General features: G+C 35.5%; 3 protein-coding genes and 1 non-coding gene across 4 annotated transcripts in view; 1 reads left to right on the top strand and 3 right to left on the bottom strand.

Annotated features, from left to right (window-relative positions):
• LOC137396933 (FMRFamide receptor-like) overlaps nt 1–15,735 on the top strand; it is an 18,205-nt gene extending 2,470 nt beyond the window's left edge. The window contains exon 2 of the mRNA XM_068083224.1: nt 14,263–15,735. Within this exon, the coding sequence (XP_067939325.1) occupies nt 14,351–15,565 (1,215 nt within the window). The 5' untranslated portion in view covers nt 14,263–14,350 and the 3' untranslated portion in view covers nt 15,566–15,735. The remainder of the gene's footprint in view (nt 1–14,262) is intronic.
• Nucleotides 15,736–17,056: 1,321 nt separating this feature from the next.
• On the bottom strand, nt 17,057–27,359 carry LOC137396935 (calmodulin). The gene is made up of 4 exons (XM_068083226.1): nt 27,263–27,359; nt 23,971–24,145; nt 19,919–20,161; nt 17,057–17,602 (listed from the first exon to the last, which is right to left on the bottom strand). The coding sequence occupies exons 1-4, from the start codon at nt 27,263–27,265 to the stop codon at nt 17,574–17,576; spliced, it is 450 nt and encodes a 149-aa protein (XP_067939327.1). The 5' UTR covers nt 27,266–27,359; the 3' UTR covers nt 17,057–17,573.
• Nucleotides 27,360–34,655: 7,296 nt separating this feature from the next.
• LOC137397835 (U5 spliceosomal RNA) lies at nt 34,656–34,775 on the bottom strand. Its single transcript, XR_010978882.1, has one exon. It is a non-coding gene; the product is annotated as a U5 spliceosomal RNA (small nuclear RNA).
• A 719-nt stretch (nt 34,776–35,494) lies between these two features.
• On the bottom strand, nt 35,495–68,146 carry LOC137396934 (IDLSRF-like peptide). Its single transcript, XM_068083225.1, has 5 exons — nt 68,013–68,146; nt 58,809–58,981; nt 39,380–39,514; nt 37,793–38,011; nt 35,495–35,832 (listed from the first exon to the last, which is right to left on the bottom strand). The coding sequence occupies exons 2-5, from the start codon at nt 58,975–58,977 to the stop codon at nt 35,723–35,725; spliced, it is 633 nt and encodes a 210-aa protein (XP_067939326.1). The 5' UTR covers nt 58,978–58,981; nt 68,013–68,146; the 3' UTR covers nt 35,495–35,722.
• Nucleotides 68,147–72,089: the final 3,943 nt, after the last annotated feature.

Here is a 72,089-nt window from a genome sequence, read left to right as displayed (position 1 = left end):
TCTTATCAATACAGAGTACAGGTAGAATAGACTGTGTTCTTATCAATACATAGTACAGGTAGAATAGACTGTGTTCTTCGCGTGTCTCTCTATCATTACCTCTACCTTATTAATCCTTAGTAATAAGTTATTATTCTAATAGGCTTCTCACAACCAATAGTTGAAGGGTTCTGTGATGCATCTGCATCGCTTATTATCAGAAAGGTAAATCAATGACTTGTACATTGTGGAGCTTGGGCTGCAGGCTAATTGTTGAGAGGTTTCTTTTTTTGACCTTTTGTCATATTTTTATGATGGCCATGTACTTTAATATTGATCGGATGTCATCGGCAGTCTCCCGCTCTCTCTCTGTTGGTGACAGCCATCATAGCTATTGGTCACCTCAACAGCGAGTTATAATGCTTTAGCTGAAACCCACTCATCCCATGCGGCTTGCCATTATTTTCAAATCTATTCGTGCCAAATCTATCCATCTTTCCATCTTTCATATTCATTGTAAATATCACTTTTTGGTCCCCAATTTTGGCAAACTTTTGGCTGATTCAGTGAACTATTCAACATACAGTTAACCGGTGAACCTATAATATTTGTGCTTTTATATGTTGTTTGTGCCTCCGTCTGCTCTCCCCACCCCAAGCATACTCATATACCGTCTCTCCCCACCCACCCCATGCATGCTCATATACCGTCTCTCCCCACCCACCCCATGCATACGTATATAATATCTCTCACCACCCACCCCATGCATACTCATATACTGTCTCTCCCCACCCACCCCATGCATACTCATATAATGTCTCTCCCCACCCACCCCATGCATACTCATATACTGTCTCTCCCCACCCACCCCATGCATACTCATATACCGTCTCTCCCCACCCACCTCATGCATACTCATATACTGTCTCTCCCCACCCACCCCATGCATACTCATATAATGTCTCTCCCCACCCACCCCATGCATACTCATATACCGTCTCTCCCCACCCACCCCATGCATACTCATATACCGTCTCTCCCCACCCACCCCATGCATACTCATATGATATCTCTCCCCACCCACCCCATGCATACTCATATAATGTCTCTCCCACCAACCCCATGCATACTCATATACTGTCTCTCCCCACCCACCCCATGCATACTCATATACTGTCTCTCCTCACCCACCCCATGCATACTCATATGATATCTCTCCCCACCCATCCCATGCATACTCATATAATGTCTCTCCCCACCCACCCCATGCCTACTCATATAATGTCTCTCCCCACCCACCCCATGCATACTCATATACCGTCTCTCCCCACCCACCCCATGCATACTCATATACTGTCTCTCCCCACCCACCCCATGCATACTCATATACTGTCTCTCCCCACCCACCCCATGCATACTCATATACTGTCTCTCCCCACCCACCCCATGCATACTCATATACCGTCTCTCTCCACCCACCCCATGCATACTCATATACCGTCTCTCCACCCACCCCATGCATACTCATATACTGTCTCTCCCCACCCACCCCATGCATACTCATATACCGTCTCTCTCCACCCACCCCATGCATACTCATATACTGTCTCTCCCCACCCACCCCATGCATACTCATATAATATATCTGATTTACAATCTCTGTAAGGCTCATGGTGGTTTAGTTTTTTTAGTGAAAACGTTTTAAAATATTCTGTGAAATTGTTACTGGATATTCATGGCAAGCAATCATAGCACAGTCATCACCTCTTGTATGTATTGATGCGCCAATGACAAGTCAAGTGAAACAAATTTAAACGCAGTTTAGGCTTTTTGAAGGAAACTTGTGAAATGGGCATTCTGGAAACATACTTTGTAGTTATGAAATGTCAAGTTAAAATTCCTCTTTCAAACTAGCTTCGCTCAAGCGATATCGCTTTCTAAAATTCAAATATATTTGTTGGCTCGGTTGGACTCAGTATGAGCTATGAGTATGAGCTGGGTCCGGGTTGGCGGGCAGATGAACTAATTTACTTGAATTGGCTTCTGTTGAAGTCATCAAGTCGAGAGGAGTTTGTCAAGCTCAAAGTATCTAAATAGCTCCAGCATCTAATTTTATCAAATGAGCCTCTTTACAAGTGCTTACACTCCCTGGTTTTTTCTCTCATGATTTGTGAGCAATTCCAACAATGTCAAAGCGCATATTAAAAACTAAAGCAAAGTTATTGAATCGCCGGCACAAGTTGGAGTTGTCCATTCCTTATTATGAATCGGATAAAATCCTTAGCATCTGTCTTCATTTATTATCAAGCTTTAGTGAGCGTGTGGAAGTTCCACTGAGTTGCAGCGCAGGTCTGACTTTGAATCTAGATAAATTTCCATCACACGACTCTCGAATTTTCGCAGTCGCGCGAGTGAAAGCAAAAATGTTAATAAAAATCGAAGGAAAAGCATCAAAAAGTGTAAAGACGATTGAAGATATAGTAGTTAGTTCAATTTTTACTTCGTCAAATTTAAAATACACCATGTGGTGTACGTATATCACCGTGTGGTGTACGTATATCACCGTGTGGTGTCCGTATATCACCGTGTGGTGTACGTATATCACCGTGTGGTGTACGTATATCACCGTGTGGTGTACGTATATCACCATGTAGTCTATGTACCATGTGGTGTACGTATATCACCGTGTGGTCTACGTATATCACCATCTCTAACTATGCATTGTTTCCTCTGCACTTGTGTTCGTGAGTTTCTAAGATAAAGGAAAATGTTTGATGCATTATTACTTCGTTGTTTAGCTGTCCAAACAGTTGTATATCATGCATTTGCTTACCCTAGGACACTTATGTATTCGCCTCATCTAACTTTTGCGTTTTCGCGGAGTCATCCTTTCGCGAAAATTTCTTGTGCGAAACTAAACTATCATAACGAACGAGCGAGAACGCGAAATTAAATAGCTTTGTTCGTTGATAGACTCAGGCCTGTATTCACTGGTTGCAAGTTGGGCGGCTATTGTTAGGCTACTAGTTATGAACACCTAGGGTGTGGAGGGGGCCTGTGTAAGCCCCCAGTAGGTTTATCTCATGTAGGGCCTCAGCCGGGCCTCTCGTGTGAAGTTTTAAAAAATTTTTATCGGAAAGTATCAACATTTTTCTATTTTTTGAGATTTGTTTTGCTTTAGGTGATGTGAATGACTAGACGTTTTAAAATAGGCAAAACTTGACCGCAGTTAAAACGCTTAGAAAAAAAGACATCTTTTTCTTTCGAACGTTTTAACAAAGATCAATTTTGCGGATTTTATTTTAAGTTCATTCGGAGGTGTTACGCTTTTGATGGGACATGGCCAAGTGGGTGTTTGATAAAACTTGATCTTTTGTAAACTTTTATAAAAGTCGTTAACAAGAATATTTTGCCGCTGATGATGATAATAATGACGCCTAAGAACTACTAAAAGTTGATGTTTGTCTCTATGGCTTGGAATGAAGTGATATTCTACAGCGATAAAAACCGTGTCGATGGTCGTTGGGCAAATAACTTTTCAAATAAATGAGTTTGAGATCGAGTTATCTGAGGCAATATATCATTGCGTTGGAACTGACCAAACATATCCGTTTGAGTTAACCATTTGTTTGAGATGAAATGTTACATTTTATCCGAGGGCGAGCTATCCGAGTTTTACTGTACTTAGCCGTGAAAAATTCCCAAAAAGTTTGGATGGCTCAGCCGGCCAGCCGTCCCAGAGAATACGGGCCTGTTGATTGTCCAAGAAACAAATGGCAGCAAGCGATCAAATTGCATTATCGACATTGCCAACACCATTCTACCTGCGGTTCACAATTACAAACTAGTCGCGAATTGAAATTTTTTTTATCGGTGAACTGAACCTGAGGAATCTAATTATGTTTGTTCCACTGCATTTATTTTCACATCACTATGTTTTCGCACTCATCAGAGCTGCGAAATTAAGTTGCTGCGAAATTTTACTTTGTATGCTACTCAGGAAACTAAATACTAGCGAAATATAAGTGTCCTAGGGTAAATGCTAGGTCTGATTGCCTTGAGTATTTATCAAGAAGTTGTGCTATAAAACAAATCACAGTCTATCGTGAGAACCTTTCTACCAACTTGCATGAGAGTTTTAGAATAAGAAGCAGATATTGCAACAGATTAACTTTGTTAACGGAGCGTTGACACTAATTACGAGTATACTCCTCCTACTAGCTGTTACGATGATTACCTTGAGCCAGCTACTTAGCGGGTATCCTAATTTAGTTCCTGATTAGGACACTCTTAGGTGGCACGAGTTACTCGCGGGTTTTTCACAGATTTTAAGCTAGCCATTTAAATGGAAAGGCACAAGCTCGAGTTAGTCTCACAATTATAGCAGACCTCACAATAGCAGACGGTATTATTGGTAGGTGCACCGTGTCTTGTTCTATGTGACAATCATTCACTAGGTGTAGAAAATTAAAAGCTTGTTCACCAAACATTGATTACAATATTGGTTTAAGCGATTGTTTATGTAAGTTTGTGGTATATAGAGAAGAGTTATTTGCTCTTCTTTTCCTATCCCAACTCGCGAGGTACTGTAGTTAGAATAAAAGAGAAGACGACTCTTACTTATTTTGGGCAAGAATCAAAAAGGCTTTTATAAAATGTTTTAGCCTGTTCTCCAAACCGCTACACGCTAATTTGCTGAGAAAGGTTCTCATTGAGTGATTCATGAAAAATCCATTTACAAAGGTCAAATCCATTGACAGGGGTCAATATCGCCGCCTCGGTTGATGTGTGCCATCCAGAACCTGCTTGCTTATTGGTACGTCTTATTTAATGCTTCGAGAAAGTTTTATGCTTATGTCTATAGAATGCACTTTGGAGCTCAGTCTGTTCCTAGATGAATGTCTATTACTTGGCTAAAGCAGTTCGCATTGAAGACTTTGACCTAGCATGTTTGCAGGAGTAGGCGCGTCTCAATCTGTGTTTGACAACGGGTAGTGGCTGAGTAGAACATAGAAGAGTATAGACAATCGTGTAAACATCGTTTTATATAAAGCCTCACTTCCGGTGGCGGCGTACGTTTAGAAAATTTACATACACTTGCATTGAGCTGAATTTTTTTTACAATTTTTGAAGCTTTGAACTAGTGCTAAAAAACTAAATATTGATTGAAGGACTTTTATATTAGTCTAAACTAACAAAGAAGTTTAAATTTTGATAATAATTAAAACATTAATAATTATTCAAAAACCGGCTTTTACCAATTATTTGGTATACAATTTAGAAGTTTTTTGGAAACATATAGGAAAGGAAAACTTCTAATATATGGGAATCACCAACAAAGTGAAAATTGGAGAAGTAAAATTGTGATGGTTAAAGGTTGACTTGCAACAAAATTCACATTACAGTTATTTGATATCAAAAGATTCACCATGTCTTACTCTGTTGTGTTGTAGGTGCAAAATATGTGGGAATGTGATTACAAGCTCTTAAAATCTAAAAAACGAACAGTTAATCGCAGCCACAAGAGACTACCGTAGTTTAGATTCTCTTTCCAAAACGGTTCAAATGTGACGTAGTTGTGGGAGATGGTTTCTGTTTACACTTTCATGCAACCTTATTCGTCGAAATATTGTCACAAATATACTTCACGCATTCAATAAAACCATGTCTATTGTTCTTACGCATCTGTTTTATCATCATTGTAATGCTGTCACTTTTAGCAGTGATATCTTATAACTTACCGTAGAAATTCATTTAATTCTTTAACCTGACCTCGAAGGAGTACTTACCATTGTCTGATAATCAAGACGAGTCTGTTGGTCACCTGTGATAATCGAAATGTGCTGCAAAAATTATTTGCGATGTATTGGGTCACATGATCAGATTACGACTTGACAATTAGATCAAGCCGAAACAAAACTGTAAAGTAGCGAGCATCTATATTTGATACGGGGTCTTGGGTAAAACCCGAAGTGTTTGCCATAAACTAGTGCTACGATAAGTTTTATATTGAGTTTTTTATTAGCCTTTCAATTCACGTGAGAACATCACGTGACAAGACAATAGCCAAACTGTAATGACTACGTCAGAGAAATAAACTGATTCCAAGCTGCGGTGGCTTTTCGTTTTTGAGCTTTTAAGAGCTTGTAATAACATTTCCACATATTTTGTACCTACAACACAACAGAGTGACACATGGTGAATCTTTTGATACCAAATAACTGTAATGTGAATTTTGTTGCAAGTCAACCTTTAAGTAACCCTAGCTACTTTTTGAAGTAGGTTTTTGGAAGGTGAAAGTTAGTGTCTCAGTAATATGTTATCAATTGGAGGCGTGGTATTTCCGCCGCCAGGTCTAACCAGCTATGACGTCATTGTCGAAACTCTTATAATCTTAAACTCAGGGTAGCGGGTCTTACTTGGCAAGAGTTTTTTATCGACAGCTGCCAATTATGCTAGTTATGCTCTCAATCCTGAAATGGTTAAAACTTTTCATATAGTATTTTAACCTTTGTATGACTGAGTATTCATTTCATCCATTTAGATTTGGAATATACACTCACGACCTGTCGATGATGTGAAATAAGGCCTGTCTTGTAAATGTAGTCAAAGCTCCACATATAAATTTAATTCGGAATTTTAATTTAATATAATTTCCGGGATGCCTTTCAAATATTTTCATAGGAACTTTTTGTAGTTTGTTTAAAGCATTCCATTCCTACATCTCTGATAGCTGATAGCCATAAGTTATAATGCTGAAGATTAAGCGCATGTATTATGAAACAAGAAAACACTACATAAGAAGAAATTATTAATAGTAGATATTTTTTATTGTCATTTTACCTTGAAGACACGCAGGGTGCAGGAAATAGGCACTGCATAAAGGTGGTAGTCACATGGATTGTATATCATAGCGTACTCTTACCTAGTTCGGGTGACTTTCAAACCGACAGCGTATGTATATAATATGTATATATATATGTATATATTATATGTATATAGTATGTATATATGTATATGTATGTATGTATATATATGTATGTATATATATGTACATATATATATATGTATATATATATATGTATATGTATGTATGTATATAATTTGTATTATTTATATTTTTACCTTAGGTCTTTTCTTATTTTTACTTTTAATCTCCTTAGTTTTATTGATGGAAAACTGCCATGTTTTGAGAAACCTTTGGAGATTACTTGACTGTAGCATCAGGTGTTCGCGTGTCAAGGCAATGGTAGCTTTGACCGTATTTGGTCTGCACTAGCCTGTCTTGACAAACTGATGTTTTTGCGGAGTTGTCCCCCGTCGAGCGAGCGAACAACACAACAGCTTGTCACAAAACGTACTGCACCTGATGCATCAGCTGCACTTATAGGGAGTTGTTCTCTTCCGTCTATGCGTCTTAGTTGCGATGCTATATCGGTCACTCCATTAGTAATCATAACTGATTTCGCGCAAAAATTTATGTAGATTAAAATAAGATTACAACGTTTAACCAAAAACTGTTGGTTGTTTATAACTCTGTTGTAAACTTTAGTAAAACTTAAGAATAAAATTAATTGAAATTAAAATCCATATGAAGAAATAAAGCTGACTGATACAAAAATAGAAATTAAACTGACTGAGCGCACAAATAATGACATGTTTAGTCGCTGTTGTTGCCTAAGTTCTCAAGTTCTACTAAAGTTTACCGCAGAGACTGGTCGCTGGTTAAATGTTGTAATCTTATTTTTTTCCGTTATGATTACCAATGGAGCGACTGACATAGCATCGCAACTAAGCCGCATAGACGGAAGAGAACAACTCCCTATAAGTGCAGCTGATGCATCAGGTGCAGTACGTCTTGTGACAAGCTGTTGTGTTGCTCGTCCGCGCGACGGGAAACAACTCCGCAAAAACAACAGTTTGTCAAGACAGGCTAGGTCTGCACATATTCATATGGTGTTCTGTAATCAACCAATGCAGTTCTTAACAAATTATAGAAATATATAATTGTTTACTTTCATGCAGGCAAGTTTATCTGTAGATGCAGGTGCAGGGAGTTTAGAAACCTTGATCATGGTCTCACTCACCTTGATCGTAGAGTATAAACACCAGTTTAGCTGTTAATTTCACCTGTAATACCCGATCTTTAGACTTAAATACACATAAAGATCATCTACTGCCTTGATTAAAACTCCCACTTAACGTATTATACTAGTCTGATTGCATTTATAAGCATTATTTCTTTCGAGTATCAGCTGCTGTAGAGAAAGTGTTTGCTGAAGCAATCAATCTTCAGTCAGTCGTTGATAGTGGTAGATCAGTTCTTGGCCAGCCGCTAGAAATATGTAATCTCGCCATGCGTTTGTTCACAAACAGACATACTTCTGCTAGCAAGCCATTTGCCGTCGTTAGTTGTTTCTCACAATTGTCTCCTTGTCGCAATCCACACAACTGCTCGTTTTATTGTCGAGGATATTAGCCCAGTCATAGTGGGGATCTTCATGCAACTGTTTACTAAGGTTCACTCTTGCACATTTTCATTATAAAAGAGATCATATCCAGAAATAGGTTTTGACTACATGGAGTTATCGATGCTTGTCATGAACTCTCACAGCCGAATCAGCATCGATTCAACTACTCAGGTTATCGCTTCATTCAAATTGCAATAATAATAGTAATAACTATAGCAATGATAATAGTAATAACTATAGCAATGATAATAGTAATAACTATAGCAATGATAATAGTAATAACTAAAGAAATGATAATAGTAATAACTATAGCAATGATAATAGTAATAACTACAGCAATGATAATAGTTATAACTATAGCAATGATAATAGTAATAACTATAGCAATGATAATAGTAATAACTACAGCAATGATAATAGTTATAACTATAGCAATGATAATAGTAATAACTATAGCAATGATAATAGTAATAACTATAGCAATGATAAAACTAGTCATTTTTCATCACACGTATTTTTCTTCCGAACATTAACCAATCATGCAACCAAATGGATTCCGCCATGCTCAAATTGATTTCATCAGGCACAACTGAAGCTGAACATTAGATTGGACCTTGTACCATTAATAACAGCAATATGATTGGACGTATCATTAATAACAGCAATATGCTTGGACGTATCATTAGTAACAGCAATATGATTGGACGTATCATTTGTAACAGCAATATGATTAGACGTATCATTGGTAACAGCAATATGATTGAACGTATCATTAGTAACAGCAATATGCTTGGACGTATCATTAGTAACAGCAATATGATTGGACGTATCATTGGTAACAGCAATATGATTGAACGTATCATTAGTAACAGCAATATGCTTGGACGTATCATTAGTAACAGCAATATGATTGGACGGCGTATCATTAGTAACACCAACATGATGGAGCGACGCATCATTAGTAGCCGTAATATGATTGGAGGTATCATTGGTAACAGCAGCATGATTGGACATATCATTAGTAGCCGTAATATGATTGGACGTATCATTGGTAACAGCAATATGATTGGACGTATCATTTGTAACAGCAATATGATTAGACGTATCATTGGTAACAGCAATATGATTGGATGTATCATTGGTAACAGCAATATGATTGGACGTATCATTGGTAACAGCAATATGATTGGACGTATCATTTGTAACAGCAATATGATTAGACGTATCATTGGTAACAGCAATATGATTGAACGTATCATTAATAACAGCTATATGATTGGACGTATCATCAGTCATAGCAATACTCAGGTTATCGTTTCATTCATGATTTGGAATTCAACTGAAATCATGTCACCACAAAACAGGAAATTGCTATAAGTCTTAATTTCCTGTGTTTAGTTGAGGCCGAATGGCTGTTTTCACAGACTGGTTACATCAGCTGGTTACATCAGCTGGTTACATCAGCTGGTTACATCAGCTGGTTACATCAGCTGGTTACATCAGCTGGTTACATCAGCTGGTTACATCAGCTGGTTACATCAGCTGGTTACATCAGCTGGTTACATCAGCTGGTTACATCAGCTGGTTACATCAGCTGGTTACATCAGCTGGTTACATCAGCTGGTTACATCAGCTGGTTACATCAGCTGGTTACATCAGCTGGTTACATCAGCTGGTTACATCAGCTGGTTACATCAGCTGGTTACATCAGCTGGTTACATCAGCTGGTTACATCAGCTGGTTACATCAGCTGGTTACATCAGCTGGTTACATCAGCTGGTTACATCAGCTGGTTACATCAGCTGGTTACATCAGCTGGTTACATCAGCTGGTTACATCAGCTGGTTACATCAGCTGGTTACATCAGCTGGTTACATCAGCTGGTTACATCAGCTGGTTACATCAGCTGGTTACATCAGCTGGTTACATCAGCTGGTTACATCAGCTGGTTACATCAGCTGGTTACATCAGCTGGTTACATCAGCTGGTTACATCAGCTGGTTACATCAGCTGGTTACATCAGCTGGTTACATCAGCTGGTTACATCAGCTGGTTACATCAGCTGGTTACATCAGCTGGTTACATCAGCTGGTTACATCAGCTGGTTACATCAGCTGGTTACATCAGCTGGTTACATCAGCTGGTTACATCAGCTGGTTACATCAGCTGGTTACATCAGCTGGTTACATCAGCTGGTTACATCAGCTGGTTACATCAGCTGGTTACATCAGCTGGTTACATCAGCTGGTTACATCAGCTGGTTACATCAGCTGGTTACATCAGCTGGTTACATCAGCTGGTTACATCAGCTGGTTACATCAGCTGGTTACATCAGCTGGTTACATCAGCTGGTTACATCAGCTGGTTACATCAGCTGGTTACATCAGCTGGTTACATCAGCTGGTTACATCAGCTGGTTACATCAGCTGGTTACATCAGCTGGTTACATCAGCTGGTTACATCAGCTGGTTACATCAGCTGGTTACATCAGCTGGTTACATCAGCTGGTTACATCAGCTGGTTACATCAGCTGGTTACATCAGCTGGTTACATCAGCTGGTTACATCAGCTGGTTACATCAGCTGGTTACATCAGCTGGTTACATCAGCTGGTTACATCAGCTGGTTACATCAGCTGGTTACATCAGCTGGTTACATCAGCTGTATGCTGGGTGCTTCGGAGGCCTCTGTGGTCACTTGTGTCACAAAGATGAACTTGCACAACATTTTGTAGATTTTATCAAAAAGTATCGAAATTTTTTATCATTTGTGATTGTTTATGATGTTTGAGGTCATCTGACTGCCAGGATGTTTCAAGATTAAAATTGATGAAACTGATCACTCTGAAAAAGTTATGTCATAAATGATGTCACTAGTTTTTATGTTGCAATAGTTGATATCAAGGTTTGAAGCGAAGTTTGGAACTTTGTTAATTCCATGAGAGTTGTATGTCTATTAGAATACATATATATTAAACCATTCAAAAGCTCAGAGATTAAACATGAATTAAAAAACATCCAATCACAGTTGTGCATCTACATGTATATAGTATGTATACTATATAGATAGATGCCTGCATATTATGGAGATTATCTTCAAGTAAATGCTTGAAAATTCTATTAAAACTAAGTTTGCAGATTGCATCCTGCTACACATTGCTTTGTTGTAGTACTCAAGAATTAACCAACGAAAAGCACTGACTTCGTTTTACGCGGTATTATTAAACATATTGAACATGTTACTTTCCGCTCTTAAAAGTGTTGATAAAAATTGGCATTCTCATAATAATGCCAATGTTGAAAACAATGGCATTATTCCCAAAGGTTGAAAACAGGGTAAATTGTAAGGAAACGCAACGGCCCGACCTGTAATTGTCTTTGATTATTTCGAAGTATCATATTTGAGAATTTGTATTTTTGCAAAAAGAATCCCTATGCTCACATAGAATCTATACGCTCACGTAGAATCCATATGATCACGTCGAAGCCGTACACTCACCTAGAATTTGTGTGCACACGTATAATCCATATGTGCTCATGTACAAGCCATGTGCTCACTGAGAATACACGCCAACCTTGTTCAAACATGTGTTAATAATCTGTTGTGATGAGTGTGGTCATTGGCATGCTGTGATGTAAGGTGTGTTTATACAGCTGTGGCACCAAGGTCACAAGGTCACGATGGACACTTTCAAATCATTATAATATTATTCTCATTTATGCCATAGCTTCCTTTCACCTGCCTTCTGTGATATACAGTCAAACATGGATAACTCGCCCTCGGATAGCTCGAACACATTGTTAACTCGAAGGTTTCTTCGGTCCGTTCCCACGTAATGATAAATTGCTTTAGATAACTCGACCTCAACTCTGTTAACTCGAACAGTTTTTTGTCCAACGGCTACCGAGATGGTTGTTATCGCTTTAAAAAATCGCTTTACCCCAAGTCATAGAGGAAAACCTCAACTTTTCGTAATTCATAGGCGTTGTTATTACTACCATCGACAAAATATTTTTGTCAACGACTTTTCAAAAAGGTTTGGTGAAATTTGATTTGACCAAACATCCGCTTAGCGATGGCGCTTCGGAAGCATGGAAAAGTGAGGTAACTTCGCATAAACTTCAAGAAAAATCGACAAAATTGATCTTGGTTAAAACGCTCAAAAAAAAGATGTATTTACTTCTGAGCATTTCAACAACGATCGAGTTTTGCCAGTTTTAATCTAAAAAAACGTCCTGGCAATAACATCACCTCAAACAACAAACCAATCTCAAGTGATAGAAAAGTCTCTATACCTTTTGTTAATTTGAAACGAGCTATTTATGCTCTTGATTTATATTATAGTTTGTATAAGTACATGTATCTACTAATAAATAAATAAATAAATAAATGGACTTGTGACAGTGCTCTGATAACTTGAACGCTCTGATAACTCGAACACTTTCGCTCGGTCCCGTGAAGTTCGAATTATCCATGTTTGACTGTAGTTCATTCAATCTCAATATTTATATAATGATTGCATTGTCATACCTCAATTGATAGTGAAATACATACAAAATTAATTTGTTTTATGGTAGTTTCATGTATTAAAATCCTTGTATGTTCGAAACAGAGAAACACTCGTTAGCAGAGCTTCCTTTTCCTATTTTGTCTAACATTTCATTAACTAACTGTTCGAGACTTACTAATGTTGAAGGCACCAAACTAATAAATAGAATTAGTTCAGGGCTTCCCATCAACAAAGTTAGTTGGCTTCATCCCTATCAATTAACTTGTTGCCTTGAAAACTTGATGATAACCTAATAGGTAATCTGTAATAGGGGGACTGAAGTTGGACAGTGTCTGACTCAGACCCCTGAAATGACATTCAACACATAATGCTCCAGTCATTCAAACCATCGCTGTTTAGCGAGTTAAATAAGAACACCAGTGCTGATTAAAAATATGAAATTAATATATTTATATATTGCGTAAGCTAGTGTAAACTTTACCTGGAGGATGGTTACAAGGAACAGCTCTGAACAGCCCTAAATCTATGTGTTTTAAGTCTACTTGTTTGCTTGCCGGTCTCTCAGGTACATAAAAATTCTCTTCATTGACCTCTACGTTAATTCAATCTGGCTTTTACATATATTTTATATTATATTACCGTTTCCTGTAATGCGGCTTCAGTGTTATGCAGTATTCGTTAATGAGTTATTGTATTGGTCGTTATGAGTTATTGTATTGGCTGTGAAACGCATTACAGTGCATGCTAACGGGAATCTGTATTCTAGTGTACCTATGGCTAAATACATACACAGCTGATCTCAAAACTTGAGTACTTCGCGTGTAGATGGGTCAAATGTACATTTGGATGACTTATATGTTGATAGTATTCGATTAATACAAAAATAAAAGGGTATCGGTCCAGTTTAACCAACCCAGGATGAAATTCTTTACTCACCTGTGTTTCTTGGTGCAGTGTCATGTTTTTCTCCTAACTCTTTAGTTTGCTTAGGAGTTGTCATTTCTATGTTGTGGTTACATAAACCCAGATGTATCAGCTAAGATAATCGAAGCAAATGTACTGCTTGTTTAGGTTAATAATTTATTTAGTTGGCATCAGAATCTGGATTGAGTATTTGTGTTTATATGAAACCCAGGCATACTCCATTCTCCAATAATGGTGCATCAAAATGCAGTAATTTGGAATGATGCAAAAAATATTAAGCCCTACATACATATCATGTTGCAAAGTAATGCCTTGCATCGATGACTCAAATTGAAAATGTCTATTTCGATGATGCAGATTTACTATATTGTTGTTGTAGGCAGTGATTGACCGAGCTGAGTTATGTCATCGTGACAAGCTTACCGTTCATACAAGTATTTTATAAACTGTACCAATAAAGAATCTTCATGTCGGATCTTATTAATAGCACTGGAAATGCGACATTACTTACAGACGTCTATACTTTCAGATACTGGCTGAGTGGCATTGCAGGAATAATCATATGCATTATCGGTTTGCTAGGCAACACACTGAATGCAGTGATCCAGTTTAAAATGTTGCGTTCTACTTTGCGAAAGAGTCATGCCGCAGCCTCTACAACATCATTTCTGCTCGTAATGGCTATTTGTGACATTCTCGTTCTCCTTTTCTATCTTATCTATGACTTGATCTGCCTAGCTAGACCGACGAGACGTCCTCTTCTAGTTGTTCAGGATACCAAAGGTTTAGAAGGAACCTTCACTTATTTCATTTATTTTGTCTGGTATTTTCCAGCTAATGTTTTTATAACATGCTCTAATTGGTGCATCGTCGCTGTCATGGCATTTAGATTTGTTGCTGTATACTTCCCTTTGCGCGCAAAGACTTGGTGTTCACTCAACAGAGCCAAAAATCTCCTAATACTCATTTTCATAGCAGCCATTTTCATTACTATTCCAGATATGTTTATGATAAAACTAGTCACCTCAGATGAGTCAGTATTTGAGTTTACCGACACAAATCTCTCAAATAATGATACATTCGCTCGAATATACTTTTCACTTCTCGAAGCGTTCAATAGTTTTTTGCCTTTCATCATTTGTACGCTTTTAAGCATTATGTTAATACGAACGTTGAAACGAGCCAACTCAAAGCTGGTAAAAAAGAAGTCAATTAGATGCAGACAGTCGGAGGTGAATAAACAAAGAAAAATAAGCATTATGTTGCTGTGTGTTACTTCATGGTTCATCTTTTGTACTTGCCCTAGTTTTGTGTGTAGAATTCTAACACTGCTTAGAAATACGCATGACATAGGATTTTATGAAAGATTCAGAGGCATTGCCGATTTAATCTTATTACTGAATCACACAGCGAATTTTGTGTTGTACGCGATCACTAATGAAGCTTATCGTCGCTGCCTTTTTGATTTGGTGCTTTGCCGCAATCGGAGAGATTTAGAAAGACAATTAACAGTAACTTTATTGAATTCCTCCATTCGATCTACTCGCGCCTCATATGGCCACCATCACAGCCCAGGAAATGACATTGGTACTACTACCAAACAGCATCTTTTAGTTGCAGGAGGTAGCAATCAATACGATGATGGATCCGAGCGTGATTTGAATGCTGACTTGTCATTCTGATCACATTATTTTGCTTTTGTGCTAGCAGTTTTATCCATGCAGCTGCATATGTAAAACTTATCCACTTATTAAAATGCTCAGTTGTGATCAACTTTTGAAAATGTGTGATGCGAGTATGATTGATACTTCGCACTTTTTAAATTAACTAATAAATTGTGTTATTTATTGCTGTACAATCTCATATATTTGTTGCAACTGATTGGAATGGTCAGCAAACACACACAAAGAATAGCGTATATCAGTCAGCGCGAAATGGAATGCATGTAAAGCCGAACCAAAGGCCAATAAAGCAAAAAAAGTGTTAGGCTATATACATTTGGCAATATGCAGAAATGAGATCTCCAATGGAGTGTATTTCGAGAGATCGTTTTGTCGTATTGTGCATGCATCACGTGGGTCTCTACTGATTTAGCTAGTAGTCATCATTTTCACAAATTCTACAACAAGTTTACAACATCAAATCTAGGTTGAAGCCAATCCATGCAAGGGTATCATCGTCAACTAGTTTTCATTGCAAAATTTTAAAATAGCATAACGAGCAGCAAATAAAATGCCAACTTCAAGGACAAACAATAAAATTTGCAGACTAATCAATCGTTCAGGCTATTTTTCAACACTTATTTTATTCAATGATCAAAATGTACAATGTCCAATTATAAAAATCTTGATTTGCATTAATGAGAAGATAAGCCAAGGCTGAACATGTATAAGCAACATCTATCCGTTACAGGAATTAAAAAGTGTTGGCTGCACTAGAATGTTAGCCACTGAGTTGAAAGCAAGGAAATATTTGAAAGTGAACTGACAAATCGAATTTGAAAATTATGTAAGTTACGAATGTCAAATTTTTAAAAATATGCAAAATACTGTAAAAAATTTTACTAGAGAATTATTGAATACGCACAAGTAAGCGATAGTCAGATTAACAGCAACATGCAAATGCCATTGATAGTAGCAATTGTCCCCTCTCTGTCCTCCCATACCAGCATTACCATTTACAACAGAGAGAAGACAACTTAATAACAGTTAGATTTAGCAAATAAGCAGCTACACAAACATAAAAAGCAATGCCTCCAGTGATAGCCTTGCTGATGGTGGCTTCATGGCTCCTATGAGCATCTAGTATGTATAAAGCCATAGCATCAGCTACTTAGACATCATCATTTTAACAAACTCTGCAAAAAATGGTTTTAGGTGTTATGGTTAGGTGCGACAACCACAACATTGCCAAACATGATGCTGTGTTAGTTGTTTGGGCTGTTAATCTTTAACCCACAGGGATTAGTAGACATGCATACACCAAAACAAATGGAGGGGCTCCTAGTTAAGCGGAAAGGGGGTGTAGATACAGATAGATACCAACAACCAGCTTCAAACAGGATGACAGTGACAGAGGTTAACAGGAAAAGGACGAACATTGAAACAACAAAATAGCCATAACTTTTTCTTCAACCAGACTGTCGTAAATCTTGCCAGAAATGAAGACCACTATCATATAAGCGCTAATTTATTTTGTTGATATTTAGTGAATATTAATAAACCATTTGACCATCTTTTCAACAGGGTGAGGAATTCAAAAATATACAATATCTAGTGAATCTTACTAAAATAATTGTGGCAGCTATTCAAAAATCACCATCCGATAAACACTAACCGAGAAAATAGAATGAAACGACAAATTACAAGTATGAAATTTAAATATTAATAAACACAGATAATGTCAAGTTTGAAATATAAAATAATGATGGTTGCTAGCTTTATTTGAAAATAAACATGACATATCCAACAATAAATGCTCTATGGCCACAGAGATGACAAATCGATGAAGCTACCAGGTGGTGGTAAGTAGCTGCTATAGCATAGGAATGCGTTATGTAAGTTCGCACAACTGCAAGTACGAGCAGAGCCTATACAAGGTTGGAGAGAGAACCGGTCGGCAGACCTAACTATTGCAGTGAGTGAATTGTAGTTCGAGCACACAGCCAACAGGGGGTTATTACCGGTATAACTATTTGGACATCATCATAGACACAAACTCTGCAAATCAAACAAACATTACAACTCCATGAGGTGACGAGGTGACATGTAAATGAGACAATTGTAAGACCTAGATAGAAAAGGAACAACAAATAAGATGTGCTCAACAAGGAAAAAGAACGATGAACAGTAATGTGAATTTAGATTGGAACCTTTTTCAACTAGATGAACAGGCGTGATGATGAAGACACAACTTTTACAAAATTCCACACATTTTGCAATGAGAAGGGAAATTTGTCCTTTTGGTCAAATAGAAACTCCAAAAGGAATAGTCGTTGAATGGCAGAAGGGCAAGTACAGTAATACTTCAACTTACGAGTGCTCCAACGTACGAGAAACTTAAGATACGAGCCAGCTTTCTAGCAAGTTTTAGCACTAACATACGAGCCATGTTTGAGATACGAGCACTTGAGTGAGTTGCCAAGTATGCCGGAGGTGTTTTATTAGAACAGCATCACTCTGTATTTTTCAACTGCTCAGGTTATACTGTTGTACCGTGTTTTTTTGTGCACGATTTTCTGTGCAGAATTATGTGAATTAAAAGTACTGTGCGTAGACCGAAAGTTTGCCAGTAAAATGAAAGATAATACAAAGAAAAAGCAAATGATAACAGTCGATATTAAACGGAAAAGTATTGGAAAATATGCGAAATGTGTATGCGTGATTCAGATAGCTCGGCAATATGACAGAAATACATTCATAATTATCAAACAGAAGGATTATATTCAGGGCATTTAGTTCGCAAAAGGACTAGCCATAGTTTCTAAACGGTGCAGCGATCTTCACGACCGCTGATGGCATTGGACAAACAATTGGCCGGTGACAGCGTAACTGAAACGATGCAATGTGAAAAGGCCGGCGCTATCTATCCAAACTGTTTAATAGACATTCGGACAAGTTGGCTAGTGATCGTGTGTTAACCATTTGTGACGACACCTGTGTTCGTCCTAATCGCAACATGTTGCAAGGGCGACAAAGGCAAACGTCCTTAGATAGGTTTATCTTAAAACGGCCGGCTAGTCGTGAAAGCGAAAAAAAGGAAAGATTTCTCGCTAACCAGTGAGAAATTTCAAACAATGAACGCCGAAGAAATTTTAATTACGTTTAGTTGAAAATGAAAGTTTGCTTTTAGGTTTGCTTCTAAGTTTGTCTTTTAACACTTTGATAAAATCTAAATTTATCAAAGTCAACTGTTGTAACGAAGGATAACTTATATCTCCCTCCCTGGCAAATGCGAGTGTTAACTGCTATTGTATGTATTTAATTTTACATTTTAATTAATCACAATTCCTTGCATTATTTTTTATTTGTTGCTTTTTGAAAGCATGTAGTACGTAAGGACAATAGCCAACATGTTCTTTCTGTTACAACATCTTGTTTTGAGTGTTTTATTTGCCTTTTTTTAGAGTATGGAAACCAATCAATATATATTTAATTGTTCTATATATAAATTAATTGCACCAACATGCGAGTAAATTGACATACGAGCTCAGTCTCGGAACGCATTAAGCTCGTAAGTTGAAGTATGACTGTAGATTAACAAGTTTTTCACGCGAGAGTTAGTGCACAACTATTACTAGAGCGAAAGTCACACGCAAACAGTGATATTAAAAGATACACACTTCTAATAATGCAATTACATTTAATTAACAAATGTTTTATTTCAGTGGTCAATGGTAAACTAACCACTTTTTTCTAACAGTTGAAAATTATATTCAAGATAAACCTCGAGTTCTACTGAGAATGCAATGTTAAAATTCAAATGGTCAGTGCAGATTGCAAGCTGATTGAGTAATATAGACAAAGCTGATCAGTAATGAAACCATTTATGGTCGCACTTCTAATTATTTGAGCTTTAGAGAATGTAATCGCTCCGTAAAATCATGATCTACATCGCTTGAAAGGAAATGTTTGCTTTGATTTGCAAGGTCACTGCGCTGCGTAATTTTGAATAAGCTATAGCAGTACAAATAAAACCTTTTGTACTTGACTTATAGAAAGAACGTGACTGGTTGAAAACCCAGCATATCAACCAATTAGCACAAAAATCAGTAGATTCTAGTTAGAAGGCGACGTGATTGTTCAACAACTAACAATAAATAAAATTGTCATTACGCGGTGGGTAGGAAATCTCATTTAGCTCTACCAACTGATCTGCAAGGATTCTGTGTCATCAAAAGGCAATAATGACGTTAAGATAACTTGATTGAAAATGCATCAACGAAGACAGTGCGGTGAGAGTGCGAACAGCTTTGCTATAATACTAAATCATGTTATTTGCCATAACTAATTATTAAATGCTTACAACCGACTCACCCTCATAGTTGACCTGACCATCTCCATCGATGTCTGCCTCTCGAATCATTTCATCCACCTCCTCATCAGTCAGTTTCTCACCCAAGTTGGTCATGACGTGCCTCAACTCTGCAGCTGATATAAAGCCATTGCCATCCTTGTCAAACACTCTAAATGCCTCTTTAATCTCCTCCTCGCTGTCTGTATCCTTCATTTTGCGTGCCATCATGGTTAAAAACTCCGGAAAGTCTATGGTTCCATTTCCTAAAATCCAAAATACAAATCATGTATCGACACACATCGGAGAGATCTGATGACAGCTGCCTCAACATATTGTTATACTACATGTACAATATATAGAAGCAATGCCGACCCCAGACAGAAGTTAACTCATCTATAATATGATAATCCAGGCTACATAATCCATATTAAGCATAAATACAATGTATTTACAAATTGAACTGAGTTATATATGCAAGATGTTCAACAGACAGGAAGCCCACAAAAACAGTTTTCAATATAACCTAAGAAAATAACCTAAGATGTAGGTCACTGTAAGTATTTAACATTTGAACTAGATTGCAAATATATTTCAAATGTTAAACACTAAATTTCTCCTTGCAGTCTAAAAGGTTACAATACGAAACACAAAACAACATAATTCTAATCCTACTACGCATTTTATACAAGATGTGTCAATGTATCGGCAATGCATTGTTAAAACTATTACATTGCTAAAACTAACATGTCGCTGTATTTCCGTTGACACATCTGTGATCCGTTGAAATAGTTCATTACAACCGCGATACAATTTTATTCATGGAAGTTGTGTTCAAGATCAGCTTTTGAATGCCGATGACAACTGGGCTTTACACCAACTTTATGTGGACAATAATATTCTCACTTGTAACAATAGGAAAACAATTAGTATAAATAGGAACAGCTTACGAGAATGGCAAATAGTTGATTTGTAATTAACTATGTTCAAACCCCTTTTTGTTACTTTAATTAGTCAAGAGTTAGAAGTTTTTAAATATGGTTGGTTTCATCGCACTAGTTTTATGAGCAAAATATAGCGTTACAAATAGCTGCGCAAACGCTATTACAAATCGTCGATTATATATGTTAAATTACAAATATCCTGACGCTACCTCAAACCAGCAAAGACTTCATGGTCTTAACATGACTGAAGCCAACTGTCATTTGTAAATTTATTTCTCAACACAACACATCGTTTGGTGGCAGCAGTGTGTAGCCATATTAAATATCTGCACTAGGTGTGTGCGTTTGTAGCCATGCCTTTAGACCACTGCCTTCACGTAGCTTTAGTAGTGTCTACAGGCTGGTAAGATGAGGTATAGAAATCTATGAAGCCCTTCATGTCAGATACCATTGACAATTTCTCATTAGCCACAAAGCACTTCATTAGCTACAATTTTCACAACGATACTACCAATCAATACCCTCTCATCCGAGGTGCAACAATCAACTTCGGCAGCCATAATTGTCACGACATTGAACTGTTGCCCATGAAGAATGGTTGAAACAACCCTAATCAAGTAAAAGCGATATCTCTGACACTAAATCTTATTCCAAAGGCAGTGTCATTAATCGCTGCTTGTTAGGGGACAGTTCTCGTGAACAACTGCAAAAACTACCAACTTGATACCTATCGCTGGTGAAACAGTAAAACATTCCAATCAGATTGAAGAGATTATCTTGGTCATTTAAAATACAACAAATTCATCGAAGGCTCATTGGACGCACCAAGATGCAATGCAAAATCCTGCGTTTCATATTGATTGGTTGACTATTTTCAGCAGCGGCTAAGACGAGCAAAAATATCACAAGCAGGTCGATCATTTCAAGCCCAAAATGCATTCACACTAGCTTAGCGGTACCGAAAATTTATGCAAGCATGAACATGGATATAACCTCAACAGATGTTTACATAGTCACAATCAATAAAAACAAACTAAAACATTTATGGAACAGTTTATAATCCTTTATAAAATAGTAGGTTGGTTAACTGACATTAGAATATCAGTTGGCCATCAAGTTTCACTCAGTCACAGACCAAGTTTCAGCATGAGCTACAGGATATCGAGAAGATTTGGTAACGGACGAAAATATAACATGTTAATTTCTATCGTAAGATAGCATCCGATGACTATCGGAGACATGGACGATTGGGGACTCTGCAAACCAAACTTGAGCTTTACAGACAGAAGCCGACAAACAGGATCAATAAGGCTAATGGAGCAATTTTAATGCTTCAGAACGTAACCTCAATGCTAATCAGCCAGGACGCATAGCAAATCTAACTTAATTTAACTCACTAATAACCTTGCTACTGACACAATATACAGTCAAACCTCTAAACGAAGTTAATCTGTTTGGAGAATGTAAAGTTGTATGTAAAGTTCAATGTAACACGAGTAAAAAAGAATAGCTCAAATTAGCTACTGCGTCGAACAAAATGAATATTGACCAGATGCAACATCATACCTTCATCCCCTGAGAATTATAGTCTGAACAGCGATGGTGACTCGAGTCAATAGACAAGCAAACATTACTATCAGTATCAATGCTATACTTAGCATGCTCCATAGATATACAGTCAAACATGGATAACTCGAACTTCACGGGACCGAGCGAAAGTATTCGAATTATCAGAGCGTTCAAGTTATCAGAGCACTGTCACAAGTCCATGTATTTACTTATTTATTAGTAGATACATGTACATATACAAACTATAATATAAATCAAAAGCACAAATGGCTCGTTTCAAATTAAATGCTTCTAATGTAAAGTTTAAAACGTTTTTATCAACAAGTATAGAGATTTTTCTATCACTTGAGATTGGTTTGTTGTTTGAGGTGATGTTATTGCCAGGACGTTTTTAAAATTGGCATTGGCAAAACTTGATCATTGCTGAAATGCTCAAAAGAAAAGACATCTTTTTCTTTTGAGCGTTTTACCCACGATCAATTTTGCCGATTTTTTTTTAAGTTTATGCAAAAATTACCTTACTTTACCTGGAATTCATTAAGAGCAACACTCCGAGGCTGTTCAATTAAAAGTTTTACGAGGTTTTACGGTACACTGTATATCACTCACGCTTTTTGAATGGATACTTATTGAATGTACACACGTATTCTGTGTTTAGGTCAAACGATGAATAGTTTTTTTTAGCTAAGACAACGTATACGTTAAATTACAACAATTTTTAAGACGTTTTAAACATTCAACATTCCGACGTTGATTCAACACGGAATCAATGTCGGAAAACTATTCATCACGGGTTAGCCGGGTCACGCACTCAAGGATTTTCGCCACGCGCATACAAAACAAAAACAACATGCTGTTTTTGTTTTGTATGTGCGTGGCGAAAATCCTTGCGCGCGTGACCCGGCTAGCCCGTGCTATTCATCGTATAGCAGTATAAATCAAATTTTACCAAACCTTTAGAAAAGTCGTTGACAAAAATATTTTGCCGATGGTGGTAATAACGACGTTTATGAATTACGAAAAGATGAGGTTTACCTCTATGGCTTTGAATAAAGTGATTTTCTAAAGCGATAACAACCGTTTCGGTAGCCGTTGGGCAAAAAAACAGTTCGAATTAACAGTGTTGAGTTCGAGTTATCTATAGCAATTTATCATTACGTGGGAACGGACCAAAGAAACCGTTCGAATTAACCATGTGTTCGAGCTATCCGTGGGCGAGTTATCCATGTTTGACTGTATATAGGTTTATATATCTATGGCATGCTCAAACGACAACAACCTCGAAGTAGAACTCATGAAATTAACAAAGCGCTATCTAGCAGGAATGAATAGCGCACAACTCCCATCTAGTTGGAGCCCATCTTGAATTTAATGAACGACAGAATGTCTATTGGACAGCATTTACTATGATCCAAACTACTAAAATAATGGACACAAATCAAACAGGCATTTAGTTCGGTATACAACAACAAATAAAATAAGTAAGTTTTCTGGCAGCAGAATACCGCTGCAAACAACCGTCAGAGAAAGAGGCATGGTTGTAATACTTAAAGCGGTCTTACCATCAGCGTCAACTTCATTTATCATATCTTGAAGCTCTGCCTCTGTTGGATTTTGTCCAAGAGATCTCATGACTGTTCCCAGTTCTTTGGTTGTGATGGTGCCATCTCCGTCTTTGTCAAAAAGGGAGAAAGCCTCTTTAAACTCAGCAATTTGTTCCTCGGTCAATTGATCTGCCTAAAAAGTCAAAAAGCCATCTTTTGCAACACCATTAAATCAGGTCTTCAACAGGAAGTGACCATTATAGTACAACATCAAATTGTGTTATTATATGTTGAGTAACAATACTTTGAGACACATATTTTGCAAAATAGCCTTCATATATTTGAAGATTACATCTATATTAAAATATTAGACTTTATTTGATAAGACTGATGGCTACACTCTGCAACAAAATATGTCGTTTGTGCATTTCTTTATGCATCATCAACATGACTAGTCAAATCACAGCTATTTGTAAAATGGCGGGGGAAATGTACATGAACTTTGTGGCCAGTTACAAGAGAATTGATATTTCAAATGACCAAAAATTCGGTGAATCTACATAAGACTACTTAACAACATTGTCTTTGTTTTACCTCAACATAGCCTATCAAAACCCTTAGACGAAGAATGGAAAAACCTTGAACATAGCCAAAATAGATGACTCTAATAAGAGACATTATGTCAGTAATGATGGTGATAAGCATTAAGACTGTACCAGCTCTAAATGCATCTGAAACCACAGTCTGTAATAAGGAGTGTTGATTCTTAACCAGACCTTGATATAAGGAAGTGCAGCCAAACATGCTATTTGAAACCTTTAATAGATGTAACCGGGCAGCACAAAAAAGCAGAGACTAGACAAGGCAGTATTACAAAATCTTATGAAGGAGATTTGAACAAATGTTTACAAAAATGACAGAAAATTTGACAAAAATTGTTACAGAAAACTAATTTTAAGAAAAGTAGTTTTCTTTTAGAAAAAAGTCATATTCGTCAAGTATGCTTGGTTCTGAGCAGAAGTGCAGATGAACATATCAGATCAAACATATGTAATGTCCTCATGTTTTGGTAGTCAATTATCCACTGAACATGTGACAATAAAAGAAACTTGAAAGTCGGCTAATATACAAGAATTTTGACATTAATAACATAGCCATACTTGCAGTCACTCCAAAATTCAGCTTTAGAGTTGTTTTTCTGTTTGATCTTTTCATCCCACATTGCTAAAATGCTGTCCAATACAAACTTTCCTTACTAACAAATACATTTAACATATGTATGTCTATGCACCATTATGTGTGCATAAAAAAAATTTGTTTAACTATCGTTTCTCAATTACTTTCAGTGCGGCTAAAACTGAGATGCGGTATGCGCCATTTTTGAAATAATTAGATGTGTTTGATACAAAAATGAAACTAAAAATATGATAAAACTTTGACGGTTTCAGAACTATATAATAGTGCTAATAATGTTACACAACAGTCCTGAATAGAGTTCAAAGAAGAAATGCGTCAGCAAAAATAGGTACAAATACAACGCACCAATCATTATGTAAACTATATGAATTGCTTTTGTGATGAATATCAGACTACTTAAAAAAGGTTGTCCAAATTCCATGAAAGTGAATGATGGGTGCATTAAAAATGTGATGAACAGTGCTCGATACCTAGTTAGCCGAGTATATAGTCAGCTTCCTAACTATATGTTATAGCGTGTGAATTAGTTATACGAATGCCTGCCGACTAATTAGATTATTTCTCGTAAAAAAACTCATTAAAATGCTTTCTATGCAATAGCCATTTTTACTGAATGCTGAGAGTTTGCTAACATCACACCAGTTGCAATGCTATGATAATGTATTAGTCACATTATTTTCTTTTGTTTAAAGAGTTTTCCAAACTTGGACAAAATAGTCTACCTTGTCACAAAAGCAGATGAATATAAGTATGTATGATTGCATTATATCATACCTTATTGATTGATGCACGCCGCCACATTGGTAAAAGTTAGATGAAAAACCCTTCATTAACTATGATACTGTAGACAATTGTTTTTGGCAAGTTTTCGAATAGTAAACACTAATGGTAACATAAAAAATACTAGCTATCTAAAAACACATGTTATACTAGCATGGGAATAAAATTAACTGATCAAACACTATCATTCCGTTCTCTAACAAACATCAATTTGAGATATAGAAATACATGTAATAATTAAGTCAATAATGCAATTATTTATTAGATATATTTGGCTCAATAATGAAAAAAGTCTGTAGATATCTTTGCAAAATACGCTTGGCATAACTTAGTTATTCGTAACATTTCTTTGGCACAAAAATATTGTAAGTAATTTGGCGTGATAAAATCATTAGTAGCTGTGCGTAAGCCTGATGATTAATTGCGACATGGGTCTTATTATAATAAGATACTGGGTAAAAGGAAATAAGTATGTTAAATGGTTACGCGAATAAAATACCAAGGGCGGTAGATCGCTTTGATAATAATTTATCTGTTGGTTTTTCATATTTTGTATTCAAATCTTAACGATGTTATTAACTGCTTGACCCTTTTACACCATGAAGACTGTATCACATTTGGAGAGGTGCCAACTATTCTGTTTTTGATGTAGCCTTTCAAAATGAAACTAACTACCGTTTGCTAAACTGTTGTTGCGAACAGGTTAGGCTACTTCCTCTTCCAACGAAATGTCATAAGCATTAAGTCATAAGCACGCGATCCTTATTCAGTGGACAAAGTGAATCCAAATCAAGCAATCTAAAATAACTGTCGATAATTTTTCAGAAACAAATGGCCAACATGCAACGACCAACAAGGCTGACTATCTACGTATTTTCTGCAAACCGATGTTAAGAACCGAACCAATATAGTAGACGGTTGTTTCTTCATGTAAAAGAAAGAAAATGAATAGCTGATTTAGTTTGCTTGATAACTCTGAACATGTATTGCGTCATAATTGAAATGTGCGTTTGCCTTGTGATTGATTTTCAAAAAAATAACGCCTAATTTATATGTAAATTACGTAATAGAAATTGAGTAATGCAGATATTATATCAACAAACAAAAGCTTATCTAAATTCATCATATTATCCATGTTTAGTTGTAAACTAAATTAAGTTTTGCGGCCGATAAGTAACGCATTGACGGTAGTAAATTGACATCCAATAAATCCATTCAACGCTATAAACTGCAAATACGCACAAAAAACCATGCAACATTCAGAAAACCAACTAGACATATTCCAGACCACTATGCCCAAACATTACAAAACCGATGTCAAGAACCTGCTTACCATTTTTAAGGATTTGCTGTTTTACGGAGCTAGCGATCAAGAGGTGAGCGGTACGAGCTTCAAAATGGGTTGGACGGTTATTTCCTGTTAGCGTAAAACTTATGGAATGTAGTTCCTTCGCGTACAGCTTTTAATTGAAATTAATTTTATTGAATAATTGCATTATTATGTAATGATGCAGCATTCATTGTTTAGTTTAAATAGTTGACTTATTTTTTTTGCTATTGTAATAGTGTTAAGTAAACGTTTTATTAAAATAGTTTAAGACTTTGTTTTAACGCGCAAGATGACAAAAAACCACGTTTGCTTTGTCGTTGCTAAGTAACAGTAATAACCGCATGATTTGTCACTGAATTGTACTTCATTGGTCGATCGCACTCCGCATTGCGACGGTGTTCATTGTCAAGAATAATGGATGTTGTTGCTTCAAGCTTGTTGTACGTGTGGGCAACTATTATGCAAGAAATATGAGGCGAACAGTTTGATCCGCACCAATTACCGCTTAGTAATGCTTTGAGTAAATACTCGTCAAATTGTATTACCTATGAAAAATATTAGAAGGATGGCTTTATCAAACTTGAAACCCGTATGTTCTATCCACCCTCCTAAAATGTAGCCCGCTGTGCATTTAAATTTATTCCCTTATTGCAAGCATTTTGAGTTGAGATGATTAAAAAACTGCCAGTTTATTTGTAATCCATACAGTTTTTATACTTCAAACGAAATATGATGATCGCTACGAGATATGGAATGTAGAATTTTATATAGTTTTGAGACAAACTAACAAATATTACCTACAATAAATACCCTTATCCCAGTTTTACTTATTTCAGAATGTGAAACTTATTTTTTTTATTGTTTTTAATGTTCATAAATGAGTTATTAACATAACCATTAAAAGTGAGCATTTTAATATGATATCTATTTATTACAATTCAATCATGATATCCCATTTGAACGATTTAAATGTTAGAAAAAAAAACATTTTTGAGACCAAAAAGCTCGCAATGTAAGTTGCAAGCTGTAATATAAAGAGGTCCTTTCGTCTGCAAAGAATAAATATATGAATTATGCAGGTAAATCTGACAATTAACCAATGTGTGAATGCAAAGCAAAAACACATCTGTTGGCTGATATTCTGCTATTTTCTCCCTCATATAGCCCTATAATGTGTGTTTTGTTTACCCAGCATGTAGGATAATCATAACGCAAGTTCGAGGCAGATTTCCCAAATATGGAATAGGTTTGTGTCATATATTATGTCTCACATTAAGTTTTGTGCAGTAGTTATTATAGAAGTATACCAATCAGTTTGTGATCTCATCTTGCAGATTGAGCTAGCCATAAATTCTTCCTTCAGATGAATAGGAAGTTTTAAAAATTGTTAGTTAAAATTAACTAATCTCAAAAGTTATCAATTCACATGATAACATCACGCGTCAAAACAATAACCAAGATGTTTGAGATTGTCATTAAAATAAAGAGATTCCACCCTACGGCGTTTTTGTGATGGCGGCGATTAACTGTTTGTTTTTGAGTTTTTAAGAACTTGTAATCACATTTTGACATATTTTGTACCTACAACACAGCAGAGTAAGACATGCTGAATCTTTTGATATCAAATAACTGTTGCAAGTCAAACTTTTAAAAAAAAACATAAAAAGATGACTTTTCTTGACAGAAGTGGAGCTTCTGTCAAGAGGCTTCTCATTTACAAACATGATAGAAAACCACATAAAAGGAAAAGAAATGTTGAAAGAAATTGATGAATGAACAACAGTTATTATGGTAGAAAAAGTCGAATTGTCGAACACTTCCGTCTGCATCATACACCTTTTACACAAAAATGACCAAAATGCAAAAACGTTTCACAATGTTACTGTCGCTCGCTGAAAACTATCTTTGTGTATAATGTAGTAAGCAGTAGTTAGTAGTAGTAAACGGTAGTACATGGCGATAGTAAACAGCCGCTATGAACCATCATGAACCAGTATGAAACAGCATGAGCCACTATGAACTAGTATGAACCAGTATGAGTCAGTATGAACCAGTATAAACCATTATGAACCAGCATGAACCAGTATGAGTTAGTATGAACTAGTAATAACGACATTACAAACTTGTATGAACCAGTATGAACCGGTATGAGCGAGTAAAATATACCAGTTTGACCCAGTTTGAACAGTCTCGCTAGGTCTAAGACACCAGCCTTATGAACAGCTTTTTGAGGTTCAATTTCAGGAAAATAAACCTTCTGTCATAAAGAATTTGGCAGTCAAACCAAAGCCCAAATTCCTTCCGACTGCCTTTTAATAGCGAATGTCATGTTCATTCTAACTTCTAACAATTAGTTGAATCCTTTGTAACTGACTCTTTACTTTGTGGGACATACTGAAACCACCCATTGTATTTGGTAATCTAGTACTTCACCGGAACTATTACAAAGGAAATAGCTAAAACTACTTTAATTTCCTGATTTCCGGACATACAGGTGGCTCTTTGCAAATATCGATTTCTCAGTTTGACAGTTGTGGATGTCAAAAACCATGGTTTGTTTGCCCGATGGCTCACCTTGTATCCTATCACTACATGTCGTAGCTAGTAGAGGGGATCTAGTTATGGTCGGTATGACTATGTTTCTCCATTACTACATTTTAAAACAAACCTGCTGCATCGTAGTATTTGAATATGAAAGGTCATTCGGATTGAGTGGTCATTTCACGGGATTAGCTGGTACTAGAATTTCTAGTATCTAACTAAATTTGAAGCTAGAATATTTATTATCCTCAATCAATCTGGCAAGATAATTGCTAAGCTATATATTATAGAACTGCCCTTGAAGTCTAATAGGCTTTCATTGTTTTCTGGTTGTTTTACGCCAAATTTTTACATTAAATTTAACTCATCCAAGATAGCTTGAAATGAGCTGGCAAACTTTAACTGCATATTTGTCTTTGGCCATCAAGTACATTTCTGAACGCTTTCCAGCAAACTGTGTAAACAAGTCGTTTAAATAGTGTATGTTTATTTATGGTATTGTAGTTGACCAATGAAGCTAATTCACTCTGTTGTTATGGAGAGCTTCAACCAACATGTACTCAGTACATGTGCAGTTGTGGAAACGATTGGTTAATTAGGCTGACAGCCAAGTTTTATAACCGCTTTTTAGTTTTAGCCTACTAGGGTGTTCAGTGAACTTGTTAACGCGTGCCACCAAAACTTGAATAGGTTGCTAGGAATCTGTGTATCCATGACTTTATAATGCCTTAGCCTTCATAGTACATGTATGTACTAGTACTATACCAGCTCATCTCACACCACTGAGTCAGGACACGTGATGCGACAGGATGCATGTCAGACTGTAAGGTGGTAGACTCTTGGCTCTTTATGTTACGTAACGTAACGTCTGCATTCCCTTCATCATCCGATTGCTAGACAATGAAATAAGGGAATAGATGAATTATAGTTAGATCAAATTATGTATAGTTTTCTATTGGCTTTGATAATCATTAACAAAATTATGTTTTTCGTTACATGCCAAAACAAGAAAACAAATGAAATGGCAGAAATCAGGAGGTATTGAGTGAGTTGAAAAAATGTATTCTAAAAGTTGGTAATCTAATAGTATTGCGGAGAAGTCGAAAAATTGAATTGAAGGTTGTAGTGACAGAAAGTTCATAAACTGAAACCTATGATAGTAAATGTAGTATCATACTAGTATGTTGGTGTCACAGAATAGAAAACCCTGTTTGCAATGTGTGTAAAGATAAATACAAATATTCTGGGCATAGTTTATGCAGCCGTTTAAAACCAAAGTAGAAATTACCAAGTTTGAAATAAGGCAAAATTTTCAACGATATTGTGATGTGATGGGTGGAAGTAAGATGAGTACCAACTGCCGTTATCTGATCGTCATGGTTTCTCTGACATGTCTGCTGCTCTATCACTAGCTACACAGTTGCTACCGAATCGTGAACTACTCAAATCCAGACTTCACGTTACTAGTTCAGGCAAACTTTGTAGCCTACAAATTATCAGGTAAAATACAGGTATAGCAGCAGGGTTGTGGCTGTGATGGAGGTACAGAAGCTAGTTCAATGCCAGACCAACTTGTTACAACCACATAAAACATTTGGGTCCTTGTGCACATAGTTGAATTTGAAACTATTAAATGGAGCGTGAAGATTCATTATATTAGTGTGTGACCTGAAACATTCTTTGGTCGCCCACTGCCTTATCAATCAAGATTAGGTTTGGCATAGTAGGAGTGGATATAATCAAGGGTTTTTAACCCCACCTGCTTCACATGCGGTAGCTGCAGACCCCTTTTTATTCAAATATAAAACATGACTTTTTAGATTCAAGACAAGTACCGTATATGTTTCACCGATGCGCAAAATATATGTATGGGTTTGTGTAGTAATTTAGGTGTATTAGCATCACTGTGTTCAAAGAATAAAACCGATGCAATACATGAACTCGCAACAAATTACGTTTTTTCAGAAATCAGTGTGACTTCTGCTGATGCCTTTGCTGAGACTTTCACCAAGTCTCTGAGCCTAACTTACCCAGCCCTAATATTTGATCGCACCCAGGTTAAGAACTATCGATATAAAATAACAATGTTAAACTTTGGTGACTATTCAGTGACTACAAAGGGAATAAGAATAAATCCGCTCTTGTACTGAGCTTGATCAGATTAATTAGTCTCTGAATGACTGTTTGCCGTAGCTGAATTAGGTCACCAGGCCGGCCCGGGTAAAGGCCACTACTAGTCATATACAAGTATATTAGCCCTGTGAGAAATAATATGACCTAATGAGCCACTTTACAGTTGGCCTTGGTAGAAATAATATTGACATGAGGCGATATTTTGAAAGATCGGTGACAATAAAGTTAAAAGCTGACATACCACTATCAGCGATCGATAAAAAGTGAGTCGATACAATTGTGTGGATACGACTTTTCAAGATTGATCCAGTCAAGAAGATACATGTATTACTCGTGGGAGGAAAGTCAATCCGACATGTAGTCATAGTAATGCAAAGACAGAAAGGAGGAAAGTCAATCCGACATGTAGTCATAGTAATGCAAAGACAGAAAGGAGGAAAGTCAATCCGACATGTAGTCATAGTAATGCAAAGACAGAAAGGAGGAAAGTCAATCCGACATGTAGTCATAGTAATGCAAAGACAGAAAGGAGGAAAGTCAATCCGACATGTAGTCATAGTAATGCAAAGACAGAAATTGACAGAAATCGTATAAATTTGGAGAAATTACATTATTATAAATGAATAAACTAACAAATGGAAGTGTAAAATAAAAATGTTTACTTTTTAATTTTAAACCACAGAATTGTTTTTAGAACCAGCTCTACCATGATCACCACAAATTCATGTACCTATGTAAAAAGCCACAAACCTGACAACCACCTAAATAAACTTTAGGTAAGAATTGTGACCGTGTCACAACACTGCAGTATGGATAGATCAATAATGTCCTATATCTCATCCATAATTCAACACTTCTTCATTGAACACTAGTTAGTGAAGGTCTCCCGGCAAATATGACTGCAAGATAGTATCTTGAAGATACCCTATAAGCTCTTCTGTGATGGAAACATGTGATTATTTTTATATTGAGTTGTCTTCTCTTTCATTCAAAGCTTGTTAAAATGAGCAGACATTTTAGTATGTCACAGTTTAAATTCATCTTAGATATATTGAAGCCTATTATGTGATAAATATGTAATTATTACATTTGTGGTTAATTTCTGCACACGGTAACTGGCTGTTTCCTTGTTTGTGATGGTTGCTCTCACCTTGCGTTGAGGTGAGTTGATCAGATACGTTGCTTGCGTAATAGGCTTTTAGGTAATTAAGGTTGTTTCTTTGTTTGATAGTGGCTTCTTTCATTCTCTGCAAGGGTTGTGATGGACATGCTCTGTTTAGAGGGCCAGAATTGGTCGTTTTGTGGTCAACGACGGCACGCATACAGAGTCTTTGGCTTTGGCAAAGTTTTTGCCGCCTTCAACTACCAGATACCTTCAACTACCAGATACCTTCAACTACCAGATACCTTCAACTACCAGATGCCTTCAACTACCAGATACCTTCAACTACCAGATACCTTCAACTACCAGATGCCTTCAACTACCAGATACCTTCAACTACCAGATACCTTCAACTACCAGATACCTTCAACTACCAGATACCTTCAACTACCAGATACTTTCAACTACCAGATACCTTCAACTACCAGATACCTTCAACTACCAGATGCCTTCAACTACCAGATACCTTCAACTACCAGACACCTTCAACTACCAGATACCTTCAACTACCAGATACCTGCTGGTCTGTAATGGTCTCAGAGCAAATTAAGTAAGTTGATGGGACTACATTCACAAGAAAAGGTTGTTTCCCTGTCAACCATAGAAATATCAAAATGTCCAAGGTCAAAAGGTTGTTTCCCCCAATGTATCGCTAATATTTACATAGTAGTAGTAATAGTATAACAAGGATACATGTCTTTGGTATATATATTATGTAGTGGCTTTATTATTTTGTGTTGCAGGCAAGGTTGATTGATCGAAAGGTTGAGTCATGAGTTAAACCTGTTTTGTTTGAAGTGGCTAATTGAGATAAAAATAAGTAACATAACATTGAAAATTTCATCCTTTGAGCAGTACAATTAGTCTAAAACTGTAAATGATGAAAAGCCAACACCGTGTAGCAGGCTGTACGCTACCATTTCACAATGTAGGCCTACACGTATGTAGCATTGTACACACCATTTAAGTAAAAAGTACCAGTTAGCGAATGGGACCAATGTCAATATTGCTATATTGATACTGACCAATATGTCACTATCACCACCCAGAATTGTACTAAAGACATTATGACAAAGTTTAACTCATCTCTCTATCAAGAGAATAAATTTCTCATAGCTCAATAAACACAGTTATTGACATGTGTTGGTATGTATAAGACTAACAACTTCAAAGATACATACGCTTGTGTTTTGCTTTATAACTCGAGAAAATGTGGTTTTCACTTCAAAAACAGATTTTGCTTTGTTGCGCATAAATGGCTGTCAAATCACCATGGTTGCCATCACCAATCACCACAGTCTACTCGAGTTAAATTTATATGCAGTATTTGTAAAGAATTGATATGTGTGTGTTAACACGATTTACTATAAAAAATACATGTAATGTATTAACATATACAATACATGAACATGTATTGAATTGGCATGATGAATACGCAAAACACATTGATCATTTCGATCATTGTTTTGTGTACAAAAGGAATTCAAGTAGGCATTATACTATGGCTCACAGCTTAAGCAACAGGAAAGGATATCTTTCTAACATTTCATGTTGAATTTTACCCTCCATGAGGAGGGTGTAAAAAATTAGTCTATAGACTCATTGTAATGTTCCTCTCCACGGAAATCTTTAGTAAAAGGCGAAAGATTTATGCGTGGATATGAAGAGAAACCAGAGTTACCGTTTCTTAGAAAAATTTTTTACATCCTACTAATCGCAAATGGTTAAAGATCAAGTGCGATATATGTACCAGGACAGCATTATTATTTGTTGTCTAACAAATTTTTTCAAAAGATTGTTTTTTATATATAAAGTAGTTTCAAATAAAGAATACTAAAAAATGTGATGTACAAAAAATAGTGCCAAGTTTCAGTTTAATTATCAATACAGGGGAGACAAAGGAAAAAGAAAAATTAGAAAATACTGAGCAAACAACTCCTAAGAAATTCTCTATGCGAGAACTGGGTATTTATTCAATTTTCTTTGTTGCTGATGAGTTATCTAGTGAACTCACTTAGACAATGTTTGGTGCTAATTTACTTTCTAGCTCTATAGTAATTCTATAGGCAGGTCAACATCATCAAAACCTATTATGTAATAAATATCCAATAATAACTTTTGTGGTTATTTTCTGCACACGCTGACTGGCTGTTTCTTTGTTTGTGGCATTGTTTTACTTCGCGCTGAGGCGAGTTGGCCAGATGCATTACATAATATGTAATCTCATAGATAATTAATTGAAGTTCCTCATACAAACATAGCGGGTTAGCTGAATTATGTGAACATACTCAACTGCCCTTATTCTGATAACATGATAATTTAAATATAATGTTGGTAATCTCAAAAATTTTATTTTATTATCGTATTATCTCAATGACAATGTAACCAAACCACGATATCAAATAGTTGCATAACAATCTCAAATCCATTTTCAAATACTAGAACAAATGGTACGGTTGTCAAAAAATTTACTCATCTGCTAGGTCAAGGTCATAAATTATTAGAAAAATGATCATCTTGCTAATAAAACTAATAATATTAACAGTAAGAAATCTCACTAAACAATATGATTCTAGCACAAAGAGAAATACAAAGAAACTGTTGGAATATTGCTTTTAGAGTCCTCGCTAATATCTCTTTATCATTCCAGAGTCTATCAGATTCTTGAATACTATTTGTACCTCCGTCCACGAGTCAGGGTTCATGCCATAACTCTCCAAGCTCTGTACATCATTACCTACAGTCACAAACTCAGACTATCAGTACGTGAGTTACTCCGCCCAGTAATAAGTTGACGAACTATATATTTGTAGCCTGTTAGTGAATGACCGGATAACATTTTTGAAGTAATTTTTTTATCCAATATTTAATATATGAGTACAGGTTTGACTGTAACTTCATAGGTAAAGGTTTGACTGTAACTCGGTATTCAGCGGTATGACCGTAACTATATATGTAGAGGGGTTGACTGTACAGTAGATACAGCAAAGCTCTGCTAGCTTTACGCCATATCTGTGCCAGGGGGTAAAATGATTGTGAATGTTTTGTGACCTTTAAACTGTTACGATGTTCAGCAAAAGAGTTAGGTCATAAAAAGGTTTGTGCTTGCTTTAACATTTACATAGACAGATTTAGTAGCCTTAGGCCCATTGTATCTATCTGCCAAAGATCTCTAACGAAGCTGTGTAGGCGGATAGAGCTAAAACACCTCAAATTTGACAAGTGTTGAGATAGCAAAAACTACGCAGGTTCAAAAAGTGGTTAAGAACATGTAAAACTTTAATGTAATTTGGAGTAATCTTGCCATGGAAAAGAATTTGCCTATTCAGCGTCCTGTGGCACAAACAGTGACAAACAGTGATACCGGTACGAGTGAATGACGCATGCGTATTGTTAACATTGTAACAGTGTTAGCAATATTACAATAAGGTCAACAGCGAGTGTGACTAACTGATACATGTTCTGTGTTTCGTAAAGTACTATTGCTATGTCAGTATTATAGAAGAGGGTGTTTTATGGAGCCTCGTTTAAAATAACTAATCTATAGTTTCTAGCACGCATTATACCCATAGCATAGTTGCGGATTCTTTTTATTGATCATATATACCAAATTAATTTAAATATTATTTAAGCTGCAAAAAGTTTCTTTTGCTAGATTGCATGTATGATACCAGTCTAATCTTTGAACCTTCCAGTACAAATATACATCTACATCTGTATATATATAAATTTCAGTGTTTGTCTTTTGTTTGACCCTGTGTCCAGTTATACCACATAAAATCTAACGAAGTAAACTCTGTACATCACTGGATTTGATCTTGTGACCTCCAGATCTAGAAGCGGCATACTTAACCATAAAGCTACACGGAATGCAACGGATCCATTGGGCAAACAGTCACTGCAATGGTTAAAATACTCACGCGTAACGATTGTGAAGCTGGCCCAATAAGCAGTTTTTGTAAAGATTTTAGTAAAGATTTTAGTAAAGATCCAGCTTTCCAGATAAATTACTCAAATTCATTAGGTAATTATTCTATTAGCAGGCATTTGACTAGTGAACAACAGTATAGACAGCGTAAAAGTGTGCTCTTAGAAAAATGCTTAGTTTTGACAAGAACGTAAAATAAATGTTACACCTTGAATTTTCTAAAATTGTTGTGTCACACCTCCAAGTTTATAATTATTACTTTTACAGTATGATGTGGTGATTTACATCAACTTATGAATACAATTTTAAATCAAGATAATTAATGGGAACACTGGCAACTCAAATACAATAATAGAGTAATAGAAATTTCAAGCATTTTCACTGCTACCTTCCAAATCTCATAAATCAACATTTTAAAAGCATTTTCTTGCACTAATTGTGAATTATGTTCAACTTTTAAATATGACCAATTAGAGTCTGTGTTGATATCGGCTGTTGCATTCAAGTTGATGTTTCACAGGTCTCTATTCTGTCAGCCTCTTTGCAATTACAGACATTCATAATCACACTTTCACTTGATCCGAGGGTTTGAATCTTGATCATGTTTTATTGATTTCAACCTTGATACATCCTGGCAGTCAGATCACATCAAACATCAAAAACACTTGCAAATCATATAAAATATCGATACTTTCTGATAAAATCTACAAAAGTTTTGTGTAGGTTCATTATAAAGGCTTCCATGTTAGACATATGGAAGACGGCCTACCTCTGACAGCTAGCAGCGCTGCTTCAAACTTCTTTGTATCTTGATCACTCAGGCGAAGTTTGGTCTGAAATATTTGAATGTTGGGACTTGTTGACAGCGCTGACGCAATCCTATCCAAATCCTGTGGTTTGTGAACAACTGAGCTGAAGAAGGAGGGTACAAGCCAATTAGCCTGTTGTTTTACAAATTTTAGGAGGTCTTCGGCGGGCACCCTTTGATCTGGAAAAGACAATTTTGGTTTTTTAAGTTTAAATAGCTAAATCTCAGTTTTAGAAAAAATTAAAAAGCTTTTAAAAACACTTATTGCTACTTACGGATGCCTAAATGATAAATGACAAAATATAAAAGTTATATTAAGAGTTACATATATTGGATGAATTAAGTGGTAAATTAGGATGATTTAATCTCATTTTGTAGTCGCAGTGGCATAACCAAACTTGGTTTGACACATCTAATTACAGTCAAACCTCTACATATAAAGTTACAGTCAAACCTCTACATACAAAGTTACAGTCAAACCTCTACATACAAAGTTACAGTCAAACCTCTACATACGAAGTTACAGTCAAACCTCTACATACAAAGTTACAGTCAAACCTCTACATACAAAGTTACAGTCAAACCTTCACATATATAAAATTACAGCCACTCCTGTACATACAAAGTTACAGTCAAGCCTCTACATACAAAGTTACAGTCAAACCTCCACATACAAAGTTACAATCAAACCTGTACATACAAAGTTACAGTCAAACCTCTACATACAAAGTTACAGTCAAACCTTCACATATATAAAATTACAGTCACTCCTGTACATACAAAGTTACAGTCAAGCCTCTACATATAAAGTTACAGTCAAACCTCTACATACAAAGTTACAGTCAAACCTCTACATACAAAGTTACAGTCAAACCTCCACATATATAAAATTACAGTCACTCCTGTTTGACAATGTTAGTTTGATGTGAGATCTTCTTCGTGTTAAACTATTGTTTGCTAGATTAAATACCCCTAAGAATATTCTGTACCAAGTTTAATTTGTTCCACCATAGTAGGAACCCAGGATCACCTTTGCTGGTAATAGCACAAACTTCAAAGAATGCATCATCTATGCAGACTACCTGATAAATAAAGGAGAGCCCATCTAGTGAATACTTTCAGGCTATGCAGACTACCTGATAGATAAAGAAGGACCCATCTAGCAAATACTCACAGGCTATGCAGATTAACTGATAAATATAATGGACCCATCTAGCAAATACTCACAGGCTATGCAGACTACCTGATAGATAAAGAAGGACCCATCTAGCAAATACTCAAAGGCTGTGCAGACTACCTGATAAATAAAGAAGGACCCATCTAACAAATATTCACAGACTATGCAGACTACTTGATAGATAAAGAAGAGCCCATCTAGTGCATACTCTCAGGCTATGCAGACTACCTGATAGATAAAGAAGGACACATCTAGCAAATACTCACAGGCTATGCAGACTAATGATAAATATAATGAACACATCTAGCAAATACTCACAGGCTGTGCAGACTACCTGATAAATATAATGGACACATCTAGCAAATACTCACAGGCTATGCAAACGGCCTGATCCTCGTCCCACATATCTGGGCAGTCAAAGTTACCATCACAGACATGCTTGAGGGATATGCACTTGTCAGTAGTTTTGCATGGAAATGGTTCTGCCTGGGGGCAGTTGTTGAACTCTGAAATCACAAGAAATGCAGATGTATATAGACGGGTTGAATGCCGTGGTGTCAGACATGGTGGGCGGCATGCTGGACATAGTCGTTTTTATTGTTAGCATAGGGAATCCTTTGCCTTACCAAAATTGTTACATTTGTCCTTGTTGCCAAAACAAGCCTCTGATTGGATCAGATTTTCTATGTCAGGGTCTACCTAGTATCCTGAACTGTGGTTGAGTTACTCTTGATTTACATCTAGAGTATCAGATGAGTTTCCATAATAAACAAATAAAAAGAAACAGGTTTTTAGCCTAAAATAAGCCCTCTACATCTCAAGAAATAATCAGGGTGCAAAAAGATTTGGTTACAAGATATGAAGTTTGACACTTCAGAGCAGGTACTTCAGTGTTTGACATTTGCTTACTGCGGGGAACCACAGAAGGACACGCTTGGTTAAATTTGGTTAGATGAGAGCATGCTGGATGGTGAAGCTTATGGCCACAGGTTCAAATCCTGCATAATGCAATATTTTCCGGGTTGAGGAGCGTGACACGCAGCGGATGAACAAACAAACACACATGCTATATATACAAATCCCAATGTTTATCTGTCTGCCTGCGTGCGTGCCCAGTTATACAGATAAGTTTTAAGAATGAAAAATCCGCTGTGTTCTAAATTAGAACTCACAACCTCCAGTTCTGTAGTAAGACATTTATCTAATACACTACGCTGTCCAACAGGCTATACTAGGGAATAAATTAAGCACACATACTTACTACCCCTACCAATCTTTCACAGTTGCAGTTAGTGTTATGCGTGATGCCATACCAGAAAAATAATGTGTGCCGATATGAGTAAAAACATGCTGGAACTCGCATGGCCAACAAGACTATTGCAATCAGTATAGATCTGTAGTATTCACTGCGACCGGTACAAGATGGATTACACAGAAATAAACACTATACATATAAATACACATAACAAAAAAAATAAACAAAACAACTTCATTTAAAAGTTATATTGGCAAATATTTCATATGTTGATTAAAAACAAATTATCTGTGTAAAACCTTTTTCGAGCATTCAGCTAGTCTACAATGTATATATATATATATTTCTCAGTTTGTCGTTTGTGTATTTGTAGGATTGATTGTACAGCTACAGATCTTAAAATCTTGGAATAAGGATTCCATACCGAAGAAGATTCGATCTCAGATCCTGCCATTCACCTGTCTGACACTCTACCCACTAGACTCTACCCCCCTACCCACAATTCTCACTACTTCTCATTGTTTATATGACAAAACACTTTTCTCGTGATATGTAGTTTGAAAGTTAGAATGGCAAATGTTGTTATATGTTAAATAGAAATCAATTTTCTGACCAAAGACTTTTCTATTACCCGGGCAACACCGGGTAGCACAGCTAGTATTAATATATAAAATATTAATTTTAACTATTAACTAATTATTAACAATGGTGATCACGAAACATGATGAAAAAGGCGCATTGGCTGGTTTAACCTGTAGACTTTTGAATGCTGGTGCTCTGAAACATCAACCTTTGTGACCCTCTACCAACCATGGAGTTTGATTGGTCGAGAATGATGCATGACTATAGTTGTAGTAAACTGTTGTAATCGCTTAATCTGTTGCGAAAACTTGTTGTGATCTTGTGTGCCCATGAAGTCGGACTTATGTCGGGCCCTAGAGGTGAATACTACGCCTAAGGAGGAAGAGGAAGTAAAAGGTCAGTCCAACCTCTGGGCCCCCAACATCCTTTCTGGCCTTAACAACAATCGAATGTAGAAAATTGTGGAATGAATGTGAAGAATTCATGTGCAGCGATGAAAATATTTGATTGAGGCACCAATATCACGTACCTAAAAGCAACATAAAACTTATATCCATAATAGTGAAATATTGTTTGATACATTATACGCTTCATCTACTAGCAAGACACTCTAGAAATGTGCCCCAAACAGATTTTCCTCAGTTAAAGCTTCTCATTGCCATTTAACCAGTATCGTTGCTATGACGATAGCACCCAAGTAGATAATATAAATTAAGATACAAAACAACTGATTGAGTACTTAGTAATTTTAGCTGGTAGATTAGTACCTAGTGCTACATAGACATTGTGCAGACAACTCCTAGTTTTATTAGCAAAGTTCGAATAGAAACATGGTATGCATGAAATGAGGTCATAAGCTATTTTAATGCTACAGAGTAAATAGACCTAGCGGTTTAATCTGTGCCAAGTTTAGAAACCCTTGAGAGTTCCTTAGTACTAGACCGTATAGACTATTAGCCGCTACTTTTTTCAGATGTTTTGAGCCATGCGAATTATATAAGGGTGCGGCTATTCTGTGCTTTTTCTTTCACCGCTAGGCGCGCAGAATTAGAATCAAAGCTAAAGAAAAGTTACGCAAAGAAGCAGACGTCGATTGTTTATTTATCTAACAAATAGCACACGGACGTTACACAGAAATGAAGTTAAGTATATTCTAGTTATATTCCATTGCTTCTGTTCCGTTTCAACCAGCAAAGTTGCTGTCGTGTTAAGAAGCGCTGTTATAAGTTCTGTGGCCTATACAAAAGGTGCGGCCTATGTATTGTTTTATTATCAGTTTTTTAGAAACAGAGCAGATGCGGCTATAGGAGAGCAGATAATAGTTCGGAAGATATGGTAATTAGCCAACAAACTGTTTTGTATGAAAACTGCAAAAAAAAAAACAAAAAAACATGCAATAGCTATGTTGAAGGATATAATAAAAGATGTTTACATAATATATAAAATAATTTCATGTTTGATAGTATCAGGTGATGCATTTGGTAAGCATAGGTCTGTTCTTGTATTCAGAGATTCTTGTAGGATTGTTAGCTTTATATTCTGTTTATTAAAATATAGACTTTTGTGTCATCACTTAGTTTTAATCCCAAAGTAATAATAAGGTGTGGAAGGCACCAAAATCTGGCAGGTCGTATACACGGTTACAGAACAAGGACATTGATTTTTTAGGAGTAATCTTCTCATGACATAAGTTTTGACCAATCAGAATGCTGGATCACATGCGACGATACAAATAATTGACTAACGTGTACTCTTACGATCAACTAAATATTAAGATAGGCCTACTACTACAAAGCCCTACTAATACCTACTACTAATACTACAAAGCCCGCCAATTTACTTCAGTTTATAGTATGTTAAAGAATCATGTTAAATTTGGCCGATATGTTGTCGACGGATATAGACTTAGTTTTACTGGATTTTTGATTGATACTCTAAGATCAACCAATAAAGTAATATGTATAAATATCTAATGAAGTAATATATAATTATATATATCAACTGCCAACTTGACTAGATGAAACACTTTTCATGATTAGCAATGCGTTTCTATTGTGTCGTATTTATACACAAGCGTTTTATTAGGTTCAATTGTGCCTTGTGGCTACTTTGACCGTCAGGCAGCAGAAAAATGGAGAGACAGTAGTTATAGTAGGACTTGGGAAACTAAGTGAAATCCTCCATCAACTGAGCATCAGTCACATAGGATGTGATATTTCCTTGCTTTGAATATAATAACTGTTGTATATGCTACTCCTTTGAGACCTCCATGTTTGTCTCAGTCAGAAGGATGTCTAGGCATATTTTAGTACCAGGAGGCTTCAAGACTATTATAGGCTGTACTGTGTCAAGAATGTGAGGCGTTTTAATTTTGACAATTGAATATCAATATCAATCATCGTTCAATCCATCTCCACTATGGGGCGCAAAAGCTACAATAGCCATGTGGAAAGTCCCTGTCAGCATTGATACATATTCTCTCTTTTTCATCTACGGCATATTTAATACATTCGTATATTTTACGATTTAAATTTAATAGGTACTTTGTTGATCACTTTTTAAATTGGCAGTAAAATAATTTAAAACAATAAACAAGAATCAATTAAAACAACTAACCTGGACTAGCAAATAAGTACATTACGGTAAACCAAAAATGACCTGTACATACTTGTCAATGACAAGTATGTACAGGTCGTCAGCCTTATGTTGACTTGGCTTGCTAAAGCAGAATAAAGTCAAAATTAGGACAAACTGACATGCCACTTTGTCACTTACAAAGCATAGGAGGATTAGACTAGACATACAACATACCATATACAGTGGAACCTCGGTTCTCGAACATAATCCCTTCCAGAAGGTTGTTTGAGATCCGAAACAATTTTTCTCATTAGAATTAATGTATGTAAATTTTAATCCGTTCCAAGCCGAGATAACAACTTTGGTAAAGTATTTTTTACTATTTTACACCATACACTGTACTGTATACTACATACGATAAATAAAAACGGGTAGATATAGATCGTGTTTAATTTTAATAAAAGATTTTCTATCTATGATGATGAAAACCAAAAACAAAAAGTAAACATTTTGTATGTTTTGCTCTTAAAGCATCGCAAACATTCTACGTTAAGATCCAATAAAAAAAATTGTAGAAATTGATAACGAAACAGCGAAAAATACAACAGATCAGTTACATCAAAAATCATGTGAAAAAAATAATATAAACAGCAATGGCACGTTTACTTCACATCTTTGAAGGAGAATCCTCCTCCAAAAAGATTTAGGGCAACTCGACTGGAGGAGTTGTCTCTCTAGCAAATCTCTTCAGTAGAGAGACGTCATCTTAGATGGTTCATTCCTTTTGTAAAGAATTTATGAAACGTAACTCGATTCTCCCTTTGTTAACAAATGTTTCCGTGCTGTTTACGGAGCTGTTCCGAACGTTTAATTCTAATGCGCATGCTCCGGTTTGGTCGAGAGCTGAATTCATGTTCGAGATCTGAGACGAACAAATCTCAATTCTTTTGGTCGAAAACCGAATTGGTCGATAACCGATGTTCCACTGTATTTGAATAAAAGAGACATTACTCCATACAGAAACACAGGCCAATCTCAACTTACAATCACCCCAACACTGATCGTTCAACTTACAATGTGAAAGTAGTGCAAACATTTCATTATATTTAACCGATAACATTGGAAGTTAAACCTTGCAGTTTTCTAAGTAGAAGTGAAAAAGTCTGTAATAGTTAAAATTCATAGTATTTGGTCTTAATTTTATTAAATCGACCTGTTTGACTCATCCACATCTTTAAGAATAGAATAATAAAAATATAAATTAAATCAATTACAAATAACAAATAAATTAAATTCAATATTACGTACTCAATGGTAGAATATCACACTTATTCAGGTCTGAACCACTTATGTAGAATAAATAAACATATAACGTATATACATTTTATTTCAGATCTGATCAGACGATACCTACCTTGTCCTACATATAAAGTGCCAGTTCTGTCTGAGCTTTCTACCCTCTTTATCAGGGAAGACGGTATGTGCACAACAAACGGCTCCGTTACATTCCAGAGAGAAAATAAAGTCAACAAATATGCGACCAACATTTGTGTGTTTTATTTTGTTTGTCGATCTCGAATAAAATTCTACCGAGGTGTTTCGTAGTCGTGTTACGTTGTTGTCCTCTCGTGTTCCAAAAAGTAACTTAATGAAATGAACTTGTTTAGAAGGAGAGAAGCGGTCACTTGGTTGTAGAGTGTTTCAGTGACATACCACGCTCACCTCTTCTGTTATTAAGTGATATTTATATATTGATCTCAACTGGCTTTCATTAAATTATACTATTGCGATTGTCTCATGGGCTCGGCATCTGAGGATGTCTGATTCACTTGTCTACTATCGAAGCATTAAACCGATAGGTCATTTGCGACAGCGTGACGTAAGGCAGCACGAAGTAGCAATACCAAAGAGTATCAATATTTTGAGATGTTGCTTAGAAATCTGTTTCTTCCGATAGCTTTATGCCCCCTCTATCTATTTTATTTCTACCGATCTGTGGTGATATCACTATTGCTTATATTCTATAAAAAGCCTAGACAGTGTTTCTTATTGGCGGCAATTCTTAGCGGCACCGTTTATTACAGGCAATGTTTTGTAAAGGCAGCGATTTTATAGGCATTGTTTCTTATAGGCAGCATTTTTATAAGCAGCACTTCTTACTGGCAGGTTTCTTATAGGCAGCGTTTCTTATAGGCAGCATTTTTTATAGGCAGCATTTCTTATAGGCAGCATTTTTATAAGCAGTATTTTTTATAGGCAGCATTTCTTATAGGCAGCATTTCTTATAGGCAGCATTTCTTATAGGCAGCGTTTTTTATAAGCAACATTTCTTATAGGCAGCCTTTCTTATAGGCAGCATTTCTTATAGGCAACATTTCTTATAGGCAGCATTTCTTATGAGCAGCGTTTCTTATAGGCAACATTTCTTATAGGCAGCCTTTCTTATAGGCAGCATTTTTATAAGCAGAATTTTTTATAGGCAGCATTTCTTATAGGCAGCGTTTTTTATAGGCAGCATTTCTTATAGGCAGCATTTTCTATAGGCATTGTTTCTTATAGGCAGCACATCATATAGTGTGGCTACATAAATCAAAACTGTGAAGGTGCTTTGATAAATAATTTAGGCACTGCTTAAATTTGCATATATTCTTTTATTTAACAAATAATTATAGCGGAAAGATTTTATGACTTATAAGTTGTAAAAGTTTGACTATTTTTAATTTTTACTAAAACTAAATTTATGTTTGTCTACCCCGTTTTTTGTATGATGCTACAAAACTCAAAATATTGCCTGCTTTTAAATTTCTGAATGAAACAGAAATAGAATTCTATATTTTTGACATAATTTTCACACCTGGTTTATTAAAACATACAAAACCAAGTATCGGTAATTGCCTTTTTAAAATTGTGCTGATCTTCAAAATCTTTGGAGACGCTATTTTACCATAAAATGATTTGAATTATGGTGACAATATGGCTGAGTAGAAGAGCCTGAAAATAAACAGTGCATGAGGTTTAATAATCTAGGTAACCAGTTTCGTAACAACATTTAAAATATAAAAAATGGAACAGCTATTAGTTCACCTCAAATCTTTGTAGGAGTACATCACTCTGGATTGACAGTGCAGTTGGCTGCCCCACAAATTAATTGTATGTTTAAATTTAGTAACTTTTACGTGAGTTGTGTAGATACAGGAAGTGTAGATACAGGAAGTGTAGATACAGGAAGTGTAGATACAGGAAGTGTAGATACAGGAAGCTTTAAATCATTAAAGGTTGACTTGCAACAAAATTCACATTACAGTTATTTGGTATAAAAAGGTTTACCATGTCTTACTCTGCTGTGTTGTAGGTGCCAAATATGTGGAAATATGACTACAAGCTCTTAAAAGCTCAAAAACGAACAGTTAATCGCGGCCATCACAAAACCGCCGTAGATTAGCATCTTTTTCCAAAACGGCTCAAATGGGACATAGTTTTACAAGATGGTTTCTGTTTACACTTTCACGCAACCTCATTCGTCGAAATATTTTCACAAATATACTTCACGCATTCAGTAAAACCATATCTATTGTTCTTACGCGTTTATTCTATCATCATAGTAATGCTGTCACTTTCAGCACTGATATCTTATAACTTACCATAAAAAGCGAACAGCTAATCGCAGCTATCACAAAAGCACCGTAGTTTGGAATCTCTTTATTTGGTTGGCGTACTCCAACAGTTTGGTTATTGTTTTGACACTTGATGTTATCACATGAAATGGAAGGCCAATAAAAGGCTTAATATTAAACGTCTCGTAGCACTAGTTTATGACAAATACTTTGGGCTATACTGGAAAGCCTGTATCAAATATAAATGTTCGCTACTTCACAGTATCGTTTCTGCCTGGTCTAATCATGTAGTCGCAATCTGATCATGTGACCCATACATCCTGCCAAATAGCATGAACAATTTCTGCGGCATTTTTCAACTATCACAGGCGGCCAACAGGCTCGCCGTGTTTGTCAGAAGATAATATGCACACCTTTGGGCTATGGTTAAAAAAATTAAACAAATTTTTACGGTAGGTTTTGAGATATCAGTGCTCAAAGTGAAGGAGTTACAATGATGATGAAATAGACGTGTAAGGACAATAGATATGGTTTTATTGAATGCGTGAAGTATATTTGTGAAAATATTTCGACGAATGAGATTGCGTGAAAGTGTAAACAGACGCCATCTTGTTCAACTACGTCCCATTTGAGCCAGTTTGGAAAGGGATTCTTATCTACAGCAGTTTTGTGATGGCAGCGATTGTCTGTTCGTTTTTGAGCTTTTAAGAGCTTGTAACCACATTTTCACATATTTTGCACCTCCAAGACAGCAGAGTCAGACACAGTGAATCTTTTGATATCAAAAAACTGTAATGTGAATTTTGTTGCAAGTCAACCTTTGAGAGTGTTAGAAAAAAGATAGCACAGCACTGGAATATACTCTGTGTTATAATGTGGAGTTTCCCCCAGGTGGTTTATCGTATGAATGTTGACAGATATAATTGAAAAGTTGACTCGCAACAAAATTCACATTACAGTTATTTGGTATTAAAAGGTTCACCATGTCTTACTCTGTTGTGTTGTAGGTGCCAAATATGTGGAAATGTGATTACAAGCTCTTAAAAGCTCAAAAACGAACAGTTATGCTATCGATGAATATGATCCCATATGATGCAAGTTTATTAATGGAAAATCTATTGTAATCTTCTAGCAACTTATTGACGAGTACTTTATAAATGAATATTGTGATTCGATGATCTTAACTTCACTCGTTTTAAATTTTATTTTTAATGATTTCTAATTTTTAGAAACATGATGAGAAGGGGCTCATGTTAAACGATTTGCCTCGACCAAAAGTTCGATTGTAATCTTTTTATTGTCGGCTGATGTTCAAAAAATTATGAAGAAATTGTCTCCTATTTTAGAGAATGTAGATAATACGTAACCAAAACCATAAACATACAACGACCTGCCGTATGTTGTAGCAAACTTTGTATGTTTTTCAAATTCACTTCAGAGCTAAGAAAAAATAAATGTTTCAAACAACTAGATATAAAATTAAAACCAATATATGTATATATAATGTATATATATGCGTTATATAAAATCTGTAAATACATGTAACAAAACAAATATAAAAACTTAAATTGTGTTGAAAAACTAAATTAACAAAGCAATTATCAGTAAAAGAAGTTTTTAATGTTACTTATTAACATCCAAACAGAGATGTAGAGGTTTGATAATAAAAACGTACTTATTATAATTTACTATAACTTACTATAACTCACTATAACTTGATATAACTTACTATGACTTACTATAACTTACTATAACTTACTATAACTCACTATTACTTGATATAACTTACTATTACTTACTATTACTTACTCTAACTTACTATGACTTACTATAACTTACTCTAACTTACTATAACTCACTATTACTTGATATAATTTACTATTACTTACTCTAACTTACTATAACTTACTATTACTTACTCTAACTTACTATGACTTACTATAACTTACTATAACTTACTATAACTCACTATTACTTGATATAACTTACTATGACTTACTATAACTTACTATAACTTACTATAACTCACTATTACTTGATATAACTTACTATTACTTACTCTAACTTACTATAACTTACTATTACTTACTCTAACTTACTATAACTTACTATTACTTGATATAACTTACTATTACTTACTCTAACTAACTATAACTTACTATTACTTACTATAACTTACTATAACTTACTATAACTCACTATTACTTGATATAACTTACTATTACTTACTATTACTTACTATGACTTACTATTACTTACTATGACTTACTATTACTTACTATAACTTACTATAACTTACTCTAACTTACTATTACTTACTATAACTTACTATAACTCACACTAGATAACAATTTAAATCTTTAATTAATTTCAAGTCGTAATTTTTATTCCTACCAGCTTTTTTTTTGGCTTTTATAAAAAAAATCTTTTCATAAACAATTCTCAAGCCTCCAAAAATTTTAAATCATATTTTAAAATTTAGTTGTTAAAAAGTCTAGAAAAATATTTTATATAATTTTTAGAAGTATCAGTAATCACAGGTCATATTAAGTCTATGTTTGACTGTATGTGCGAGCTATTATAAGCAAAAAATCTATTGGCTTGGTTTTTATATAGCTGATAGGTTACTTATCCCAGAGGAGTTGCACTACATCATAGCCTGCTGTCAGGTGTAAAGAGCGGTCTCTCTGACGTAATATGGTGGGGTGACCTTAGAGGGTGTTAAAAGAAGCTGGTTTTGCTGTCAATGCTGACTGCTCCATTCTACCTACATACACACGTCTGTGAAAAAGGTTCATAAACTAATGTAGAGACTGTAATCTTTGTTTAGGATCGATACTTGTTGATTTGAAGCCATCCGTGTTCAGATATATTTAAAAATAAATTATTTTTTACTTTAGGCAACGATTCATCAAAACCAGATAAGTCAATTTTGTATTTTGCTTAAACACAAAAACAGACACAATGACATTCACCCTTAAACTGGATGCCTTCAGCCAGTTCAAGGTTGCACGCCATTATTACGCCTGAAAACCAATTTAAGATGTCGACTTTTTGTTGAAATTCTAATATTGAAAGCAATTCCAAATTGTATTATTCCGGATTTAAATTGCATAATTCCAACTTAAGTTATTCCAGAGTTTGTTTTCAGCAATGCTTGGACAGGTAAATGAAGCTTCTAAAATCATACAGAGTCTGCCTACAGCGAGTGAAGCAGACACAATATTGACATTTGAAAGAGTGCCCACGCCCTAGACTACAGGATCTGTCACAAATGCTGTATATTTTAGCCCTCTCCCTCCGAGGTAATCCCGTATATCTCACATCCCAAATCGGTATCTGCCCCTGAACCCTAATCAATCTAATACGTGCAAAAAAGACATCACTAGTTGTTATCATTATGATAGTTGATGTTGGTTTTTGTGGTCAAGTTGCGGTGTTATGCTCTTTGCAACTATACGCGCCCTAATCGCATTAACTTACTAAAACTAACTCTTACTAATGTGAACTCACTAAAACTAACTCTTACTGATGTGAACTTACTAAAACTAACTCTTAATGATGTGAACTTACTAAGACTAACTCTTACTGATGTGAACTTACTAAAACTAACTCTTACTGATGTGAACTTACTAAAACTAACTCTTACTGATGTGAACTTACTAAAACTAACTCTTACTAATGTGAACTTACTAAAACTAACTCTTACTAATGTGAACTTACTAAAACTAACTCTTACTGATGTGAACTTACTAAAACTAACTCTTACTAATGTGAACTTACTAAGACTAACTCTTACTGATGTGAACTTACTAAAACTAAATCTTACTAATGTGAACTTACTAAAACTAACTCTTACTGATGTGAACTTACTAAAACTAACTCTTACTAATGTGAACTTACTAAAACTAACTCTTACTGATGTGAACTTACTAAAACTAACTCTTACTAATGTGAACTTACTAAGACTAACTCTTACTGATGTGAACTTACTAAAACTAACTCTTACTGATGTGAACTTACTAAAACTAACTCTTACTGATGTGAACTTACTAAAACTAACTCTTACTAATGTGAACTTACTAAAACTAACTCTTACTAATGTGAACTTACTAAAACTAACTCTTACTAATGTGAACTTACTAAAACTAACTCTTACTAATGTGAACTTACTAAAACTAACTCTTAATGATGTGAACTTACTAAAACTAACACTTACCGATGTGAACTTACTAAAACTAACTCTTACTGATGTGAACCTACTAAAACTAACTCTTACTAATGTGAACTTACTAAAACTAACTCTTACTGATGTGAACTTACTAAAACTAACTCTTACTAATGTGAACTTACTAAAACTAACTCTTACTGATGTGAACTTACTAAAACTAACTCTTACTAATGTGAACTTACTCAAACTAACTCTTAATGATGTGAACTTACTAAAACTAACACTTACCGATGTGAACTTACTAAAACTAACTCTTACTGATGTGAACTTACTAAAACTAACTCTTACCGATGTGAACTTACTAAAACTAACTCTTAATGACGCAAACTTACTGAAGCCACTTCTCACTGAGGTAGTTTCATATAGCCTTTCTCAGGTGTTTCTAAAGGTGAAAACACGCTAGGCGATATTTAGCGCAATATCCCGATGCGTGGCGCTACAACTCGCTCAGCGCTTGTTTCCAACGATAACGCTAGACATTCTCATCACAACTTTATAGCTAGCAAGATGCATTTCGATTGGTTGGTTTTTTCCAATTTAATTTTATGGCAAGTAATTATTTCTTATCGATGTTCACCAGCGTACAGCAGCAACTTTTTGCTATTCTGTACGTTTGGAACACCATCAGAACGAACACAGAATTGTTCATAAATTTGATAAAAGCACTCCCATGTCTGTACGACATAACACACGAAAGTTACAAAAAATCTTAGTTGAAAACCAACATTCGGAGTCAATCGTTGCGCAAGTTGACCATCTTGCGAATGGTAAATATTTAATATATTAAACATAAAAAGCTACAATAAAGTAAACTATATATAAAATCGTAAAATATTACTGTTAAAAGTACAAGAATCGTTTTTTCTTATGCTTTTGTAGTGTACAATCCGTGAAAATGAGATAGGCCTAATAACAAAAGTGGAAGTTGTTTACGTTGTTGCCATATTGACTTACCTAAATTTATTAACAACTTGGAAGAAATTCATTATGTGGAATTTTATTAGCAGTTTGTGAGTGTACCCACGATATCACTTGCAGGTAAATCGCTCAAGTGTGTTTAGACACAAACCATCGATATCTCCCCCCTCCTCATGACATTAAAGTGTTTGGACCTTGAAGGGTTGTCATGGATGGCCTTCTTAAAATACGTGTAGCAGGGTTTGATCCACTAACCCGTTACTTCACCGTCACTTCTACTTACTTTGAGTGGAATTTATATTTTTGTGACTAGTATGTAAGATGTAGAAGTGGTTGATCAATTGAAAGTGTCATGATGACTGAGGCAACAATAGAGTTATCCACTCCCACCTTTCACAACTCAATAATACTCTTGCAATGGAAGGTTACTGACTGAAGTGGTTGCGATTGCCTGCCTCAGGTTATCTGCCAGAGTTGTCTATCTCAGCAGTACAGAGTGCCTCTGCTACACCGTGATAACGCCTATTCACTGTGCTGCCTTATTATTCTTAGCAGCACAGTTTTATAAAATCTGTAGTTAGTATCACCAATTGTCCAATCACAGTGAACTTATATGACCTATCATCTATGACCTCTTTAAGCTTGATCTGAACCCAACGCCTCTGAGGTCACATAGATCCATCTGGTACTACAACCATTAAAATGTTTATTTTTATCCACACTCCAAAGTATTTTTGCATTTATCTTACGTTTCCCTGATGACTATCACGAACAGGCAACTGGAAGGGCAAACATTTCTACCGCCAGAAACAAAAAACTTTCACGCATACATATGTTGGAGAGATTGTGCATGCGAGACAAAAGAATGAGTTAGTTTTTTTTCAACAGGAACGGCACTTGTGATGACATGAATTTCAGATTCTACATCTATGTGTATCTCTTCCTGTAGATCTCCAAAGATTAGCCTGAGCTATTATAGCCAATACAACTCGTGAAAGAGATGGAAAGAGATACCATCTACATAAGAGAATATAATGAAGATAAAATGAATGATATTTATCTTCTATTTAAAGGTTTGAGGTGTTGAACTGTCACAGCTTGAATATAACTGTATCAGTGTTAACTCATGTGCCAAACTACTGATTTTGTTGCTAGCAATTTTTACTTTAATACCATATAAATAGAGAATACTATAGAGTACCGCTACTAGTACCCTGAGACAGGCGCAAGAGATAGTAATGTGTGCACGTAAAGCGCAGAGAACAAGTGAAACGCAACTGTAAAATATGTTTATCTCTAATTACGGCATGTAGAGGAGCTCAAATAGAAAAGGTCATAAAGGTCACACCTTGGTCAGTATAAGTTTGTGTGGTAGATAAAATCTTTCACTTGACTGGATTGGTTGTTTCCCTCGCATACTAGCACGGGGAGACAACTCCAAACTACCGAGTTATCAAATGCTATTTATTACCTCTAACAGGATTCTCGGAAATTGTTAAAGGAAATAAGAATTTCCTAGGGAATTGTCACGTAATTATTGAATTGCCTCAGTGACATAGGGATGTATTTTTCTGGCTCTAGAGATGATATTGTATCTCTTGAAGTTCTGCTCTTGGTAATAATAAATTACATCCGTCTCAGGTAAATGAGCACTTATCCGCTTACCTCACAAACATGCTGCCGCAAGTAAACACTAACTATAGTTCTATTTATTTGCTTATAGAATTATCCGCTATCAATAGTTAATCGAGGCTCTCACATGTAAAGAAGAACTCATAAGCAAGCTTGAGCGATGCTGGTTCGACTGACAGACTTTCTCAAGGCATTGATTGTAGCAAATGGCCAACTATGTCTACGCACTACCTTTTCAATTGGCCGATTTTTTTGACTGATTAACTTTATTCAATGTGTTTACAGTGGCAGCAGACTAATGACAGGTTAATTAACAGCATCAAATGATCGACAGCATGGATTGACCAACAATCGCTGTCAACAAATCAGCTGTGTAAACTGTGACTCGGTTGACTGACCTTCGTTGTTTGTTTGTTTGCATGACCTTTGCATGACCTTTGTTGCATAAGGTAGTCATCACGGGCATGTCAAAGAGCTGTTGTAAATTATTGTCGGCAATAAATTTTGGTTTACTGGCCATCAAAGTAAATTTAATTCCAACGATCTTTAATGATTTCCAGTCAATGCAACTATAACAATTTCATTTATTGCTCATCGTGAAAACTAACCTACGACCAGTTTATCTACCCCCAGTCCTAATGGCGAACAGTTTATGTACGACCAAGTTATCCACCCTTTGTTCTATTGAAAAGCTATATATATACAACCAAGTTATCCACCCCTTGCACAATTGACAAGCAATATATGTACGATCAAGTTATCCACCCCTTGTCCTATTGACAAGCAATATATGTACGACCAAGTTATCCACCCCTTGTTCTATTGACAAGCAATATATATATGACCAAGTTATCCACCCCTGGTTCTATTGACGAGCAATATATGTACGACCAAGTTATCCACCCCTTGTTCTATTGACAAGCAATATATGTACGACTAAGTTATCCACCCCTTGTTCTATTGACGAGCAATATATGTACGACCAAGTTATCCACCCCTTGTTCTATTGACGAGCAATATATGTACGACCAAGTTATCCACCCCTTGTTCTATTGACAAGCAATATATATACAACCAAGTTATCCACCCCTTGTTCTATTGACAAGCAATATATATATGACCAAGTTATCCACCCCTGGTTCTATTGACGAGCAATATATGTACGACTAGTCTACTCTCCTTATAAACCTGTATAAAAGTCTATCAATCTGACCGATTTCTATACTTTGTTATCATGAGTACGAGTCACAATGAAACTATAGACACAACCACTCTCATCCCATTGCTGTAACGTATTACGACAAGCTTGGTTGACGGTAACTGTGGTTGCACTGGTTGTGATTTAAGTCCAAGTTCCAAGCATGAAACCTTACGGGACATCTTACTAACAGCACCTGTTGCAGCCCTCTTGTGTATGATTGCTAGCAAACAATGCTGATGCTTGTATGCTTCCCTCTTGAAAAGCTAATAAAAAAATCTCCATATGCACACACTACGATTATAATGACCTCGTCGTGTGTAGCAGAGCAGCGGCAATACCGATTCTACAAGGAATAGCTATACTAGCCAACAAGTGATTCCCGAAGGGCCCACCTTCTGTCTGCTTATCGGAGATTCAAATGTCAACCATGATCAGGTGTGTTGAGGAAATGAGTCGTTCACATTTTGTTTCACCTTTCAAATGATGATGTAATGAGTGATCCATAATTAACTTTGCCCTAAAACTGGAAATTGTCTCCCTTTAATTCTTACTGTTTTGATTATTCCACCCAAAATGAACAAACCTTTGTAATGACTGATAAACGCTACCTTAAAAAGAAAACTTAAATATTAGAACAATTAATTACTTTGTTTTCTACAAGAAAGAAATACAATTTTTGCAAATATTAAACATTCATCTGCGCTAACACTGCTAAGCTGTAATAGCGCACGGTAAAAATATTTTTATGGGACATTTACCTAAACATGCAAAGAGCGTTATTTTGACATTATCAACATTCTGATAAATGAATCTCTGAATATAAAATTTATATATCTTGTAAGCTTTTTCATTGCTATGATGTTATGTATGATTTATGTTTGGCCATCTTCAAAGATTACAGTTGTTCATCAATAAGCAAGAAAGTTAAACCAGTTTATTGAATCCATTCTAAGTCAAAGTCATATTAATAAAAGTCAAATTAATTCTGTACCTTTGACTAACATTTTACGGAAAGAGGTGAAAAAACTTCACGTTATTGTTTAATAAATTTCATGAAGCTCAGCCGTTGCACATCATGAGAATATACCCCTCACTCAGATTTAATGGAAGACAACATGATGAGAGGAGATTTTCATATTCCTTCTTATGCACAGAACAACGTTACTACAGAGTTCTTAAGAGTATCTTGCAAGCAAATATTACTAGCATTATCATTTTTGCTATTGACCTTGTTTATGATAACTAAATAGTTGTTGGTATGTTACTATTAAAATTATTTACATTTATTGTGACATCTCTGTGCGCTGCTGCGCGTCATAATTGCTTAATTTAGTTTGAAAATTGCCATACATTTCACATCTGAAAAATTAAATTTTCTAAAAACTAACGGCAGCATGTACCTTGCCGGCAGCATGTACCTTGCCAATCAATGTTGCTACTTTGTCTAGCTTTTCCATATTCAGACACAGACTGAGTCATCAGACCGCCACTTGTCATCACTTGTCAACTATCATTTACCAATGACAGGCGATCACTCACCTGTCATTTCTCATTTACACTTGTCAACTGTCACGTGCAAATTTTTATCTACCACCTGTCAGCCGTCACTTAGATTGCCATTTTTATAAGCTACCTGTCACCTGTTCAATATTACGACTACCCTGTCAACAGCCACCCGCCCACTTTTTACTCATCATAAACAGACAGCCCCGTAGTTATTCTGCAAACTTTTTGTTTGCAGAAATCCCTTAAAGCATTTTATTTTCATGTCTGCTATGGCTTTGTTTTCCAAAAACTGGTTGAGAAACATATATTACTAATAAGTTGGAGCAGCATAACTGTCAGCATTTACTAAAGCATCAAGTGAAGCAGCTCTTGTTCAACATACAGTAGGTATAAAGGCTTAACAAATAAATAGTAGCAACGCACAAAGTAAATAATAATGATTAGTTACTAGTAGTAGTTACACTTTCAAAAGTATTAGCTTATAAAGACCGATAACTAGTGACTAATACTATACCACTAGTAACTCACAAAGAGTACTAACCCACAATGAACATTTTAGTATTACAAAGCACTAACGTGGGGAACAAAAACAATTACCAATCAGACCCTCTGCTACAACAAAGAACTGAAGTTCAGTAATTCCTGTTCATCCCATCGATGAGCAGCTTTTATGGTAAACTAATGAAGAATGGTAATAAGCGAGGAAACACGCTGTCAAACCTCTACATACAAAGTTTGTTATATGCAACATAAAATTTGAGCAAATACTTATCTTGACATGCAGATGAATTTTAACGTATGATGAAAATTATTTTTGAATCATTACAATTTTATAAGTAAGAAATATAATATAAAAAATATAAAAGTAAGTTTGTTTTTAAAATAGTTTAAGTTTTTGTATTTAGATTTTACATAGTTGTGAAAATCAGTTGTTTTAATATTTTTTAATTACGTATTTATTGTTGAGCCGAATTAAACCAAATAGAATATATTTTTATATAAGTATTACCTTCAACACATGACAGTCGCTACATACTAGGCAAGTATAGGAACAGATTAACTGTTCTTGTTTAACTCTGAGTGACTTCATATATAAAGAGTTAACTATAAATAAATATTACTACAACTTATTGTATAGCGAGTCGCATTTAGTGGGTATAATATAATGGCTGAACTAGACTAAAGAGTTATCTTCCCATTTCAAGAAAAGAAACCATGATAAACATTGAGTTCTGCTCACATATAAAAAAGAAGTGCTTTTGTTGTCCCCTTTGAATAATTTCTGATATTAGAAACAAAAGCTATAATGCAAAAATTATTTGGATTACAAATAAAAGCCGAGTTTAAATTATGAAAAAGCAAAATGTTCAAGGAAACCAAGTGTTTAAGTTTGTTGAACGTTTGAGTTTGGGGTAAATGCTGTCAGTTCGGGGCATCAGCAGCGTAAAGCCAAAAGTGAATATAATTCTTACAGTATGTGCCGGGCCTAACAAACTACAGCCCGATCTAATATTAGGATATTCAACCGTACACTGCACTCCATTCATTAGCTGTACTCCTTGTGAAAAGATGCTCACTGCCCTCATCTATACCTTTAATGACCTACTGGATGTACTTGCAGAAAGATGCTGAGAGAAGATAACTCTCATGTGAACTTAGCCTTTTGCAAGCGATGTGTTAATTTCCTGATAACAGAGTTTTACTGTTTTTACGTTTGATGTTTAAAGCTGAAGGCTATCAGCAGGAGTATTATTATATATTAGTTATCATATCTCTGCAAAACTTAAACAATTGTACTGAATTTTTCAAAGCATTTGGAACACAGGCCACATACTGTAATCTGGAGCTACTTCAAATATACATGTACAAATCTTTCAGCCGTTGATTAGGCTTTTGATCAAATTGAAGTAAATTAGAAAGTACACAAGATATTAATCGCATGCTAGTCTGTGTTCCTACGGAGTGAATAAGCACTCATAGACTTGTTGAGACTTGTTGCTGTTGTTTCTATCATGTTACCAAGTACTTTAAGACTAACACTTGTTATTTTTCTGAAAAATAAATATTGCAACAGTAAAATTTTATGTCATTGTAAAGTCTTTAGTGAAAGTAACATTTTTATTATCACACAGCAACAAATAACGAATATTACGCACCAATGCAACTGATTATATCGAGAGTTGTCCTACTTATTTTCTTGTCATTTAGTGTCTAATTGAAACTTTATTCCCTAAAAAGTCCAATGTACAAGTTATTATATAGAAAAAGCTCAACACTGACTGACCTTCAAAATTGACCTTCAGTTCATCACTTCCTCGTTTCTCAGCTTGTTGCCTGTCGAAGCTTTCCATAATCTTGTTTAGGATGTAGTCTTCATTGCTGACTGACATACCGGCAGCAGAGGCAGCAAAAGAGATGAATACACTAGTTAGCAGCACAATGTTGGATGCCATTTTTCTGCAAGGTATATACAGAGATATGCAAAAATATACAGAAAATTGTAGGAGCTCAACTATGCAAGAGCATTGGAAGCTGGGAGCCAAGGCTATACATATGCAATGATTTTTTGCTTTGAATGTTTGTAAAATGGTGATAAGGAGCCGTGAAAAATATTAATAAATTAATTAACTTATATATAATTACAAATGATTTAATTATCCTGTAATTAATTATTAATCATTTAATAGGTTCATAGAAAAATAAATTTGTTGCCACAGTAAAAAATGGACTATCCACAACATTAGCATAGAATGAGCGTTTTAAAGCATGTACCTTTAACACCTACAATAATAATAATACCGTGAAGTTATAATAACTAATTAAAATAGCTGCTTCAGGCCATTTTATAAAAGAAACGTATAAAAGGCATTACAAAAAGTCATAAAAATATATTCATCAATATTATATTTTAGTTACTTTATTTTACATGTATTTATATTTTAAAAATTTATATTTTAATGCTAATCAAAACAAAACTGTGTCCTCGTTTTTTACATGACAATTACAGGTTCTTAACTCATTTCAACTTATGTGATATGAACAAATTGCATACAATCACTAACAATCATTTTGAAAATGTCATTGCCAGCTGCTTTAACAATCTTCCACCAAATATCCGTTCTCTTAGCAGAGAAAGGCATTATAAACACTATTTGTCAGACTATTTATTCAATTTTAATGGCTAACTGTTGCTTTTTTCCCTTTTTTTTGTTTTACTATTGTTGTATGGCCTAATTTAAAAAGCGTTTTTATTTGTGAAATGAAATTGTTGCCAATAAAGTACTATATATATATAATATTTTACGCAGACATTATTGTTTCTGTTCTGCAGCCGGATGAAAGTAATAAAGAAACATCTCACAAAAGTTGGGCTTTAACTGATATCGAACCTCCAATCTTAAATCTAACAATTGATTTTAATATAATTAACAGAATTATATTATTCCTTTATTGACTAACAATATTATTACATAATTAAGTAAAGAGTTTTAGTAGACATATTTAATTTACTTGATTGCTAATTAGTGTAAATTAATTGTTCAACAATTAGTAGTCCAGCGGATGCGTGTCGTTTAATCTTATTGGACGGGAGTGTCATCTAATCTTATTGGACGGGAGTGTCGTCTAATCTTATTGGACGGGAGTTATATGGCACGCACTAGAAGACTTATTTTATCTGGTAAAGATATAAGATTCGCTAATCAATGAACAAATTTAGTATGTCATTAACTAATATCATTTCTGAAGCAATTAGCTAATTCATCCAGGACACGCGGATATTTAGCAATGTCTGCTACAAACTCATAATAGAAAAAGAATCAGCCTAACACAAAAGGTAAATGATATCACAATATAAATCGGAACAAGTGGGAAACCGCTGAGATGTAACAATACATATCTATGATTCATAATAATTTAAAATCAATTCTCTCCCACATGGTTGAGAGTTGTTGTAGGAATAAAGTAAACTCAACCTAGCTAAATAATCTAAGAACTATGGTTATCAGCCTTAGGTCACAGAATGGATTGGAGGGGTAAGGGTGAAGCAGAGACTATTTCTTTTAACTAACAAACATAATCACTGTGTATTCATCTTTCAAAGACGTCTTTTAGGTACCGACTGTTACCCTTTGAAGAAGCTCACCAGAGCATTTCTATGCAACCAGGGGAGATCACATATAACCCAGTTTCTTATCACTATGTTAGTTGGTACGCTGAAAACACGTTATCTTACAGACTAAGAAATTTTTATAGTACATTCATGTTGAAAATTGAAGTTATTATTAAAAGACTTATTGCTTTTTTTAAGTTCATACTTGTCAAATTACGCTAAATTAAATTAAATCTGTCTTTTGTTAAATTGAAATAAGTAATAATAACTTCTGCAATGCAACAATAAATATGCCTTGCAGAAGAACTTACAGACAATTTTAGTAAATTTTATCAGAAGTTATCAGTATTTGCTATCATTTGTGATTGTTTTTGATGTTTGAGGTGATCTGACTGCCGAGATGTTTTATGATTAAAATTGATAAAACTTGATAGCAGTTAAAACGTTTAGATCATGAGATTATGGCCTCTATACATGTAGTTGTTAAGAGCTAATACTGCAACATGAACGCAGTAGCCGATATCAACTATACGTAGCAACAATATAATAACTAATGACATCATCCTCTATACATGTAGTTGTTAAGAGCTAATACTGCAACATGAACGCAGTAGCCGATATCAACTATACGTAGCAACAATATAATAACTAATGACATCATCCTCTATACATGTAGTTGTTAAGAGCTAATACTGCAACATGAACGCAGTAGCCGATATCAACTATACGTAGCAACAATATAATAACTAATGACATCATTCTGCACATATTTTTCTTATGAGCGTTTCTCTCGCTATCAAGTTTTGTTGATTTTAATATTAAAAAATCCTGGCACTCAGATCACCTAAAACAACAAAAGAAATCGCAAACGATAGAAAATACAGATACTTTCTGATAAAATCTACTGAGGTTTTGTGTAAGTTCATCGTTGAAAACGGCAGCAGTTCTAATGGCTAGTCTCGCTGTCACCAAATAACATATTCTTAAAAAACAAACAACAATGTTGCTAAAAAGTCATAAACCAATACACCCATATACACCAGTACCAGTCCCATATACACTCAATTAGGATATAATAACCAGCAAGCAACCTGTAATCATTGAGATTATCTAGGATTTCCATAGAGTTATGAATATATTTTAATATAAAGCTGAAAGCCAAAAATACTGCTTTACTTCATTACTAAATTTGGTTTCTGGTAGATCGATCTGCGACCTCGAGACTTCTGCCTTAGGCTAACCACCACTGTTTACTCACACCAGTGCCTGTACGTGTATGTCTGACTTGGTACTTACTCTAAATACCCAGAGAAAACAAATATTCGAGGAAACTCCCAGAAGACTTCAGTACAAGCAAACAAAGTCGTTGTCTGATGAAGAAGTCTCTTCTGTTGTTGTTATTGGTTTAAATAAGATGCTAGATTCATATTGACCAAAGACTAAATTACTTGCATTATGTTTAAATCCATGGAAACTAGAAATAATGAAGTTCGTTTTGCGTTTAACTTATTTCTGTTTCTCAAGTTTTTAAAGTCACTCTTTGAGTAGAGTTTGTATCAAACGATATTTCATCAAAAATGTTTTGACTCGTTTAAATCTAATTTGATTTACAAAGATATAAAACCGGTAGATATTTGAGTTAGACTTATCCGGATAATAAATGCTAGAAGTACTATTATCTGAATAAATCTTAACTTGTGTTTGTCAATTATTTAGATATTATTCAGAGAAGTACGATGACGCTTGTCTTACAATTAGCATTAGATGACACACTTGCGTATGCAGGTATAGAATATCTATAATCATACTGTGTCTTGCATCTGAGAGACATAACACTAATTACCATATACATGTGTGTTCTATGGAAAAACTAATGATCTGTTATTAACAGGGCACTTGTTGTCACTCGTCAAGCGAGGTGTGAAGCAATGTTTGATAACTAGCTTCACAGAGACAGCGCAAATAGCGTCGGGTTTAACATTATTGTATCCAGCTCATGGTGGAATGTCTCTGACCCATGACGGAAATGCTTGTATACGATCAATTTATCGCTAATCTTACAAATATTCTAGCAACTTCCATGCTAACGCTAGTCTTACACTCACTAACTGATTGTGGCAACATTTCCGACAGAATGTACAGGAGAAGACAACTATATTTGTTATCGAAAGACTTTACTGGTCAAATATTTCCTTTTAATAATTATCAAACAGTAAGATTGCAACCTAGATGGAGCTATCATCCCTGTCTGTACGACATTCCGTTATAACACACATAACTATTATCATAGATAGATTTGTACATTCTGTGTTTAGCTTGAGTTTGTCTATCTAGATGCCTAGCCTTAAGCTTTGTCTATCGGTTAACTCTATCATAGTCCAAATAGATTTTTTTTATTCACTTATTTTTGTTTAAGCAAATTTTATCACCGAGGGTATTTTTGTATTTTGATTGTTTGCTAGAAACAGTGACAACGCATGTGGGATATTAAAATCAACTTCAGTTGAAACACGTACCTACTTCACATATAGACGCTCTTTTACACAAAAGTTTGTACCTTTTGTTTTATCAATTAGTATAATAGCATCCTTATCACTGCTGCCGTAGACCCCCAGATTATTCTTTTATAGCCTAGGCATTAGAAGATTTGCACCATACCGAATAATAGCGCCATGCCCGTTATCTCAACAGGGCGTGTAATGGGCCAAGGCTCATAACTCATCTTCTATTGCACATAAAAAGCCAGTTTTTGCTCCAAACTGTAGCAAACATATCCACCAGCACAATATAGTTAAATACAGTTATAAAACTAAAATATGCATTCAAATTTAGGATGAGAAAAAAGAATTGAGAGATCCAACAAATTACAGCCCAGGCTATAAAAGCTTTATAGGTTAATTGTAAACAATAAATATCATCTTGTAGAACAATTTCTCAGCTTCCCAATGCATATTTATTTAAGGGTCTACAACAAATTGGAGGTAAGTTATGGCAGCAATGTGGCTGCTATGTAAGAAGTTCAAATTGCATTGCTAATTGGCCCGGTACGCCGCACAATTCCAAGACATGCGAGCTTGATAGCAAAAACGTTACGATGTTAGGGAGTGGTTCCTCATGCGCAGACTCAGGCTTAAAATACTCCCTCGGTGCCGTGTTGACAAAATAGATTTACTTATCTTTTGTGATAAGTACTTGAAAGGCATCCTTTGTTTCAATCAATACCTCGAGTATGACGGTTGTCTTCTTAGACAAGCGGAGAGTCCCATGTCCTACATTGACAATTCTTTCCTAGTGCAAAGTTCTGATAAAAGCTGTGAACATATAGGATGATTTGTTATGTGATTGTTTTTCAATGCTTTGATTGGCTGTACGGACAGCAAATGCTGACATTCCTTCAGATGATTCATAATCGATATATTGTTTTTAACGACACCAATACTATCTTTATGTTAGACAGAGATATTTGAAGTTTGTGGCTACTTTTTATTATAATTCGCAACCTTTTTAAACCAATTGTTGAAATAAAAACTAGTCATGTACATTATTTGTAAAAAATAAAAACGCTCCGAGTTCCAGCATGGTTAGCCAACAAAATGTGAGCTAATTCAAGACCTTCTGAGTAAGCACTAACATACACATATGTTAGTTCTATTCTATTTGTGGCATGCATGTATATGCCATAATAAGTATGTATATAAGTATGCATGTATATGCCATAATAAGTATGTATATAAGTATGCATGTATATGCCATAATAAGTATGTATATAAGTATGCATGTATATGCCATAATAAGTATGTATATAAGTATGCATGTATATGGCATGTATAACCTTTTATAGGCATTAGTAATCATCAACAAAATGATGTTTTTATTACATGCAAAAAAGTAAAACAAAATGACCAAACAGAAATCAAGAATTATTAAGTAAGTTGAACAAAAGTGTTTTGAAAGTTGGTATTTGAAGAGTATTGTGGAGGAGTCAAGAGAGTGTATAGAAGATTGTAGAAATAGAAAGTTCATAAACAGAAACATACGATGGTAGATGTAGTATGTTGGTGTCACAGAATAAAGAACGATGTTTGCCATTGTGTGGAAGTATAAATACAAATAATCTAGGCATAGTTTATGCAGGATTTGTTATGTTACCTTAATCTGAATAAGCTGTTACCTTAATCTGAGTTGGCTGTTACCTTAATCTGAGTTGGCTGTTACCTTGTTCTGAGTTGAATGCTGCTTTGACTCATTTTATACTGTTTTATCTGGTACACATTCGACAGACAAATGCCAACTATTGTGCAATCCATGTGTATATCTCTTTACAAATGGACTGTTTATCAATAATTAACTGTTTATGATTTAAAATGATTTGAAAAATTTAGTTAATTATGAAGATTACAAAGCGCAGATGGCTATGAATTAGCTAGACTATACGACATCGCAGCCCTTTGAGCTAAAATCTCCTTTCAAAGTCGAGCACCACATTTCTTAAGTTGGCTTCTGCGCTGTAGGAGTCTAACACGTTTTTGGTTGCCCAACCCTGCTGCCAACCTTTTGAAGCCTAAAGGCAGCTAGCTGCTTGAGAGGTTAGCAACCTTCCTGTATACGGCTATTGCTAAATATCCTGTATAGATTGACTGGTTAATAGACGGCACTTTAAATGGTTGATTTAATCTATTTCAACTAACAGGCATTAAGTTTCTAATTTGAATGTCAACAATGGAGTGACAATTACTTGTATAGTCGTTTCATATCAAATATATTGTTTATGAAAGCTTTTAGTGACACAGTTTATCAGTGATATTTAGTGGCACGCTCTTAATAACATCCTGTTAACTTGATAATGCTCTTGAATATTGACACACCAAATAATTAGAAACAAAGCATCCATAGTTGTCACGGTAACAGCTGATGAAACTTCCTGTTGAGCCGAGCACATAATTCTCTGTAGTATTGCTATGCATTCTCAAGAACGACACGTGAATGAAGGTTTGATTTGCAAAGCATGAGCTGCAGTAACAAGAAAGGTTTGACTTTTATAGAAGTCAGAAAAGCTCCTGCCGTTATGCTGCCATATATGAAGTCGTATTTTGATCCACTGTGAAATCGATACAGTATCGATACAGATATTGTGACAGTACCACAATAGCAGCAGAAATTCGCTGTATCGAGAATAAATAACAAGCATTAGTAGTGATGACACAGAGAAACTTGTATTGCTGGTGGTGACATCATTGGAAGTGAGGCTAATTTTATTTTAAAGTGAAATTATGCAACTGTGTTCATAATAATTAATTATGCAAACTGTTCACCCGTGTCTAACCAGATCAATGTTTCAGCACCTGCTCTCAATGACACCAGCACAAAGACCAGGATGTTGGTGATGCTTCGCAGACCTCTGCTTTCATGTACAGTCATACCTCAAAATACCAGCCCCTCAACATACGATTGCTTCAACATACGAGTACCTCAACATACGAGTACCTCAACATACGAGTCCCGCAACATACAAGTACCACAACATACAGGTACCTCAACATTCGAGTGTCTCAATATATGGGTGTACCTTAACATACGAGTCACTCAACATACAAGTACCGAAACATACGAGCACCTAAACATACGAGTACCTCAACATACGATTGCCTCAACATACGAGTGCCTTAACATACGAGTGCCTCAACATTCGAGTGCCTCAACACGCGTTTCTGTATGAGTGTAGGTACTGAAGTACAACAATTAAAAACAGGTCTTTTCATCATAATACTCTGTTTTGGGTGATTTTTCACTCAAAACATGGATTATGGAAACAAATTAATTTGTAGTTGATTATTTTATAAAGGTAATAGTGCTTTGAGGTGAGACTGACAGATGGGCAGACAGACAGACAGACAGACAGACAGACAGATGTACGAGAATGCATTAAAGTTCATATGGCGAGGTATGACTGTATTAATTCTGTTACCATTAAACACACTTTTTCATTCTTTTTTTGCAAAAAAAACAATAATTCTTGTGTGATTTATTACGATGTGACTAAAACTGATAAATTTTTGTGAATTTTTGTGTGCGGACATAGTTAAAAATAAAGACTGCTTGCTTCGGCCTCTGTAACAGTGTCAGCGTGATTCTCTTGACACTGGACGTGTAAGTTTTATGGGTAAAACCTGTATTTTAAGCTTCAAATTAAAATAACTTGGAATAAATTATACCACAATAATGTGACCAATCAGGTAACTCAAAGATAAGATTTTAACACTTTTATTCTATTCATTGTTTCATTGGTTGCTGGAAGTTTTTAGAAAATCAATTCCAACAAGATTAAAAAATATAAATATGTATTTCATAAATAATGGGTCTAAATGGCATTCTGTGATTCACCACTCACAGAGCAGACAAAACTAATGTACATGGTGCAACACCTCTTGCTCTAAAAACTTGCTAGAGGTTTGCTAGGAGCTATTTTGTGAACATTATTTCAGAATACTTAAATCTGACATTGATGATGTGACAGTCATCCTTGACCTACTATGAAGACTGTTGACAATTTGTACTCTGCAGTCTCTGACATTGAATAATAGAACCTCAGTCTACGCAAACAATTAGTGGTAAGATAACGTAGCTAGTGACTTGGATGTCTTTGGAAACTTTGCCAACGGCTGGGTGGAACCAGAGCTGAATATTTTCAATTACTAGTACCCTGGCAGCCCACACGCCGTGAAAAAATCACTAGGTGTAATAACTATGTGTACAATTATTCTGCAATGCTGAAAGGTGATTCAGCTGGTGGTGTACCTGGCTGTTAACCGAATATCTGAGTATAATTTCCATGCGGTGAATTTTTATTCTAATGCTCTTAGTGTGGCTACAGACAAACATACAGACACACTCCTTATTATGGTAAAGATTCGAAGGATTTTCGATTTCTGGGATGTGAGCCGAGGCAAGTATATTGCTTACGATTTGAGCAAATAAGATTTCGACCAGAAGGTTTGGTATATCTCTTCGCTATGAAGGTTACATATTTACTTCTTTTATATAATCTTTAGAATACTGTGAAAGTCTGAAACTAAATAACTGTCACTACAAACTGGTCCAGTTATTATGAAAGCCCTATTGGCACATTTTGATAGAATGTTATTAAATAAAAATATTCTGTTTCAACAATTTTTTGTGTTGGCAAATATAAATTATTAGTTAAAATATGACTTACTAATAAGCAAGACCAGATTCACGGGCTGCAAAAAAGCAATCAAATTGAAACGGAAATATTTTTAGCTCAGCAAGCCAATGACGACAAAAATGTGACCACACTCGCACTCTGGTCATCAAAAGCACTTTGCACAAAAACAGTCAGAGTGATGTTTAAAATCTTACCAAAGTTATGATGATAGGAGTTGAGATTCAAGATTCAACGTCAGCAGCTGTCGAGACAACTCTATAATGTTTGAATGGATTGTTATTCACGAATATGCTACGATTTTTGGAGCTGGCTATCCGGCACCTCTTTTAGAGCAAATGTGACACTCACCGCTGTGAGACTTTGTTTTATCTGTTATCATTGAGCTCTCCTAGCGTGGGATGACAAACGAAAGCAGAGCCACAATATTGATTAGGAAATTGCAACAGATAGAAGTATTACGCTAGCCAATAATACCAACCTAATCATGCCGACCACCAACTCGCATTGGAGTTGGCATTGCCCTTGGAGAGTTGTTGTTTTTCATCTAGTTTACAGCTCTATAAAAAGAATTCTTTGTCCATTTGTTTAGTATTGTGACTTGCATTGTTCACCGTCTCGCTAGCGATGAGCATTTTTGAAGCATTGTTTTACTATTTATAATATTTTAGTGGATTGGAATAATAGTATTTTTTTAATGTTATGTATAACTAGTACGCTAGCAGAACCATAGCCGTGAGACGTTATCATAATCTGCAATCATTAATCAAACAATTATTCCGTGTCACTGGAAGGTGGTCCGGCGGTGCTGTTAGTAGTGTGCTTGGCTGCAAAATCGGAGTGTCTGAGTTCAATTCTTCTGAGATACATTCTTTTTCCCTAGTGCTCTAACCGTTGCTTTAGATGTACGAACACAGAACTTATTACACTAAAGATTTACAGCAACTGTTTGAACAGCAGATACTCTCCTACACAGGAAAATATCCAGTCTAGTTGTATTCATATGTAGTCTAGGTGAACCAATGGAGACTTGAAATATAAAATTGAGGATTGGAGTGGCTGATGTAGCCTGTCAGCTTCACAAAGCAACTGACAACGTACTGCAGGTTACAATAGCCAAAGTGATGCACTGACCAAAGTAAAGCTTTTGAAGCCCACATGTTGCAACTGAAACCAGCACAACTTTGATATTAACACATTCTTCTTAGCGAATAAACCGTGATGGTGACAAGTTGGGCATAAAGTATTATTTTAGTCACGTATTATCCAGTCAATAAATTTTACAATCAGAAAAAGTAACACGTTTTATGCTATAGTCTGCTTTATTTTTGTAAATAAGTCATTCATCTATACCTATATACAAATCTATGTGTTTGTTTGCAGGTTTGTTGGTCTGTCGTATTTCCAGTTAGCGATAAAAGATGCACGATTGCAGCGTTAGCTAGCACTAGGAACAAAAAAAAACAGCTTCACACTGGAATTCAACTCTAAAACACAATTTTGCAGACAGGCGCACTGACCACTACACTACGCGGGCACCTTGCCATACTATGGAATAATTGTGGACATAGTTATTACATCTGCCAATCTTTAATGGCTAACGGGACGGCCAGTGTGCCAAAAAAAATAGTGCCTAGAGTTCCCAAAATGCTATAAATATATGTATATATAGCATAAACCTAATTAAACTTATAGCGCACAAAGAAATAAACAAACACCTTCATTTGAAAGGTAGAATGGTATATGTTGTATATATTGATTAAAAATAGAATTGTCTGCGCAAAAACTGTTTTTATTACTCATGCAAAACCGGCCATTCAAATAGTAAGAAAATAAAGTAGCGATAGGATTTTCTACTACTAAACGATATCCAATGAGATTTAAGGTCAAGTGGCGCCTTGCTGAATGGCCTTGAGCTTAGCTGAAGCTAGATGGTTTTAAGCTTGTCAGCTACACCTCTTTCCCTCAACTGATTTTTCTGACTTTGAAGACATCAGCTCAGGTACAGGACCTTCACAAGAGTTATGGACTGACGTTTAACCACAATGGATGTAGGAGAAATTTCTTCCCAAAATCACAGTTATTGGTGCGATGACTAGGTTGCATTTGGCAAACTTTTAAATCCATATTTTTTGGTGGGCACTTTTTCTGAGCACCTTATCTTATCAGCAGGATCAATTTGAAGACTAATATTCATTCAAACTTTGCTGTTATGATGTCGAATTGTGTCGAAATTTTAAATGTGTCGGATTGTTGAATTTCGTTGATTTCATTGATTCTACCTTTCGACCATAATCGACCTTTCGTCGATTGTATTTGTTTTATAGACATCGGCTCAACGCTGGGTCCAACTTCGACAGACTAGTAATGAGGTCCAAAATCATGCATATGTTGTGCTGGGAATTAAGTTAGCAAAAAATACGTACATCTTAAATAACCCATAATGAATTAGTCATGCCCTTGACCATGTATAATTTCAGCTTGTTCTTATAACAGAGACCGCCTTGTGCCTGAAGGACTGTATCTCCTGAGAGTCAGAATTGAAAATATTAGCCTGACATTTGAACTATTGCAAATATGACATAACATCTCTCGTATCGATAGACAGCAGCATGTAATAAATTCAAATTCTTTAGATACGTTTTTCGAAAAGTTAGGTAGATAAAAACCTACTCGTGAATATATTTGTAGTAGAATCAGGTTATGTGATGAAAGTTACGCTATTTTAAACAAAGTTTCACAAAATTCTCAGGCAACAGAAAACAATAGGAGATAAGGAGTGTTGCCTAGCCCAGAACCTGATTCTATATATTCAACCGAGCGAATAGTCCAATACATTGATACAACAAAGAGAGTCCGTGATTGCCCTTGATCTGCAGTTCTACTCATGTGCAGGCAGGGCAGTATGCCAAATGATTATTAATATTTCTATGGAGAATATGCTCCTTATTAAAGTATATTTGTCTGTCTGGTTACCTAACTGCATAAATTTTGATGCTGTGAGCACTTGTTAAAAAACACCCATTACCTAGATCAACAAAGACATGTTACAATAACTGTAAGAACCTGGTACAAACCAATTCTGTATTCCCTTCAGCATGTCATAATTTTAACATTCCGAAGCCTGAGCCAGCTGATTGTACGCCAAAGTAAACTTAGATTCGTAGTTTCGTTTGTTCATGTTTTTGTGCTTCCGGTGTATGTATAATAATGAATTTTTTTCGCTTTCTGCGGTTTTACATTTTCAGTATAATGATGAAGTTTCAAGTCGATTGGACAATCGGTTGTTGAAATATTGCTGATATACTAAAGACACCAACTATCTGACTGAGAAATGAAAAATGGCTGACAGAACACTAGTATCTAATGACACACTGATTGAAATTCTCAGTAATAAAATGTTACAAATGGATACAGCTAGAAAGGTTATTCTTCTCAGCAACAAGAGTTTTACACTAAAAATATAGGTTTTTCTATCCATGAAAAAATATACACACCCCATCAGGTTCGACGTACATCAACCAAATTTCTCCAGTTGCCACTAAAACATCACTTCTTTAAAAGAATATAAAAACTATATACTACATTTGATATATCTTTTTTCTACTGGGTTCTACAAACTTGAAGCCTCAAAAGATATTCAGTTCAAAAGGAATAGTTGTATTCTAAGGGTTCTCACAGTTCTCACAGGAAAACTGGTGTATACTTTTATTACTAAGTTTAGACTTGACCGACTTAATCAGAATGCTTAACCAGAGGCATAGGCTGTCCGCTGACCATGTCATTCACAAAAAGATGCTACGAATGTGGAATGTCGTAACTTTTAATAATTAATGTAAATGTTATGACACGGCAGTAGTTAGAACAAAAGCTAAACCATGTAATAAAAACTGCTCGTATGCTCAATGGACATCAAGCTATAAAAAATTAATTAACACAGTAACTACAGTTGCTACATTTTAACTACAGCGACTTACTAACAATTTAACTACAGCGAGTTCATAATGAGGCAGTATAGCAATGGTACCCTTTTGGTACCATTGCTATACTGCCTCATTATGAACTATCTATATTTTTGTTTAGAACAGTAGATGTCCTCTCACTGTTATACATACGAGTATTAACTCATTTTACTAACATTGTTGGATTCAAAATACTGAACGATTAAACTCCCTCATAAATCCCAGATATACTCTAACTCTGAAGTACCAGATATCTACTGTAACAGCATGGTGATTTTATTTTGTATTATTACCGATTGTATTGCTAATCTA

This window comes from Watersipora subatra, chromosome 5, assembly GCF_963576615.1.
Source record: "Watersipora subatra chromosome 5, tzWatSuba1.1, whole genome shotgun sequence".
Classification (NCBI taxonomy): Eukaryota; Metazoa; Bryozoa; class Gymnolaemata; order Cheilostomatida; family Watersiporidae; genus Watersipora; species Watersipora subatra.
The sequence above is the reverse complement of the archived record's forward strand: the minus strand, read 5'-3'. Positions and strand labels throughout refer to the sequence as shown.

Coding starts and splice junctions, on each gene's coding strand:
- LOC137396935 (XM_068083226.1), bottom strand. Junction 20,162..23,970: donor AAATGAAGTTGACGCTGATG/GTAAGACCGCTT, acceptor TTTGGATTTTAG/GAAATGGAACCATAGACTTT. Junction 17,603..19,918: donor TGGTCAGGTCAACTATGAGG/GTGAGTCGGTTG, acceptor TTTGATTTGCAG/AGTTTGTGTCTATGATGATG.
- LOC137396934 (XM_068083225.1), bottom strand. CDS start 58,977: ATGGCATCCAACATTGTGCTGCTAACTAGTGTATTCATCTCTTTTGCT. Junction 38,012..39,379: donor TCAGGCCGTTTGCATAGCCT/GTGAGTATTTGC, acceptor TGTCTTTTCCAG/ATCAAAGGGTGCCCGCCGAA. Junction 35,833..37,792: donor AGCGCTGCTAGCTGTCAGAG/GTAGGCCGTCTT, acceptor TTGTGACTGTAG/GTAATGATGTACAGAGCTTG.